Here is a 72,089-nt window from a genome sequence, read left to right on the forward strand (position 1 = left end):
TCCTCCTCTTTTAAAAGAAAAAGGGAGGGGTTAAAAGTAGTAGAGCTACCTATAAAAGGGATATTAAGTCTATCTACTAAGATTAAATGAAAAATTTATTTAAGATTTATAATATCCCCTTCCTTAGGGGGAAAGGGGAAAAAAAGGGGGAAGGCAAAAGTAGCCCCTAATAAGAGTTATAATAATAATAAAGATAGTATAAAATAAATAGAGGACTAAAGGGTTAAAGGTACTAAGAATACTAAGGGTCGGAGGCTATTGACTATATAAGTAGCCTATATAAAAAGAATAAATTTTCCCTATCTAAGAGGTCAATTATATCTTTATCTATAATTATCTATATATATATATATTCTAGGGTTAGGGTATAATTGTATGAAGTTACTCTTAGAGCTAAAGTCGGTATAGGTAGTAAGTATAATAGCTAGGGTAAACTATTTAAGCCTATATGTATTAAAGACCTATTTAATAACCTATTTAGCTAAATCTTTATTTTTAAGGGCTTAAATAATACTATACTTCTTTAGTATAAGGCGGTCTTAGATATAAAAAGAAGGGTTTTTAAAATAGCTACTATACTTTAGGATTATATATTTAATATTTTCTATATTAGGTCTGTATTAGCAATATTGGTAGTAAATAGATAGGACCTTTATTTTATATAGGAACTTATTAACGCCTATTTTTTCTATTCTAAATTAAGTAAAGAAAGAGGATTTATATTTATAGAGGTTTTTATAAAGGTTTAGTATCTTCTTTATAGATATAAAATTAAGGGTATATTTAGTTATAAGGCAGTTTTTTAGCGGGTATTATACTTAGGCGAGCTGTTATTTAAATTACTATCTCTTTATTTATTTAAAAGCTAAAGAATAAGTAAAGGATAAATTTTTATCTTAAAGTAGAATTAAGTTTTTAAAGGCTATATAGTTTAGTATTCTATTCTCGATCGATCGCCTTTATCTATAGGTAGATCTTTATTATAGCTAAGCTTAAATAATAGTATATGCATTAGAGATAAGGTCGGCTATACTACTTTCTTAGGTTCTAATAAGGAATTATTATTAGGCCTAATTAAGGTAGAGGTCGAGTAGGGGGACTATTACTTTAGTTTCTATAATCGCATTAGGTATTACTTAGTAGGCTTTTATAATTATATAGAGGCACTTTAACTATTTAGCGGCTAGACTATATATAATACCTTTTGCTATTTCTTTTGGTTTAATAAAAGTATACTAGATTCTAGCTCTAAAAGCGATTATAGTTTTAATAACCTATATATATAGTAGTTAGGCTTCGCAGAATTAGTAACCCTATATAGAGGCTGCTAAAGCGATAAGGGTAAGCTTCTACCTTTCTAATTTCTTTACTATTTGGGCCCTATAGTTAGACTAACTAAGTTTATAGTTAATCTTTACTCTAAAAAATTATATATAGTATATAGACTAGATAGTCGTATTGCCGAATTATATTATTAAGGTATTTAGTTAGTACTATTTAGTAAAGTATATAAGCTCGCTTTTTACTAAATTAAATTTTAATCCAGCCTCTACCGATTACTTTTCGTAAATCTTTTATACTTTCGAAAGGGTTATAACTATATCTTATATTATTTTACTATATGCAATTATATTAGTATCGTCTGCGAATCCTAATATTAGTAAGTTATCTACTGCTTTAAGTCTATAGTATAAAGGTGTAATATAGAAAAGGAAAAGGACTAGGGAGATTTAAAAAGCCTTAGTGCACTTTTACTATAATTAAGAATCATTAGGTAGATTAGCCTTTAAAGAAGATTTTAGCTAAATATAATATAATAAAGCTTTAGACTTAGGCTACTATCTATTAGGGGGTGCTATTTTAAAGGAGGAGGTATATAAGTCTAGTATAGTTAATAGTATTAAATGCTATAGAGATATCTAATTATAGTAGTAATGCTATTCCTTTATATTGTTAGGTGGCCTTAACTGCTTCTACTAGGGTATATAGCGCTATATTTTTCAATCTATTTGCTTTATTGCCTATTGATATATTTAGTAGTAATTTCTGTTTTTCTGTGATTATTATTAGTCTTTTTGCTATTATAGCTTTAAGGACTTTTCTAAAGAGGTTTAAGAGGGATATTAGATATTAGGCTCTAGCTTTTTAGTATTCTTTATGTATTTTATTAGGTTTTCTTAATATTACAACTTTAGCTTCCTATAATTATATTAAGTAGTAATTAGTTCTATATATAGTATTAAGGAGTATTATTAGGGCTCTAATAATCGGTTCTCTCTATATAGGCTTTAAGGAATCTTACTAGTATACTATTAGGGTTTAATATTTTTTAGCTAGCTATATATCAGAGGGTATTATAGATATCTACTTTTAAGAATTTATTTTTAGAGGCGAATATTATATTAAAGATAGGGGAATTATAGGTTTAAAATATTATCGAGAGTGGCTATTAATATTAAGAAGAATCTTTTTACTAATACTTTTATTTTAAAGGAATATAGTTTTGCTTTTTATATTTATATTTTTTTGCCTTTAAGAAGTATAGAGATTTCTTTTAATTTTAAAGGAAGTCTGCTATATAGCTAGGCCTAGTTTTCTAGAGACTATAGGTCTATATTTTTTACTTTGGCCTTATTAATAGCTTCTCCCTATATTTAGTACCTTTTCTATTACATAACCTTAATTTAGTTTATTTCTGCTCTTTATGCTATTAACTAATTAAGGCTAATATAGTCTTGTCTTTAATTTCTTATAGCTTTGCGGGCTGCTATTATAGCCGATTATACTTCTTAAGTCTATTAAAGGGCCCTTTCTAGCGGTTTAATTCCTCTTTTAGGCATAATAATATTAGTAATAGCCTATAATTAGGTCGTAAGCTATTAGATAAAAGTATTAATCTCTAAAGGGGATTAGGGTGGGTATAAGGCGTATAAGATAGCTATCCTAACTTTAGCTTTAATATAGGCGAGGATTTTATTAAATTTCTTCTATTAGTATATTAGTAGTAATTTGCGAAACTTATTTAGTCCTATTTCTATCTAGATTACCTAAAAAATATAATTAGATTTAGTAATATCTATTGCCCCTATGAATTCTATATTAAAGTTGCCTATACTCTATATATAGTTAATAGTATTATTACATTTGCTTAGGACTTCAAATTATTTCTCTTTATAGTATTACAAAGGTTAGCTTCTATTTTAATAGAAGTTTAAAGAGAGTATTATAGCTTAGGGAGGTTCTAAAAGAGCGGTCCTATATAGGGTAATAGATATTAAAGTCACTAGTAAAGATACTATAAGGATAAGAAAAAGTTTAGGCAAATTCCTAAAGGGGGGTAGATTAATTTAGGGAAGGGATTAAAGAGTAAATAGAATAAATATTAGTATTATAAAATATAATGCGGTATTAGTTTATGCCTAAGTTTATTATTATTATTATTAAATTACGCTAAAGGCTATTTTAAAGCTAAATAACCTATCTAGTACTTCTATAAAGATGATTCGGAAAGGAAAAACCCGGTAGCTAGGGGGAAAACCCTTCCTATATTCTTAATTTCTATTTTATATCGCCCCGCAGCGGGGGCGGTAGGTATCCGGTATATAAGAGAGTAAGGTGCGTAATCGCTTAGAACTATATCTAGCGGTATTGCATAAGAAGAGTGCGAGTAAGAAGTTTTAGATTATTGGGTCTAGATCGGTAATCTTATCGGGCGAGAAGTAAGGGGAGGGTGAAGCTAGAGGGGTAAAGCTAGCGGCATACTCACGATAGGCGCGTTCTCGCTAGGCGTATATCTACAGTAGCCTAGGCGCTTCTCGGTATATATTGGGTTTTAAGTCGGAAGAGGAAGTAAGCTAATTCTAAGGGTTAAAGCGGGCGGCCTTAGGTATTACATTAGTATATAGGTCAGTAATACCCCCCGACTTAATGCCTTTTCTTCTTTTCTTCTTTTCCTTTATAGCGCTAATTTTAAAGTATATAATAACCCCTTTATCGCGGTATAGGGCTAATGCTAACCCTATTAGTAGAACGGCAGTAGCAGCAGCAACAACAGCAGTAGCAATAACGATAATAATAAGAATAATAATAGTAAGAATAAAAATACCTAAACAGTCGGCGATACTAGATAAAAGGGTAAGTGCGGGTCTTATATATAGCGGAACTATAGCTAACCCTCATATAATAGCCTAAAGAATTGCGCATATAGCCTTATAGGCTATATTTAATGCGCTTAGAGGATCCTAAGTATAAGTACTACAATCAATAAGGTATAAGCCGGGTTATATCCGCTCTCTAGCAAGGCTAATATAGGTAGGGACCGGTATAATATATTATTTTTACGCTTTAGCGGGCAAGATATATATGCCCTTAGAAAGGACCCCTAAGAATTAGGTCTTAATATAAGAACTCCTTAATACATAAAAGATAGTAGCTAGGGGGGTAAAAATATACTTTCGATTTATATATAGTATAGATTACCGGCTAACTATCTTTACCTTTAGGTAGATAACTATAAAACCCTTTAATAAAAGGCTAAATAGGTGTCTGCCTCTTAAGGGTATAATTAGGCGGTAGTAGTAGCGGCGGTAGCGGCGGTAGGGGGCTTTAGCGCTCCTAGGGTAACCTAAGAGATATTAAACCTTAAAAAAAAGAAGGTCTTTACCTTAAAATAATAGGCCTATACTTAAGAGGATATTACTATATTATTATAGGTTTTCTTAGCCTAAAAAAGGGGGGAGGGGGCTTTAGAAAGGAGTAAAACTAAAAATAAAGGGGGGAAAAGCAGTAGAAAGAGCGAGGAAGGGGAGGGGGGGGAGAGTACCCCTATTACTAATATAATAACTATTAACTAATTTCGGCCCGTAAGGCCTAAGAGATTTGCTTATTCCTAGTGCTCTTTATTCCTACTATAGGATTACTATAAATATTATATAGGGGCTATATAAGGGTATTTAGTAGCGCCTTTAGCTATACTATATTAGAGGGATTAGGCGAGCTAAAATTAGTCGAATTAGTTAATACTAAGTATCTAGCAAGCGATCATCTATACGAGGTATAATTTATTAAGTATAATAGATATACTAAATCGGTCGTAAAATAGACTAAAGCTAAGACTAAACCTAAGGAGTATATACCTTTATCTATAGTACTTTAGGCAAAAGAGGATAATATAGTAGAGGTCTTCTAGGCCTTTCCTATAGCAGTAGAAAGGTAATAGCACTAAAGGAATTTATTAGAGGTAGAGGAAAGAATTAAAGCCGATTTTTTCTATATAAAGTTAGGTAAATATTACCGATTTATACTTTTATAGGCCTTTATATAGTTAAGTCATTTTCACTATAAAATAGAAGTCTAATGCCCTTTCGGCTGCTAGGGTCCTATATTAAGGGCATCTCGCTTTTACTACTACTTAATTATTTTGCTATTAGTTATATTAGTCTTTTATTAGTCTTTCTTCGGCCGGAAGCTAATAGGAGTTAAAATCGGGAAATAAAGTATAAGCTAAGGGTCTATAATTACCCTTTTTTTATCGGCATTAGAGTAATACTATTACTACTATTAATATATAGTTAATCCTATCGGTTATACCTATTTTAGCTATTCTTTTAAGGAACCGCTAATAGATATAGTTAAAATAAAGGTCGATTAGGGGTATAACCGCTTCGATCTTAAAGGTATTTAATAGTATAGCCTTAAAGGCCCTAATAATTATATAGAAGCAGGCTGATTATTCTATAGCTAGGGATTTTATAATACCTTTCGCTATCCCTCCGAGGATAATAGGGGTATACTATACCCCTACGCCGAAAGCAATAAAAGTTCGGATAACCTATATATAGATAAGGCATACTTCCCGATATTGGTAGCCCTAGGTAAAGGCCGCTATCGCTATAAGCGCGAATCGCTATTATTTAAGTTTTTTTACGATTTTAATATAGTATTCCCTCTATTTCAGCTTATAGTGGATTTCGACCCCTAAGAATCTAATATATTATTTGGGCTATATTATAGTGGTCCTGAGCCATATTAGGGTCTCATCTGCCTTATATGCATAGGTAAAGTAGATAAGCTTGCTTTTCCTAGGGTTAAAATTTAATCCTACTTGCTTAGACTAGTTATTGCAGATAGCCTATACTTTCCTAAGTAGCACTTTAGCCTCTCCTATATCTCTCCTATAGGCTATAATATTAGTATCATCGGCAAAGCCTAGCATAATAATTAATATAACCTCCTATAGTCTTTTATAGAGTAGCATAATATAGATAAGGAAGAGGATAAAAGAGAGGGGGGACCCTTAAGGGATCCTAGCGGTAATTAGCAGTTTATTTATAAATTGCCCCTTAAAGTAGATTTGCGCTAAGCGCGAATCGGTAAAGCTATATACCTATGCCGCTAGCTATAGCGGGAGCCCTTTTTTTAGCAGTAGGTAGATAAGGCGGGTATAATTAACGGTATTAAATGCGGCTGAGATATCTAATTAAAGTAGCGAGGCGATCCTACTATAATGCCAGGTCGTATATATAATTTCGACTAATGTATTTAGTGCTATATCGGTTAACCGGTTTGCCTTATTACCTATTTAGAGGTCTAGAAGGAGGTTGCCTTCTTTAAGAGCGGCGGTAAGCCACTATACGACCGCGGCTTCTATAATTTTTCCTATTAGGTTAAAAAGCAATATTAGTCTCTAGCCTCTTACCTTAAAGTACTCTTCTAGCTTTTTCCTTAGTTTCCATAGTACTATTACTCTAGCCTCCCGATATTGAGCTGGGTAGTACCTAATGCGGCATATCTTATTTAGGAGATATATAAGAGCGGTAACGAGTAGTAGGCCGTATGCTTTAAGGAATCCTGCTGGGAGCCTATCGGGGCCTGGTGATAGGGTTCGGCTTCGAATATCTCTGCCTAGTATATAATACCAGCCTTATAAAGCTTATTCGTAAGGTTGATAGAGTTAACCCTTATAATTAGGGGCGCTCGCGTTATAGTCCCTCTAGGGCAGTAAGGGGAGACCCTAGTAAAGCCCTCTCTATTATCTTTAATAATGTTCGACCGGATGTCTTCTATTGCGGTATTCGCAGTATAGTAGGTCAGGAAACTCTTAACAATAATACTAAATAAGCGTCGGTTAAGTTCTGCCTTTTAGCCGAAGGCGGGGCAGACCTAGGCCGTATCCGTAATATAGCTTGCCTTTTCTTTTTTAAAGGTAACGATCGTATCGCCACTGCGGAGCCTGCGGGCAGCGATTGCCGCTCCCTTAGCGGTAGCCCTATTGACTGCATTAAAGATTTCGATTAGGGTATAATTTTAGAGGATTCCGCTAATAGTATTTCCTTTAATAAGGACTTCGCGGTAAATACAGGGGGGTACCGCTAGGGGAGCTAGGCTGCGTTAGGGTAGTACGGCGGCGGCGTATCCTTGTATAGCGATAGACGCCTATATAGTAGGGGCTAGCGCGGTCTTTAGGAGATTCTATATAGCCTTATTAACTGCGGTTTCAATCGTCTGCGTTAGGGTTCTAATAGGGGTGTAGATATTTCCTAGGTCGGTCTCCTGCCGAGCGGTTTCTGCTATAAAATTTATGGCCTCTCGCACTCTTCCTAGTACCGCTAGGGGGATATAGTCTTATAGCTCTTTTATAAAGTCTTTAATAACATCGGCTATAAGTCGTATCCGCCCCTAGGCAGGCTTGGTCTCGGTCTGGTGGCACTGCGTGCTGTTCGCAATCGTAGTGGTCGGGTTATGGCGGCTGTATGTATTGCAATTCTCAAGGTCACTATAAAAGCAGAGCCTTACTAGCTAGCTAGATGGCACAAGACTGTCTGCGACCTGTGAACTAATCTTAGTATAAATACTAGATTTTTCACTAAGTCCTAAGACTATACAAGTGCTATAAAGCAGGGCAAGTGTAAAGGCAAGGCAAATATAAGATAACCAAAAACGCAGGGAAGGTGGAAGTTAAGAGGCATGTAGTGCATTAACAGGTTCGATTGTGCTACCCTTCTACTATCTAGAAAGAAGGGGAAAAGCTATCCTATATATACACGAAGGAGGGGTGGGCCCAGGCATCCAAGGTAGCCAGTAAGAAAGCTCCCCGTAATGCTCGCTTTGCCACGTATATAATACGTCAGCAGCCCCACTATATCCAGCCTTTCCAACCACCCTAACCACCGCACTAGTAACTAGTCACCACACTAGTAACTAGCCACCACGCTAGTGACTACCCACCACACTAGTGGACTAGCCACCACACTAGTAGGCCGCCACCACACTAGTAGGCCCACCACGCTAATTTAGCAATGCCACACCTTTTTAGCAAGGCCTACCTTACTTGATATACAGTAAATAATCCACTGAAAATCCTTAAGGTAAAAGGCAAAGGCCTAAGGTAATACTACCATAAGTCCAAGAGGCGGTATAAGGACTAGAAGGTCAGTAAGCCAGTAGGGCATTAGGCTAGCAGCCTAGTAGGCTACTATAGGATTTTAACACCCCCTCTGATTAGCTACTGTAGTAGCAAGCTAATCGTATAAAGGATAGGGAAAGAAAATGCAGTAAAAAATGCTAAGGAAAAACATAAGAAAAACCTTAGTAAAAGTAAGTTAGTATAAGTTAGCAGGCCCTAAGACCTAGTAACTCGCGGAACCTAGTAAATTTAGGGCCCGGCAGTGGCTTCGTAAGACCGTCAGCAGGCATACTATTAGTAGGTAAATAGGTAATTTTAACCAAGCCTAGCTGGGCTTGCTCCCTAATATACCGGAATTTTAATAGCGTATGCTTAGTGCGAGCGTGCTGATTAGGGTCGTTAGAATTCGAAATGGAGCCCTGGTTATCGCAATATAGCAGTATAGGGCGTAAAATATCAATTTCCAGCTCTTTATAAAGGTTAGAAAGCCACTATACCTCACGGATAGTCTCAAGTAATGCATTAGATTCAGCTTCTAAAGTAGATAGCACTACTAAAAAGGCTCGCTTAGAACGCCAGCTAATAGGACCACTATTAATAGTAGTCAAGAAGCCTCCAGTGGATTTAGAGGTTTCTTTACAGCCAGCAAAGTCGCTATCAGAATAAGCGGTTATAATAGGCTGTTGATTGCTTTTAGTAGTACTAAAGCAAATAGCTAGGTTCTCAGTGCCTTTAAGGTAGCTAAAGCTGCCTTTCGCAGCATTTAGATGTACATTAGTTGCCTTGGATATAAACCGGGAGAGGTATTGGGTAGGAAATGCTAGGTCAGGCCTAGTCATCATCATAAGCCACATTATAGTGCTAGTAAGGCTCTGATAAAGGCTCTGATCAGTAGGGCTAAGGTCTTTTCCACTAGATTCATTTAGAATCCCTGGTTGAAGTGGAATTAGCTGAGGTTTAGTATCCTATAGACCGAATTTAGCTAGGACCTCTGCTATAAATTGGGCTTGGTGTAGCCATAATAGACCTTCCTTCCTATTTCGTATAATCTGTACGCCTAGGAAGAAAGAAGCCGGACCGCGGTCTTCTATAGCATAGACCTTATGGAATTTCCTTTTTAGCTGGTTAATATAAGTTATATTTGGACCAACTAATAGGCAATCGTCAACATAGGTGACGATAAAGGTGCTGGTTTGCTTATTATAAAAGACGGCAGCATTAGAAGCTAAAGGTAAAAAATCTTCACTAGAAATCAGGTCTTTTAGCCGGTGTTGCCATTTGCGGGGTGCTTATTTTAGCCCGTATAAGGCCTTCTTTAGCAAGATAGCTTGCTTAATAGAAGGGTTAAATACAGCTTCTTTAAGTAAAGTTAGTAGCCGTTAGCGCTATATATTAGACCAAAGCTTGCTATCAGTTAGTAAACTTTCCGTAAATTCAAAGAATCCATCAGGAATATCCATATAAATAGTCTCAGAAAGTTCGCTATTTAAAAAGGCGCCTATAAAGTCTTCTGACTTAGGAAGGTAATCCACAGTGGCATTAGTATTAGTAATATCATCCGGGGTAGCATTAGTAATGCTAGTAAAATTAGTAGGGTCCGGCATGCTTTCTAGGTCATCCGGTATAGCATTAGTGCTAGTAATACTAGTAAGATTAGCAGAGTTAGTAGGGTCAGGAATGCTTTCTAGGTCATCCAGTAAAATAGCAGGTTCTTTACTGCTAAATACCCCCTCTGAACCTGTATTTTGCCCTTTATGAAAGTCTCCTTCTAGGCCACTAGAAATAGGGCCTATACCTTCATTTTGATGGATAAAGGTAATAAAGGTTGTTTTAGTAACAACCTTCTTATTTAGAAGGTAGACTAGGTAAGTATTATTACCTAGAGTGGCAAGGAGCCTACCAGGCTCGGTACGGGGCGCTAATTTGCGGCTTTTTACACGCTTTTCGTGTGGTATAAGCACTTCAATAGCTGCTCCAATAGCCCTAAGGTTAATAAGGTCAGGGTAGTGCTCCAGTATTATCTGGTCGTAATCCTTTAGTAGCTCCTAATAGGGGCTAGAAGGTCTGTTAGTAACAGCTGTTATATTTACTAGCATAACAACGCCAGTAATTACAGCAGACTAGAGGTTAGATAGTAGCCTTGAACAGGCCATAGTAGCACGTAGCCTATCAGCTATAACCCTAATGGACCGCTCAGCTAGGCCGTTTTGTTCGTAAATATAGGGGCAAGATGTATTAAAAGTTATACCCTATTCGACAAGCCAATCACTAAGCATTTTGTTGATTTCATTTCCACCATCATAGTGGAATTCAACAGGCGTTTTACCATATCTGACCTGTAGGCTCTATATAAAGCTCTGTAATGCTTTAAAAACAACAGTGCCTTCCCTATTAGGCAGTAAGTAAAGCCAACGGAATCGGGATTTTCTATCCACTAATATAAGGGCAACAGGTCGTTTGTTGTATGGCATAGGTGATATAGCAAAAGTATCACCTTCTATAATATCCAGGCATTTAGCTAGATTAGGTATCGCATCCTTAGAAGGTTTTCTAACCTTCTTAGCTTGAATACAAGCTAGGCAGCGAAAATCAGCATCTTTAACCTTATTAAGGTTAGGAAGACCAGGGGTATTAGCACAGGTCTTTTTAAGTAGCTGAATACCTATATACCCTAGCCGTACATGCCAAATGCCGGCTAACTATAATAGCTTCTGATATTCTGTATCAGCAGCTATAAGGGCAGGAGTAGGGCTAGTAGCCACTACGGGATTTTCGCTAGTCGTAATAGCGGGCTCTTCGCTAGTCGTAATAGCGGGAGAGTTGGTAGTAGGGCTAGTAGCCTCTACAGGTTCCTTACCAGTTGCAATAGCAGAAGGTTGGATAGTAGGGCTAGTAGCCTCTATAGGGTCCTTGCTAGTCGTAATAGCAGAAGGTTGGATAGTAGGGCTAGTAGCCTCTACAGGGTCCTTACTGTTCATATTAGTAGGACCGGAGATAGTAGGGCTAGTAGCCTCTACTAGTTCCTTGCTAATTGTAATAGTAGGAACGTTACTATTTTGCCTACTAACTAAGCCTTGTATAAGGGTAGTTAGGGTATTCATCTGGGACTTTATATAGTCCATATCTAGCTGTAGTCGTGCAGTAAGATCAGCTTTAGAGTTGGAATCCAAAGTGGCCTTATAAGTGGAAGGCCTAGACTGTGCCATTATAGTGGTTAAAAGTCGTTAAAAATGGTGCCAATAGCTGTAGGAACAGATGAATAACCAGCTAAATAGCTGGCAAAATAGTCGAGTAACTAGCTGGACAGCTAGTAAATATAGTGGCTAGTAGCCTACTATAAAAGGTAACCGCAAAATATAGCGGTAGGTCTCAGTATAAAAGCACAGATGCCGTAGGCGTTGTGCAAGTCCAGAATATAGCGTTAGTATATAAGGTGCTTATGTGGTGCCGTAATATAAAGGTGCCGTAAGTGCCGTAGGTGCCGTAGGTGCCGTAGGTGCCGTAGGTGCTATAGGTGCCGTAATATAAAAGGTGCCGTAAGTACCGTACCAAAAGTGCTATAAGTGGAAGAGTATAACAGGTGCCGTATAGTGCAGTAGGTATCGTGCACTAGGTGTAAAGATGTTATACAGTGGTATAGTGTGATAGATATCACACTATAAAATCCGTAGGTGCCGTAGGTTACTCCGAAAATAACGTAAGGTTACGCTAAAAATGCCGTGAGGTTACGCCGTAAGTTGCCGTAGGGGTACGCCATTAATTGCCGCAGGGTAATACCGTAGGTAATAAAGGGTAAGCCAAAGGTGATAAGGGTAAGCCAAAGATACCAAAGGATAGCTATATTAGTAGTACTAATAAGCAAGAGAGACCAAGGGGTAAACACAAAAGAGGTAGGGTAAAAACAAAAAAGTAAAACCCAGGCTCATAACCTATTGCAATTCTCAAGGTCACTATAAAAGCAGAGCCTTACTAGCTAGCTAGATGGCACAAGACTGTCTGCGACCTGTGAACTAATCTTAGTATAAATACTAGATTTTTCACTAAGTCCTAAGACTATATAAGTGCTATAAAGCAGGGCAAGTGTAAAGGCAAGGCAAATATAAGATAACTAAAAACGCAGGGAAGGTGGAAGTTAAGAGGCATGTAGTGCATTAACAGGTTCGATTGTGCTACCCTTCTACTATCTAGAAAGAAGGGGAAAAGCTATCCTATATATACACGAAGGAGGGGTGGGCCCAGGCATCTAAGGTAGCCAGTAAGAAAGCTCCCCATAATGCTCGCTTTGCCACGTATATAATACGTCAGCAGCCCCACTATATCCAGCCTTTCCAACCACCCTAACCACCGCACTAGTAACTAGTCACCACACTAGTAACTAGCCACCACGCTAGTGACTACCCACCACACTAGTGGACTAGCCACCACACTAGTAGGCCGCCACCACACTAGTAGGCCCACCACGCTAATTTAGCAATGCCACACCTTTTTAGCAAGACCTACCTTACTTGATATACAGTAAATAATCCACTGAAAATCCTTAAGGTAAAAGGCAAAGGCCTAAGGTAATACTACCATAAGTCCAAGAGGCGGTATAAGGACTAGAAGGTCAGTAAGCCAGTAGGGCATTAGGCCAGCAGCCTAGTAGGCTACTATAGGATTTTAACAGTATGTAATGCCGCCCCTATTCCCTCCGTCGATATCTATTACTTTGTTCGCGCCCGCTATGCCTAAGTTTATTGCTTAGGAGCTAAAAGCGTATCTTTTATAGATATAGATTGCTATATATCTACCGTAGGCGGCTATTTAGTATTTGCTGAGGCTGGGGTATAGGGGGAGTTTATTTAGGGCTGCGAATTCCTAAAGGGCGATAATATCTGGTTTTAATTTATAGTTAAAGGTGAGGTACGTTAGTAGTGATTTTTTTTTATATATTCTAGTATAGTACCTCTATTATTAGTATTAAGGCTAGGGGATCGGGGCTTTTATTATATTAATAGTAGTAGGCTTAAATAAGTTAGTTTAGAAAAATATAGCGATATTACTACTATTATTATTCCTCTTAGGGGCAATAAAGCTTTTTTTATATAGTCCATTTGTTGAAATCAGCGCCTTTTTAGCTGTATTTTGGTACTGGTCTCGCTACCGTACGACGTCTCTACGTTGAGATATCGCGGTGGCTATACCAGGCGCTATGGTGGGCCACAGCGCCCCACAACGCCGATTACAGTGGGCCACAGCGCCGGTCACGGCACCGGCACAGCGACCCACATCCGGCCACAGCGGCCGGTCACAGTGGGCCACAGGGCCCACAACAGGCGGCGCATTTCTACGGGATTACCAAATGGGTAAATCTTGCTAATACTAGCACTTTCGGCCTTCTATATACAGTCACCCGCTATATCGAGCTTTTACGGCACACTAGTATAGGGCTTCCGGCCCGTACGGCAGGCTGTTATAGGGCATCCGGCATACCGCTATAAGCCATTGGGCTTGGTTGGGTAGGCACTGGGTAGGATATTTGGCATAGACTGGGCACGGTTAGGCAGACCGACTTTTCGTTAGGTTTTTCGCTATTTTTACGGTTTTTTATTATTTTCAATTACTTTTTCAAGATGGTAGAAATATGCCTAAAATTCCCTTTTTCTAGCTAGAATAGTCACCAATAATTAGAATCAGATTTCCCTGATATCTTTGCTCTGGTCAACCTTTTGTGCGCTTTAAATCTTTAACCAGCTCTTTGTTTTATTCTACAACGCCTTATACGCCACTGTCGGTACTTAGTATACTTTCCAATAGTGTTCTAAGTCACCATTTTGCAACAGGTTATGAGCCTAGTGTCTTAAGGCTTCTAGCTTAAGACTTTTTTACGCTAATTTAGGATTTTAATGCATTTGGCAGCTAACCTTCCAGAAATCTAACTAACGATATTACTAATCTGCAGTAAGGGACTGATCATCCCAGATTTAGGAACCTAGCTACCACACCAAGCTGCAATACATCCTTGCAATAGGATTTTCTAAGGTTATTCCTTAATGCAGCTTTCTTCTAGTTTTATCTAGATTTTTGGTCTTGATTTTCTTCGCATTTTTAAGATTTTCCGGCACCTTTTCTCTTCCTATAATGGCTAGTTAGAATGTTCCTACCGATAACCTAAGCTATATAGTAGAGGTAGAAGAATCTGATAATAACTAAAAAATTGCCCAGCTTAGGGATGAATAATAGGAAATAAGAAAAGAATTTAACTATAAATTTAATCGAATGAATTTTAAAATCGATTTTTTGGCTAATAAAATGGGCACTTTAGTAGACAGACTAGCCAAGCCTATTGCTAGCCTACTATCATAAGATATAATGGATATAGATACCTTCTAAACCCCTATGGGTAAAGGAAATACGCTACTACCTAAAGCCTAATAACCCCTGCCAGTCCTATCTAGCATTAGTAGCCAAGTTAGCGCTATAGCTATTAAGGAATTAGCTAAAACAGCTAATAGATTCCAGGAATCCTAAAAGCTAAGGGGGGTATCTAACTTCGACTAATAGAAATAGGCCCTTATAATTTAACTTAAGACACTTAATATCGCTAAATTTATCGAAGAACCTTCTATTGCTAGCAATTTTAACAATTTAAAGTAAGCATTTTTACTACTACTTATTAAGAATAGTTGCATAGAAGGACCAGCTGCCGCTATTAAATGGCGCACTGACCTAAAGTTAGCCTTTACGTTACTCACCAAATAGTATTCTCACTCATTAGACGTATAGCAGACCTATCTATACCCTGCCTTCTATCAACTAAATTTTATAGGCTATAAAGGTACCTTGGAATCTTTTAACGCCTCCTTTAATAGCTATCTATCTAGGCTGCAAATTTTAGGCTCCCATATACAACCTTTCGACTAAATCAGCTAGTATTTACATACTGTAGAAGGGGTCTTTTTTTAGTGGGCAGAACGGCACCGCATAATGATGAGAATCGCCTATACTTAGGGAAATATATCGAATATTAACCTGCAATTTTATTTGGTTGATTTACTGGAAGAATAACGCATTAAAGGGTCATTAGTAGTAAGGGCTACTACCTACCTCGCAAAGGTTAAGGGTGCCGCTACTAATAACAATAGTAGCAAGCCAGCTAGTAATAACGCTAGCAAGGGTAGTAAAAACACCACTACTAACGCCAATAAGAATAAATAGGGGTCTTCTTCTACCTAATAAAGGTCTTCTTCCGCTATATAAGGCACGCCGGAAAATAAAAATAAAAATAAAAATAAGAAGAAGAAAGAAAAGAAAGATTTAGTTAATACAGCAGATACCCTAAAGACCGACGAAAAGGCAAAGACTGTAGATTCCTTTATATTAGGGAATTATAACACTCTAAGTCTTATACCCAGTAAGACAGCCTATTCTTCCTTCTAGGACCGCGAATATATGCAATTTCTAGCTACCAGCTATAGTGCACAATCCGGTGGGAAAACGCCAATAGATTCTTTACTTTACGATACTGGTTCTACGGTGCATATTATCAACAATAAAAAGCATTTTACCTACTTCTAATACTATACCGGAAATAGACCAGTCATCAGCACAGGTGGTGGCCTAATTAAGCCCAGTAGGTGGGGCATAGCGCGTTTTACCGTGCTATAGGGCACTAACCCACCTCGGTAGGGCACCTTAGAGCTAACTAACGCCCTCTTTATACCAGCTTTTGATATTAATATCTTTAGCGGCATTAAATACTATCTGAATTGTAGCAGTATTCAGGGCTAAAGCCTAGTTAATAGCAATAATAAGTGCATTAGGCTTCTTAATTTTAAGAAGTATGGCTTTTTTTTATAATAGAAAAGGGTAGATTCGCTGTTTTTATACTATACTAGCTAAAATCATCCGGCTTTATATAGTATCTCGGTAAAAATCCCCGCCCTAGCTAACCCAAAAGAATATAAGGAATATCCCCTGCCAAAGGATTTACCTACCCTACTAGCTGACTCGGACCTTCTACTAGCTAATTCGCAAGAAATCTTATTAGCTGACCCACTAGTTAGTCCTGGTTTTTCGGTGGTACCAATAGAGGCTACTATTCCTAATATAGCCTAACCACTATAGAGGGCCCCGGTCACCCTCGACCCAGCCCTAGCAGCTGATATAGTATATTAAAAGCTGCTATTACTAGCCGGACTTTAGTATATCCGGCTTAGGCACATCGGAATCCAACTTTGAAAGAAAATCTATGTATTAACCATAGGGTTACCTGATCTCAGTAAGGTGAAGGATTCTGATTTTAATTGTATCGCCTATAAAAGGGCGAAGTTAGTACGGCGTTTTACATCCGGGCCTATACCAGACCTTATGCATTGTTTGGATATTATAGAGGGCGATATCTTCTAAATTAACCTTCTACTATATAATAAATGCCTTATTTGCCTTATCTTAGTAGACTGGAAATCTTGCTTCTATTGGGCGTATTTACTATCTAATAAGGAAGGACCCACGGTATTTCTAGTATTATAGGGGTTCTTCTAAGGTCTTAGGAATCGCTACGGCAAATCAGCTATTAAATTCCACTATAATAGTAGTAAGGAAATCAATGATGTTATTACAGCCTAGCTAGCTCTCAAGGGCATAGATTTTCTAACCTCTTCCCCTTATATTTATAAGCAAAATGGGTTAGTAGAATGCTTTATACGGGTTATTATTAACCGACTTAGAGCTATTATACTTTAGTCTCGGCTACCTTCTTACCTTTGGTCTGCAGTAATCCTTAGTATTACTACCTTAGTAAATCTAATAGTAGTCTTAAACTATTCTTTGTTATTTTTTGAGGAATTAAAGAAGGATTTTCCGGAAATTACGTACTACTACCTACCCGACCTTACTAGCTTTAGGGCTATTAGTGTGGCTATAGAGGTGCTAATCCCTCTAGAAAAACGGGTCATCAGCTATAAGCTGGCCCTCTAGACCGAGTCAGGTAGGTTACTAGCTACGCTAGGTAATAGCACCTACCTCGTCTATATCCTATATCGCCAGGTCGTCACTAAAACCTCTTTTATTATCTTTACCTACTAAAATGAAGGAATAGGCCCTATTTTAAGTGGCCTAGAGGGCACTTTTGATTTCTAACCGCCTTCTAATTTAGAGGGGGTAAATAATAACTAAATTACTTTAGAAGAGCCTATTTAGAAGTTACCTTGCCTAAATATGCCTATTTCGTCTAAGACCGACGATATAGGCCTAGTCGAAGGCATAGGCCTACTATAGGCTACGGATCTAATACAGCCCACAGGCCTACTATAACTAATAGGCCTAATACAGCACACGGATCCACTATAACCAGTGGGCCTACCACAACCAATAGGCCTGCTACAACTAGTGGGCCTACTACAAATTGGCCTACTATAGCACTCTGCAATATTTCCTAGTAATTCGCCGTCTTTCGATTCTAAATCGCTTCAGCCTAACTCAGCTTTTTAGCTTAGGCAAGACGGTCCTTTTTCACCGGCTAAGGAAAATGCGCCTTTTTCCCATACAAAAAGGCTGCAAATGCTAGGAAATACAGAAAGCGCTCGTCACTAGGAATCTTAACCATAGAGATTTTCCGAATCCGTCACAAAAGTGGGCATACCCCGCATATATGAAAATTCTGACTCGCCCTATATAGCAAATTTTTAATAGTCCGAATCTTAAAGCCCTATATATATTGATTTTCTGCGATTTTCCGATACAATAGATTCTGCCTTTTCGCCCGGCTTCCTAGTAAACGCAGTATTTCGCTATAGTAAAATGCTGCCTACACTAGAATATCTGAAATTCGAGAGTCTAGATATCGCATTAAATAAGAGACTATAGGAGAAAATATTTCGAATATCAGAAAAGCTGTCTATTCAGCTATACTAAATTAGGGCTACTAAAGGTAAAATTAGTACCTGAGGAAGAATGCAGCCACGGATATGAGATATATAAGGTATCCTAAATTACGGATACTATAGGTCACTTTCTGGCCCATAAGCTGACTAATAGGGTATTTTCCTACCCACCCAGCCGGAAAACAACAGTATTTTCGGGTTCCTACCCACCTAGCCGAAAAACGACCAGATTTTCAGATACCTAGGCAGCCCCCTAGAGGCTTCTATATAGGATTTCCCCCCTTCCTATGCCTTTTACCAATAAATGCATAATATCTGCTGTAAGGTAAAGGCTATAAAACGGGCCCTAAAAGGTATGCCTAATAGCTGGAAGGAAGTCTTATACAACCTATATAAGGATAGCTAGGTTAAGGCCTTATTTTCGGAATTCGAGTAATTAATCGATTTAAATATCTTCCAATTTATTCCTAAGTCTAGTATTCCTACTAATAGGAAAATATTATATAACCGGCCTGTTTTTTGTATTAAGAAAGATGCGAATAATAACCCGGTTAAATATAAGGCACGATTAGTTATTAAAGGCTTTATGCAGGTATCTAGGCAAGACTTTACGGAGACCTATGCCTCGACTTCGATCCTACTAATATAGAGGATTATCCTTACTTTTGCTAATATAAATAACTAGGAAATAGAGTAGATCGACTTTATTAGTGCCTTTCTAAATAGTAAACTACTAGAGACGATTTATATAGAGATTCCAGCTGGTTTTCTAGAATTTGCAGAAAGCCTACTCTTACCTAATCTAGCCTTATAGTCTAACCAGTAGTGTCAACGACTTCTAGCCTTACTTACTAAGGTTAGATATATCCCCTCTGCATTATAGGTCATTCTATTAAAGAAAGCCTTATATGGGTTAAAATAAGGCCCTCGCGAGTAGCATTTATAATTAAAAGACTTTCTAGTGTAAAAGGGTTTTAAGCCGTTACTTTCTGATACTGCTGTTTTTTATAATAAAGGAACGCATATCTTTATTATAACCTATGTGGATGACTGTTTGATTGTCGGTCCGGACCTTAGCTATATTGACTAGCTTAAGGCTAAATTCCATAAGGTTTATGCTATAGAAGACCGAAGACCTACCTCTTTCTTTCTTAGAATATAGATTATTAGGGATAGAGAAAAGGGCCTATTATAACTATACCAATCGCAATTTATTACGGAAGTCCTTAAGAAATTTAACCTTAAGGACGCACGACTATATCTAATCCCACTATAGCTTGGTATACTTGCTAAGTCTAAGGCTGATAATATACCGCTGGATGCTAGTAATTAATACTTATTCCAGCAGCTAGTAGGGATATCGATATGGTTAATAATGATATTAAGACCTAACCTTGCCTTTTCAACGCAATACCTATCACGATATATGCAACAAGCTTCTACTATATAGCTTAATGCTGCTAAGGGCACTTTTCGCTACTTAGCTGATACGGTAAATACAGCCATTTGTTACCGAGCCGCTAAAGCTACTATAGTATTAGCTGCATTTTCTGATAGCGACTTTGCTAGGTGCCGACTTACTTCTAAGTCCACTAGTAGTTATCTTACTACCTTAAATAGCAGACCGATTAGCTAGAGGTCAAAACGGTCTTTAACTATAGTTTTATTAACGCTTAAAGCCGAGTCTGATATAATACTTAAGGCGATTTGCAAAGTAGAGTGGATATCTAATTTATTTAAAGAAATCCAGGTCGAGATTTAACGCCCGATACCACTATACTGCGATAACTAAAGGTCTATTTCTAACGCAAATGACCTAAATCAGTATGCCCGCACTAAGCACACCTTGCTTAAATTCCGGTATATACATAAAAAGGCCTACAGTAGCCTAGTAAAAATATTATATTTACCCACAACAAATATGCCTGCGGATGGACTGACTAAACCACTTCCAAGCCCGAAATTCCCTATATTTCGGCAGCTATTAGGGTTGCAATCCCTATAGCTCAACATTTTTTTTCTTGATTTTTACGGGACTTCTTTCTATTATTCTAACGCTAGGATTAGCCATATTGCTAATCAGAGGGGGTATTGAAATCAGCGCCTTTTTAGCTGTATTTTGGTACTAGTCTAGCTACTGTACGACGTCTCTACGTTGAGATATCGCGGTGGCTATACCAGGCGCTATGGTGGGCCATAGCGCCCCACAACGCCGGTTACAGTGGGCCACAGCGCCGGTCACGGCACCGGCACAGCGCCCCACAGCCGGCCACAGCGGCCGGTCATAGTGGGCCACAGGGCCCACAACAGGCGGCGCATTTCTATGGGATTACCAAATGGGTAAATCTTGCTAATACCAGCACTTTCGGCCTTCTACATACAGTCACCCGCTATATTGAGCTTTTACGGCACACCGGTATAGGGCTTCCGGCCTGTACGGCAGGCTGTTATAGGGCATCCGGCACACCGCTACAAGCCACTAGGCTTGGTTGGGTAGGCACTAGGTAGGATATTGGGCACAGATTGGGCACAGTTAGGCAGACCGACTTTTCGTCGGGTTTTTCGTTATTTTTACGGTTTTTCATTATTTTCAACTACTTTTTCAAGATAGTAGAAATATACCCAAAATTCCCTCTTTCTAGCTAGAATAGTTACTAATAATTAGAATCAGATTTCCCTGACATCTTTACTCTGGTCCACATCTCGTGCGCTTTAAATCTTTAACTAGCTCTTTGTTTTATTCTGCAACGCCTTATACGCCACTATCGGTATCCAGTACATTTCAAACAGTGTTCTGAATCACCATTTTGCAACAGGTTATGAGCCCGGTGTCTCAAGGCTTCCAGCTTAAGACTTTTTTACGCTAACTTAGGATTTTAACGCATTTGGCAGCTAACCTTCTAGAAATCTGCTATAAGGGTACCTTAGAATCTTTCAACGCCTCCTTTAATAGCTACCTATCTAGGCTGCAAATTTTAGGCTCCCACATACAACCTTTCGACCAAATCAGCCAGTATTTACATGCTGTAGAAGGGGTCTTTTTTTAGTGGGCAGAACGGCACCGCACAATGATGAAAATCGCTTATACTTAGGGAAATACATCAAATATTAACCTGCAATTTTATATAGTTGATTTACTGGAAGAATAACGCATTAAAGAATCATTAGTAGTAAGGGCTATCACCCACCTCGCAAAGGTTAAGGGTGCCGCTACTAATAACAATAGTAGCAAGCCAGCTAGTAATAACGCTAGCAAGGGTAGTAAAAACACCACTACTAACGCCAACAAAAACAAACAGAGGTCTTCTACCCAATAAGGGTCTTCTTCAGCCACATAAGGCAAGCCGGAAAATAAAAATAAAAAGAAAAAAGAAAAGAAAGATTCAGCTAATAAAGCAGATACCCCATAAAAGACCAATGAAAAGGAAAAGACTATTGATTCCTTTATATTAGGAAATTATAACACTCTAAGTCTTACACCCAGTGAGATAGCCTATTCTTCCTTCTAGGACCGCGAATGTATGCAATTTCTAGCTACCAGCTATAGTGCATAATCCGGTGGGAAAACGCCAACAGATTCTTTGCTCTATGATACTGGTTCTACGGTGCATATCATTAACGATAAAAAGCACTTTACATACTTCTAATACTATACCGGAAACAGACCAATCATTAGCACAGGTAGTGGCCCAATCAAGCCTAGTGGGTGGGGCATAGCGCGTTTTACCGTGCTATAGGGCACTAACCCACCTCAGTGGGGCACCTTAGATCTAACCAACGCCCTCTTCATACCAGCTTTTAATATTAATATCTTTAGCGGCGTTAAATACTATCTAAATCGTGGCAGTATTTAGGGCCAAAGCCTAGTTAACAGCAATAATAAGTGCATTGGGCTTCTTAATTTTAAAAAATATGGCTTCTTTTTATAATAGAAAGGGGTAGATTCGCCGTTTTTACACCATACTAGCTAAAATCATCCGGCTTTATATAGTATCTCAGTCGAAATACCCGCTTTAGCTAACCCAGAAGAATATAAGGAATATCCCCTATTAGAGGATTTACCTACCCTATTAGCTAACTCGGACCTTCTATATCTACTAGCTAATTCGCAAGCTAACCCACCAACTAGTCCTGGTTTTTCGGTGGTACCAATAGAGGCTGCTATTCCTAATACAGCCCAACCACCATAGAGGGCCCCGATCACCCTCAATCTAGCCCCAGTCATAATACCAGCCGCTGATACAGAATATCAAAAGCTGCTATTACTAGCCGGACTTTAACACATCCGGCTTAGGCACATCGGAATCTAACTTTTAAAGAAAACCTATGTATTAACCATAGGGTTACCTAATTTCAGTAAGGTAAAGGATTCTGATTTCAACTATATTGCCTATAAAAAGGCGAAGTCAGTACGGCGTTTCATATTAGGGGCTTTACCAGACCCTATATATTATTTAGATATCATAAAGGGCGATATCTTCCAAATTAACCCTCTACTATATAATAAACGCCCTATTTGCCTTATTTTAGTAGACCGGAAATCTTGCTTCTATTAGGTGCATTTACTACCCAATAAGGAAGAATCTATAGCATTCCCAGTATTATAGGGGTTCTTCTAAGGTCTTAGGAATCGCTATAGCAAATCAGCTGTTAAATTCCACTATGATGGTGGCAAGGAAATGAACAACATTATTACAGCCTGGCTAGCTCTTAAGGGCATAGATTTTTTAACCTCTTCCCTTTATATTCATAAATAAAATGGGTTAGCAGAACGCTCTATATAGGTTATTATTGACCGACTTAAAGCTACTATACTTCAATCTCGGTTACCTTCTTACCTTTGGTCTGCATTAATTTTTAGTATTACTACCTTAGTAAATCTAATAGTAGTCTTAAACCGTTCTTTATTACCTTTTGAGGAATTAAAGAAAGACTTTCCGAAAATTATATACTACTACCTACCTGACTTTACTAGCTTTAGGGCTATTGGTGCGGCTATAGATGTGCTAATCCCTCTAGAAAAACGGGTTATTAGCTATAAGCTGGCCCCCCGGACCGAGTCAGGTAGGTTACTAGCTACGCTAGGTAACAGCACCTACCTTATCTATATCCCATATCGCCGGGTCGTCACTAAGACCTCTTTTATTACCTTTACCTACCAAAATAAAGGTATAGGCCCTATTTTAAGTAGCCTAGAGGGCACTTTTGATTTCCAACCGTCTTTTAATTTAGAGGGGGTAAATACTAATGTAAATAACGACTAAATTGCTTTAGAAGAGCCTATTTAGAAGTCGCCTCGCCTAAATATACCTATTTCAGGCGTAGCCGAGCGTATAGGCCTACTATAAGCTACGGATCCAACACAGCCTACGGGCCCACTACAACCAATAGGCCTAATACAGCATACGGATCTATAATAGGCTATAGGCCTACTACAACTAGTAGGCCCACCACCACCAATAGGCCTGCTACAACCAGTAGGCCTACCAATTGGCCTGCCATAGCACTCTGCAATATTTCCTAGCAATTCGCCGTCTTTCGATTCTAAATCGCTTTAGCCTAACTTAGCTTTTTAGCTTAGGCAAGACGGTCCTTTTTTACCAGCTAAAGAAAATACAGTTTTTTCCTATATAAAAAGGCTGTAAATACTAAGAAATATAGAAAGCTCTTATTACTAGGAATCTCAATCTTAGAGATTTTCCGAATCTAGCATAAAAGTAGGCATACCCTACACATATGAAAATTCTGACTCGCCCTATATAACAAATTTTTAATGGTCCGAATCTCAAAGCCCCACATATATTGATTTTCTGCGACTTTCCGATATAATAGATTCTGTCTTTTCGCCCGGCTTCCTAGTAAATATAGCATTTCGCTATAGTAAAACGCTGCCTATACTAAAATATCTGAAATTCAAGAGTCTAGATATCGCATCAAATGAAAGACTATAGGAGAAAATGTTTTGAGTATTAGAAAAGCTGCCTATTTAGCCATACTAAATTAAGGCTACTAGGGGTAAAATTAGTACCCGAGGAAGAATGTAGCTACGGATATGAGACGTATAAAGTATCCTAAATTACAGATACTATAGGTCACTTTCTGGCCCACAAGCTAACTAATAGGGTATTTTCCTACCTACCCAGCTAGAAAACAATAGTATTTTCGGGTTCCTACCCATTTAGCCGAAAAACGACTAGATTTTCGGATACTTAGGCAGCCCCCTAGAGGCTTCTATATAGGATTTCCCCCCTTCCTATGCTTTTTACTAGTAAATATACGATATTTACTATATAGCAAAGATTAAGGCTGCAAAACGGGCCTTAGAAGGTGTGCCTAATAGCTAGAAGAAAGTCTTATATAACCCACAAAAAAATAGTTGGGTTAAAGCCTTATTTTCGGAATTTGAGCAATTAATTGACTTAAATATCTTCTAATTTATACCAAAGGCTAGTATTCCTACTAATAGGAAGATATTACGCAACCGGCCTATTTTTTGTATAAAGATAGATGCAAATAATAACCCGGTTAAATATAAAGCACGATTAGTTGTTAAAGGCTTTATGCAGGTATTTAGGCAAAACTTTACGGAGATTTATACCTCTACCTTGATCCCACTAATATAGAGGATTATCTTTACTCTTACTGCTATAAATAACTAGGGAATAGAGCAAATCGACTTTATTAATGCCTTTCTAAATAGTGAATTACTAGAGACGATTTATATAGAGATTCTAGCTAGTTTTCTAGAATTTGCAGAAAGCCTACTCTTATTTAATCCAGCCTTATAGTCTAACTAGTAGTATTAGCGACTTCTAGCCTTACTTACTAAGATTAGATATGACCCCTCTATATTATAAGTCATTTTATTAAAGAAAGCCTTATATAGGTTAAAATAAGGCCCTTACGAGTAGTAGTTATAGTTAAAAGACCTTCTAGTGCAAGAGGGTTTTAAGCTATTACTTTCTAATGCCGCCGTCTTCTATAATAAAGGAATGCATACCTTTATTATGACCTATATAGATAACTGCTTGATTATTGGTCTGGATCTTAGCTATATTGACTAGCTTAAGACTAAGTTCCATAAGGTTTATACTATAGAAGACCGAGGACCTACCTCCTTCTTTTTAGGTATATAGATTATTAGGGATAGAGAAAAGAGCCTATTATAGCTGCACTAATCGCAATTTATTGCGGAAGTCTTTAAGAAATTTAACCCTAAGGATATACAACCGCATCTAATCCTATTATAGCCCGATATACTTACTAAGGCTAACGATATGCCGCTGGATGCTAGTAATTAACACTTATTCCAGCAGCTGGTAGGGATATCGATATGGTTGATAATGATGTTAAGACCTGACCTTGCCTTTCTAATGTAATACCTATCACGATATATGCAATAGGCTTCTACTATACAGCTTAATGCTGCTAAAGGCGCTTTTCACTATTTAGCTAGTACGGTAAATATAGCCATTTGTTACCGTTACCGAGCCGCTAAAGCTACCGTAGTATTAGCTGCATTTTCTGATAGCGATTTTGCTAGGTACCGGCTTACTTCTAAGTCTACTAGTAGTTATTTTATTACCTTAAATAGTGGACCGATTAGCTGGAGGTTAAAACGGTCTTTGACTATGGTTTTATTAATGCTTAAAGCCGAGTCTAATGCAATGCTTAAAGCGATTCGCAAAGTGGAGTGAATATCTAATTTATTTAAAAAAATCTGGGTTAATATTTAACGCCTAATACCACTATATTGCAATAACTAAGGGTCTATTTCTAATGCAAATGACCCAAATCAGCATGCCCGCATTAAGCATACCTTGCTTAAATTCCGGTATATACGTGAGAAGGCCCAAGCTAGCCTGGCAAAAATATCTTATTTACCCACGATAGATATGCCTGCGGATAGACTTACTAAACTACTATTGCAAAATGGTGATTCAGAACACTATTGGAAATGTACTGGATACCGACAGTGGCGGATAAGGCGTTGCAGAATAAAACAAGCTGGTTAAAGATTAAAAACGCACACACAAGGTTGACCAGAGCAAAGATGTCAGGGAAATCTGATTCTAATTGTTGGTAACTATTCTAGCTAGAAAGAGGGAATTTTAGGCATATTTCTACCATCTTAAAAAAGTGGTTGAAAATAATGAAAAACCGCAAAAATAGCGAAAAACGACGAAAAGTCGGTCTGCCCAACCGTGCCCAGTCTGTGCCCAATATCCTACCCAGTGCCTACCCAACCAAGCCCAGTGGCTTGTAGCGGTGTGCCGGATGCCCTATAACAGCCTGCCGTACGGGCCGGAAGCCTTATATCGGTCTGCCGTACGGGCCGGAATCCCTATATCGGTGTGCCGTAAAGGCTCGATACAGCGGGTGACTATATGTAGAAGGCCGAAAGTGCTGATTTGCCCATTTGGTAATCCCATAGAAATGCGCCGCCTGTTGTGGGCCCTGTGGCCCGCTGTGACCGGCCGCTGTGGCCGGCTGTGGGGCGCTGTGCCGGTGCCGTGACCGGCGCTGTGGCCCACTGTAACCGGCGTTGTGGGGCGCTGTGCCCCACTATAGCGCCTGGTATAGCCACCGCGATATCTCAACGTAGAGACGTCGTACGGTGGCGAGACCAGTACCAAAATACAGCTAAAAAGGCGCTGATTTCAACAGGTTGGCTATAGATGTCTCGTCAGAAAAGATAACCTAAGTAGGGTACTATATTAGTAAATAGCTATTATAAGGGGCTATTTTTAATTATATTTGCCTCTATTAATTCTTCGACTTTTGGCAGCTAATAATGTGTAAAAGAAAGCCTATTTGCGGCTATTTTTTTTGATAGTAGTATTCTTTTTATAGCCTTCTATTTGCATTGCCAGAAGCCTCGAAGGCACCATCGGATAGTCGAGCGGCTTATTCGGCCACCTATAGCGCCAATTAGGGCACTATATATAATACTACGGTTCCTTTTAATAAGAAAAACAATATAGCGTTTTTCGGCTTCTATAAGCTTCGGTGGCCGGCCGGAATAAGGCTTATTTTCTAAGGTTGCATCTTCTTTCTAGCGTGTAAATATCCTATGTGTGGTTGACGGCGATATATTAAATGCAGTAGCTACCGCGCGGTGGGTTTTACCTTGCGATAATTTGGCCATAATAGCAGCTTTCTATACTGGCGAGAATTTATGATTCCTTTGACGATTTCCGGATATTTCTGTACCAAAGGCACAATTTAGAGGCATTATTATGGGCATATTATAGGCGTTGTAATATAAAGGGTAAAATTGATTGAGGCGTGAAGACTTCGCGCTACGCGTTTTTATTCGCGCATTATTAGAACCCCACTATAGCTAATACCTCCCCGGCAGCATTATAGGACCTAAAGGTAAGATATAAGATACAAAGGGTTATTTAATCGGCAGCTATTATATAATACTATTAGTCGTTAAAGGCCTAAAAGGAGGGCAAAAGGATAGCAGCCTAAGCCTTAATCGTTGCTATCGCGGGTTATATATACTTAATAATAGTAGTCTTATCCTTATAGGCTTTCACCTATACATAGTAGATCTATTAGAGCCTTAGATTCCTAGCTAGCTTAAAGTCTAGGTATATATACAAGCTATACGCACTCTAGTAGTAGATATATGCCTTACTTTTGCCCCTTCACTTATAAATAGGGAAAACCCTAATCGACTGCATTTTCTTATTGCACTACTTATATAGGAACTCTTTATTGTAGGTATATTTATACTCCTTATTAGATAAATTACCCTTAAGTAGATAATCGCCTATAGCGTATTACGGTTTCGGCTTAGTCTCTATTAGGTTAAAATACGCTAAAGATAGTTTACTTATAAGTCGTAAGATCTCTATAACATTAGAATCCGTAGGAGTATTAATACCGCCTACAGTAGGACTATTACTAGGGTTTGAATCGGATATAATTAGGTCCCAATATAGTTAATTGAGAGAATCTATAAAGTTAGATTGAGTTAGAATCGATATATAGGCTTATAAAAAATAGGAATAGGGTATAGTCTTATTGCCGATTAGCTTTAATATTCTAACCCTAGGCAGAGGATAATACTTATAGTTACGATACTAATAATAATTATAATAGCTATAGAAAAAAAAGGGAAAAAAAAGGCAAAAAGAATAAGCGCGATAGGAAAAACATACTCGCCTAGGGGGATCCCTAACTAATAGCTAGCGGAAAATTTTTTACAATACTTCTAGCTGTTATAGGCGGTCTCTAGCTAGCAATACAATACTAGACTTCTATGTATTTCCACTATATTATACCTAGGTTAACTACTCTACGACTCCTTTAATTGTATAAGCCGAGCCGGATACCTATATAAATGCATACCGCTCCTATAACTTAAGGGTATCGCGATAAAAATCCCGGCGACCTTATTAGTTTATATGGAGGAAGGGGGGGTTATAGGATAATTAATCCGATTGCGATATAAAGAAGGGGGGTATATTATGGGCTCGGGCTACGCCCGTGCTATAATGTGGCTAGGACTTAGGCTGCGCCTATACCTAGCTTAGGCAGGGTTAGATAGGTTAACGGCATAGAGTTATAGGACTACGCTAAGACCCCGACTTATACCACATAGGGATAAATAGGCTATTGAGAGGCCCCTATTCGGGTCTTCTCTCTTTCCTCCTTAGTCTATTTAATATATTTATTCAATGCCTATCCGTAGGAGCCATAGGGCCAGTTCTTTACAACTTTTACTAATAGTATTGCTTTTAATAAAAGTAATATAGTAGATATATAGAGATATTATAAGAGGGGCTAGACTATATTAGGATAATATAGTGGCAGTATACTCTTATACAGGAATAGATGCTTATATAATAAAAGCTATATTGATCTTTAAGCGGTTTTATATAATCTTATTAATTGCATTTTCAATTATCTATGTAAGGTTCCAAAAGAGGTATAAATATAATCTGAATTGGTCTCTTATTAGGCTGTTTTAGCTATAAAATCAATATCTTTTCGCACTCTTTTTAATACTGCTAGGAGAATATAATTCTATAGCTCTTTTATAAAATCCATAATAATATTAGCTATTAGTCGCTTCTGCTCTTGAGTAGGTTTAGTATTGATTAAGTTATACTATATGCTAATTGCAATTATATTATTAAAGTTATAATAGCTATATGCTATGCCGCTTTTATTCCCTTTATTAATATCTATTATTTTATCTGCGCCTACCGCGCCTTTTCCCTAAATGCGATAAGCTATAAGTAAGGGGAGTAAGCAGATGTAAAAAAACGATTAGAGATATTAGAATTGATTTTAGAGGCGGTTCTATGCCGCTACCTAGGTGCGGGCGAAATCGCGAAAAGTTTATCCGGTTACAGGTATTATTCTTCTTTAATTATGACTAATTATATAGAGTATATATGCTGCTATCTAATACGGTAGCGATCTTAGTATGGTTTGCCGATGGTCCCCCTTGCTTGTGTAACGGACCATATAAAAGATGTGTCCGATACAAAAGCTGCACCTTAACACAGCCAAAGGGATAGCAGCAATAATAGCGCAAAAAAACAACCTGGTGATGCCCGCACCTTTTAACACTTTGTCACTGGCCAGGAATGAAGATATACTCGGAAAATTTGCAAGCTCGATTAAGTGCGAGAGACCTTGCGGACTCGAAGCAGCTGTGGCAAGGAGATTAATCCATTCAAGATCCCTATGGCGGTGATACGTAGTCGGCTCAAATCGCTGCAGAAGTGGCATCCCCGTCCGGGTGATATACAAGGCTTGTTTCCCGGAAATGTAAGAGCTCATACAACTACTGTTACGGTTCTGACGAAGTTATCGAATTCTTAGCGGGCGATCCAGTCCCCATACACAGACAGCGGCGCAATCAGCCCAGAGCAACGACGTTGTCTGACACAAGATACCGCCGTGAAGATGACGCCAAATTGTTGTTGCTGAAGCTCCCCTTCATCCGCTTGGTAAGATTCCTGGACCTCCTAAAACGTAGTGGGACATGCTGATGCGTCCCCGACACAGGTTCGAGAAATAGTTACGAACTGCTGCCGTCCCCGAGATAAAGAATTTACATGGCAAACCCAAGCGATCCAAGCCTTGCAGGAAGCAGCTGAGGCATTCATGATTCATTTGTTTGAAGATGCCCAGCTATGTGCCATTCACGCCAAACAAATTACCAGGCTGCACAGAGGTATTCGACCCGCCAGACGTATTCGGGGTATTTGGGCAGGGTTGGGATCGCCATTGAAAGGCAACAGCTGTTATAATGCTCCCTGAACCCACGATTTTTCAAGATTCGACGACTCGTACCGAGAATTACTGCCCCCGGCTACTGCGCGTTAGTGTATCTGATTCGGCTTTCAATTTGAATACCGTTGAGGCCTTACTCCGTGAAATACTCCGGGTACGAATTTTAGTTTACTCAAGCCATGAAGAATACTGTTCGCTTTCCGAGGGCTTTTATGAGCTACTGATATTTAAGTATTACTTTGACAAGTTCCAGGGTTCCAGTAACATTTGCGTACTATCATTGTCGACGAGGTCCCAAGCTTGTTATTCCGCAAAATGTTGATCTGAGGGGTTGCATTATCGAGCATGCTGTTGTGTGGCTGTCCGCCGGTACTAAGCTCCCGAAATAGAAGATGATGCTTCATAGTTTTTTCTACATAAAGTGACTCCTGCGAGCTCATATAGCAGATGTTCTTCCGCGATCTGTTAGGTAGCAGGTTGGTTTTCTCCCGGCACTTAGGAGGTAGAGGTACCAATGTAAACACCTCCTAAGAGGTAGCTGAGGTACTAGATATTGGCGTAGTTGGACTTATCAGGAAGGCCATAGGTAGCCATCTAGAGTAATGGCATGTATAAAAGATGTACCTCCCTATTCTTGCATTTTTAAAAAGTGACGTCATAGAATTATCGCTCATAGAAAGTCCACCACTCCACATAGTTCTATGTGACAGTGATTTTTGATAAAAATTTATCGGGCATTGCGGACGTTATACCTCCCGACATTAATTTCTGTACCGAGAGACGTATGAATTAAGTTGCATTACATAGGGTAGAGAAGACAATGTGTCTCGCTACATGAACTTCTTTTTCAAGTGACTTCTGGGAATCGTATTGTGCTTGAACGCATGGCGAGTGTAAGACGAGATGCGAGGTATATACAAGTGCATGTATCCGTAATTTCAGGCCTAATCCCGGTGTCGGTACTCCGTAGTAGGAGCAGCCCTGGTCAGCGTATTGTTTTTCACGCCTAACCGGGCACGGAGATCCTACGTACGAGGTACTCGTGCCGTATGGTGACGACGGCATTGGTACTGAGCACAGGCCAAGCACAGGCATAATAATAAGCCGCAAGACCGAGGTACAAGCTAACGTCTGCCCCTCGGCCCGCCCGATCTGGACATTATATCACCCACGGCAATGCCAGATGATGGCTCGAGACCCGACCTAGCCACCTCCATGCCATCCTATCTCATGAACCCATTTCTAGCTTTTGAGCATATTTACACGCCAATTCCGAGGTACAGTGCATTTACGACGCCGATTTTTGCTGTAAAGGACGTCAATGACTCAGTGTTTGCAATGCAGACCGAACAACGTTTGAAAGTCAACGATAGACACCGTGGGCATCGAGCTACGAGACGTTGACGGGGCGAGTCGGCATCATGGGAGGGCAATCTAAAACTGATATATCTCCATGGGCCCGTGCCGCTTCTGGTGCCACAGGAGCTGTTCTTGCGAACGCCTTGGTCTATCCGCTTGATATGTACGAGCCAGATCGTCTTCCCCGAGGTCGGTATTGCTTGGAGATTGATTCCTACTAACTGCATCACCTGCGGCGACGCAGTGTCAAGACGAAACTCCAGGTACAGGTCCGTCCAGACAGAGCGTGCTCAACATCAGCCGCAGACAATCTGCACTATAAGTCAACATGGGACGCAATTTCCAAAATCCTGGCAGAGGAAGGTATCCAAGGACTTTACGCCGGTATCAACGGATCATTAATTGGCGTCGCATCCACTAATTTTGCGTACTTTTACTGGTATACGGTTGTGAGGGCTTTGTATGCAAAGTCGAGCAAGAATCCCAACGCTTCTCCTTCCATGGCAATCGAGCTTGCTCTAGGAGCTGCTGCCGGCGCTCTTGCACAGCTTTTCACCATCCCCGTAGCAGTTGTGACAACTCGGCAACAGACAGCCCGCGGCGACGAGCGCAAGAGTCTTTGGGCGACCGCTTGTGAAGTTGCGGAGGGTCCTGACGGCGTCTCAGGCTTGTGGCGTGGCCTCAAAGCCTCCCTGGTTCTCGTGGTGAACCCTGCAGTAACGTACGGAGCCTATGAACACCTGAGACGGACGTTTTTTGAGGGAAAAGCAAACTTGCGGCCTCAAGAAGCCTTCTGTAAGTCTCATGACGAGGCAAATTTCATGCGCCGTACCAGGTAGACAGCTAACGTGTTGAGTCAAGTACTTGGGGCATTGTCAAAAGCGCTTGCCACGATTGTAACCCAACCGCTTATTGTTGCCAAAGTTGGACTACAGTCCAAGCCCCCCCCTGCGAGGCAAGGGAAGCCATTCAAGAGTTTCATAGAGGTTATGGAGTTTATTGTCGACCATGAAGGCTTGATGGGTCTCTTCAAGGGGATCGGACCTCAAATTTTCAAAGGGTTTCTTGTACAAGGAATCCTCATGATGACCAAAGAACGGTACGTAGTGAACTTTAATCACTTCAGCAGCTGCCATTATAGCTAATTGTAAATCTAGCGTGGAGCTGTTGTTCGTTTTCTTCATCCGCTATGTTCAATCGCTTTTGTCAAAGCGATTGCGCAAAGCAACTCAAAATTCGTCCCTGTCGCTGAAACGGATTCCTCTGTATAACAGTTCGAAGCCGCTGACAACGGCGTGAAAGGCTCTATCCAATCCCCCCTGGCGTTTATATAGAGAATAGCACGCTAATATTTCCTTGATAAAATAATATTGTTGCTAAATCTTTTGCCGGCCAGAAACGTCTGGACAAGATTCTATGATTACTCTACCAGTAAATATATGTCATGTAGGCACGGAAAGTAGGCTTTAAATTCTCTCATTCGGGATGGTTCTAGGCGAACTTATCACGGCCCTTGACTTGATTCAGACCCTTGACGACCTCCCAAGGTACCAGGTAATTTTTCGCCCGGGTGCCATGTGCAATGCCAGCCATGGACTTTGCTGCGGGAACCTTCAATCGACACTACTGGCACGAGGCCGATTCGACATGCGAGCCAACTTCAGCCTGCAGCCGGGTCCTGGGTATATCTCATCCAGACAGCGACGGACTACCGTCTTTTCATTCCCCTCCCACCGCGCGTTATGGTCGGGACCCACGCAGCACCTTCGGGCATCAACAGGCGGCCTCTGCGGGACCGAGTATTACTACATGGCCCGCAGTGGCTAGCACACACGTAATTCGGCGACGACGATGGCGTGTTTGTTGTACTCGTCGTGGCTTGGCTGGTCATTAGCGCAAGCCTCGGAACCGTGCCTTCGGGTCGCCCCAATGCTGCAAAAGACGCAAACGGTGGCCATCATGACGGCGCATAAGGATGCGCCGCAGTAGATATCAGCTGGAGTGATTCCAGCAGACCCGAGATTGCAGGTGGTGAAAATACAGAACAAGGCAGGCAGGCAGGCAGGCAGGCAGGCAGACAGGCAGGCAGGCAGACAGGCAGACAGACAGGCAGACAGACAGACAGACAGACAGAGGCAGTTCCTAATAGCTTACAAACCCGGGAATAACATGTTTCCACTAGGGCCTAGTGCGACAAGCCTTTTAACTAGAAGCCGACTCCAAAGGCCACAAAAAGACCTGCGGCAAGCATAGGCATATCTATATATATCATGGCAAACCCCCGTTGGCAAAGCAGTCGCATCTCTACGACCCTTGGCCCCGGGCCCATTCCCTTGCAACTCCCTAATTCAGTTCGGCAAAGCTTCGTCGCCCATAATGAAAGCCGTCCTTATCTTGACCACGGCCTACGCAAGCCTCGCTCTAGCTGCGCCTACCTCTACCTTGGCTAAGCGAAACGAACCCTTGAACCTCTTAGCCTTATCTAAAAACTCATTCAGCGATAAGGCATCTAGAGACCTTTACGAAAGAATGTGAAAGAGCTTTCGCGACCGCGTCCGCCTAGATATCTCGAACTTAACCCGCTGCCCTATATGGTTACGGCGTATGTTACGAGGTTGAATGACTATATAAGTCGAGGATTAGACGAGACGGCCTCAAATGCTCTACTTAAGCTAGCTAATTCTGGTCATGATGCTATATACCCTGTCGCACTTTCCTACCTAGATAGTTTTATAGAAAGGATCGTCGAGCGGATAGACCAGAGGTAAAAAGGGATAGATTCTAGGGAAATATAAAGGCTGTGGCTGGGCATGTAGGTGAGCATAGAATTGTAGAGGAGTAGTTATTATTTAGTTGCTCTTATTTTAGCTTTTCTAATCGTTAATATCAATTATTTCATTATTACCTTAGAGCGAGGATATATCGCAGCAGCAGTCGGTCCCGCGGCTGGCCAGTCAAGATGGGCGTCATCAGTACTGCGTTATAGCGGCAGGATAAGTCCGGGACGACTGCTGTCGACAGTGGGCGTTCTATCTTGGGTCTCAAGGCGAGACGACGGAAGGTACTCCTTACTAAGCCTGGCCACCGCTTACCGCCTCACCTTAGGTATCTAGGTACCTAGTATCTCCCTCAAGGTACCTAGGCACCTAAAGTAACCTCCAAATTCATTACTCGGTACCTCAGCAGGTACCTTGTACGTACACTAGGCTAGGAGGTACCTGTCGGCGGAAAGTGCGCGGCTGGCATGATTATGTCAGCACATGGATGGAGCCCTTGTTAGAGTCCACTAGGGCTTGATAGCACACAAATCTTCCCTGCCCGTCCAGAATCATCCCGAGTATCTCTGGTCTTAAACACGACAACATTGAAAAGTAGCCATGGCTAGTAAGTAGATATTGCTGACTTGTATACTGTGACATCTCTTCTAAACCGAGTAAACAGAGTCAAAGAACTCCTCGCAGCACAACCAGTGGCGCAAGGCCCACCGCAATGGGTTTGTTTATCCCATTTCTTTTCTCGACCTTTACGGAATCGACGCTCACGAATATAACCAGCATCAAGAAACCCAAAACCTCGAGATATCCTTCGCTGAATGGCACCGATCCTAAATTTCGACGCAATCACCGACATGCTCTGCACGGCACTGCAAAGGCCTTGGTATGGAACCTTGTACTCGGGATCTATTCCAACAGTGACGCGACTAATATGTCCTATAGAAGGAGGCAAAGGATGGCAAGCGAGAGGTTGTGTGAGGATCATGCGATGAGGAATTGATGCATGTTACGCAGTTCTGGAAGCTTGAGCGGAGTCTTTGACCTTGCTAAATGGAGCATACTTGTCCCGCTCCTGAATCTTTGAATGGCGCAACTTTTCGAACCCAATATAACATCATCTGCAATCTTATTGCCCCTTCTGTGTTGATGTGCACTCTTTGCTAGGACCCGGTAGCAAAGACATTGAACTTGGCTCTGGGACAGAGGGCGTGAGTTGGCAGGGACATTGTCGAATCACATGGCACTGCTCGCTGGCTCGGGCACGATGTCGCGGCACGATGTCACGAGATCCTCACTATAGTTCTTCTTCGGGCCATGTGTTTGCTTGGAGATATGACCCGGGAGATCTCTGCAATAAACTTATCATTGTGCCTTAAAAAACGTATGGATCTCAAGGGAATTGCAGGGCTTATGACAAGGCGGCGAGGCGAGTTCGGGTAAGTCGTCTGCCTGCCGTATTCACACGATTTCGCTTCAATAAATAGAACATTGCACGGAAAATACTATATATTTTTTTCAAAATACCCAAGGTAAGTTCTACTATTGTAGCTTCAACATCTAGGTACCTATGTACCTACCTCTTACCTTGGGTTAGGAGCTGGTAGTTTACTCCGTACCAACCTGCTCGCAACTCACAAACACCAGACTAAAATAAATAAAAACCTCCTCCAATCCGCGGTCGGGGCCCACCCACTGTCTTTGCCCCGCCTTTTTGTGCGCACCTTGTTTTTGAAAATTGATCTGATTGCGGCACAGCGTCTTCAGCCTACTTGACCACATGCACTAGGGCTTTCATTCCATCCTCTGGGCTTGCACATCCGTCAGGTCTCTCTGTTCGGAGCGTTGCAGCAGCAAAATCATATCCCCATCGGAAGTTCTTGCAACTTGGCTGTCTCGGGGCTGTTTTCTCTTCAAGTATGCCATACCTGGTCTAATTGCCATGCCTCAAGATCCTGCTACTCGCCTGGCTGCTTTGCTACGGGCAGCCTCCATAGATGATCATGAAGAAATCCTCAGCGCAGCCAACATCGCCATCAGGGCCAACCCGAACAACGAAACGGCACATCACACAAGAGTTACTGCCTTGCTGAAATTGGATCGATTCGCCGAGGCTTTGCGAGCTATATCTGACGGGGACCTGAAGCTAGGAACATCTTGCGTCTTGGAGAGGACATATGCCCTTTACAAGCTGGGAAAATTAGAAGAGGCTGCCAGCGTCCTTGGGTCCAGTGGACTTCTTAACCGAGGTCTGACTCACGTTGCTGCTCAGGTTGCCTATCGTGCAGAGAAATTCGATAAAGCTCAGTCGATTTACCACCAACTCATGGCTGGCGACGCTGCTGAGAATCATGATGTGAGGATCAATATCAAAGCCTCTCAAGCCCAAGCCGAATGGAAAACTCTATCTGGATCCAGTAACTTTGAGCCGGAAAAGATGCCAGATACCTTTGAGCTTTGCTACAACGCTGCGTGCGCCAGTATTGCCAGAGCATCTCTGGGCACTGCTTCACGGCTTTTGCATCGAGCACTGGCTTTATGTGATGCTTCTGATGAGTTGACTAGGACAGAAAAAGAAGATGAGCGCAAGCCCATTCTAGCCCAACAGGCTTTCGTTTTGGCCAAGCTGGGACGGATGGATCGTGCTACAGAGACTTTGTCTTCATTCGACTTGGATGCGTAAGCTTCAGAGCCATTCCCCTGCTCTTTTTCTTTCCCCTCTTTATCTCTGTCTTTTAAAATGCCATCTATACCTACTAATCCATTCATGTCGCAAGAGCAGTGAGACAGATGATGATTTCAAACTCATTGTTCAGAATAATCGCCTGGCGCTCGAAGCTGAACCGAGAAATCCCTTTCTGTTGGAGCGTCAGATCACGTCATGGAGGATGACCTTACAAGACAAGGCAAAACTTTTCGACTTTCAGTTGAGAATTCTTGAGAGGAATTCTTCCATTGCTGACGTCGAGGCGCACAAAATTAATGGTGTCAGAAGTAGGACTCAGAGAGCTATCAAGCAAGCTCAGTTGCCCTCATCTGATTCTGAAATCAACAGCATATCTCTCATAGGCACGGCGGCAGAAACGCAAGGCATGCAAAATAAAAGCCTCTTAGAATTCATGGCTGCCCTTCTCAAGAAACAGCCTTATGACACAGCTCTTGTTCTTACCATCATACAATACCACCTGGAGCACAAAAACCCTACCGCTGCTCTCCATACACTCGAGTCTTTCTTCTCTCTTCTCGAAAGACCCAACAAGGAGAATTTGCACTTCGTCAGATTCAGTCCTGGCCTGGTTGCGCTAGCTGTATTCCTAAAAAATAGAAAGGGAAAACATACTTCAGCTAAGACGGAGCTCGCTAATGCTGCAAAATTCTGGTGCAATCATCCCGCTGGCCCCGCTGCGTCGCTTTTGAAAGAGGCCGGGACGGAGTTGGTGTCATCTTTCAGTGAAGATGAGCTGGAGTGCGCCGGGGCTGCTTTCGCCAGACTTTATGATGACAATCCAACTTCGGCCATCCCCGCAGCCGGTTTAGTCGCTTCTTTGGCAGCTTCTGATGCTTCAGCAGTCGCAAAACACATTAAACAGTTTCCGTCTATCGAAAGCCTTGTCAACGGTATCGATGTCGAGAATCTCGTTGATATAGGCGTTGCAGCCCCCACTGGCTCTTCTTCCTCTAAAAAGAGGGTACCCCAGGACGATGTGACTGGTGATAATGCTGCTAAGAAGCGGAAGAGAAGAAGGTTGCCAAAGAACGTTGTGGAAGACAAAACGCCTGATCCGGAAAGATGGCTTCCCCTACGTGACAGATCAACCTACAGGCTAAAGGGGAAAAAGGGACGTAGGAAGGCTGCCGAGTCCACACAAGGTGGCGTTATCAAAGAGGAAGAAACCATAGGTCTTGTCGGAGGCGGAGACGTCAAAGTGGAGAGAGCAACTGCGTCAAGTTCAACCAAGAAGAAGAAGAAGTCTAAGAAATAAATGAAATTCTGTTTAAGAAGGATCTGCCGTCTATGCAGAGGTGTGGGGGGAAGTAAGGATATAAATGAACTGATCTCGGGTGCAAGACGTAAGCTCCCTCCGTTCACCAGTCAGAACTCTGGCAGAGGCTGAAGACTATCTACCTCGTAGTTTTAGATTCATATATACGTAATATTTGGTCTTGTCTCTTCTTCGAATCCTAATTCCCAATTCAGGAGCAGGCTGCCTATTCTATGGCATAAACCTAATTCAACACATCATGTTTCAATGCGTTTTGTTTATGTATGGCTGGCTGGTGCATGCATACTCGGGAAAGTACGATTCCTAGCCAGGAGTTGCACTGGAACGAAAGCTCGTTTCATATGCGGTGCAACTGACCAAAAGTGCGGTTGCGAAGGACAACCTGCCATTGAATAGCACACTTCTCAAATCCGCTAGCGTTCGCAAACGTCCACCAGGCAAAAGGTCCTTGCCGCTCATAGCTTTTCCCGTCACAACTTACCCTACCACCCTTTTTATATCCGTTGCGTACCAACCAGGCATGTTATGGGCGAGAGAAATCTTCTCGAAACCAGACCATCGGCCATAACGCTTATGCATCGATTCAACGGGCCGTCCATGATTATCACCAGGGAGTCTTCCACTCTCTTATTTTCTCTCTGGCTTTCGATGTTCTTTCTTCACATGAAAACTTCCACTCTCTTATTTTCTCTCTGGCTTTCGATGTTCTTTCTTCACATGAAAACTTCCACATACAAGTAGCAGTCCGAATTGCTGATCAGCTTTCTGTTAATTGAAAACCCTTTCTTACGCCGTGACCGCCTGCGTCGGGTGGCTTGGGATCACATCATGCTCTTGTTCAGACTTTCCTTCCTCCTCAGCTAAATTGTCGTTTTCGCCCGGTTCATCTTCCCTTCTTCCTTCTGTTTCGTACGGCATCTCGTCGTCAGTAGAAGCCTTTCCAATACCAAACTTATCTTCCCTGTCGGTCCGGGGTTGGGAGGGCCGCTGTCCGTCGGATGAGCAAGAAGCGTCCTCACTATCAGGGCCTGAAGCAACTATCGGCCCCCCACGAGACGCACTTTTCGCTCCTTGGAATCTCAGCTTATTTTTGTCGGGTTTTTTAAAGCTGTCCACGGTGGCAGTGCCTGCAATTGCCCCTGAACTTCTCCTGCTATTCGAATTGTTGGATTCGAACGGTGTTTCAGGCGCAGCATGAAAGGCCTCGTCAAGCTCATCAACGAGCAAACGCGAGACAATCGGCTGTTCTACCTGAAGTGTTTGCTGCTGCTTGCGACACAGGATCTTCTCTTCTTGTGACAAGGTTTGCAGCTCCGTACCCAGGTTAATGACAGACGCCTTTTTGCCGTGAACCACAAAACTTCCAGTACCCCGGGATAAGAATGTTTCACCAGTCGCACCATCCAAAGAATTCGAGGTTGATGCACTGGCATCTCTCCCTCTCTTGCTGCGATGGTGTGAAAGGTGTCCAGCGCTCTCCCTAAGAGTTCGCTGCAAACTTCGCCTAATCTTGTTTCTCTCTAGCTTGTCACGCTCTGCTGGAGGTCCATATTCAAGCATCTCAGCTGACGAAGACACCTTTGATTTATCGACTGAGCTCCGCCTTGATCTCCCTTCCCATAATCCGGCCTGTTTGAGGAAATCGCGTTCATCCGCATCCACATCATCCTGGTTGTCTGATCTTCCTCCAGAAAAAGTCTTATCACCTTCTCGAGACGTGTTGCATTGTGAAGTAGAAGCCAGTATATGCGACACAAATGACGGAGTGTTGCTTGATACAGAGCCATTTCGGGTATTGGTAGCATTCGACATCACACGCGCCGTCTCCATTGTTGAAGACTGCGGCAGCTGGGAAGCAGTCAGGACCGAGGGAGCCAGGTCTGGAGCAAGACCAACGAAGCTGGAAGCACGCGACAGTGAATCCTCTGTAGGTGTCTGCGGATTGAGATTGGGCACAGGTGCACTATCGGGCTTGCAATCTGTCTGACTGACCAAACGTCTTGGTGTTTGCGTCGATTCTTCGCTATCAAGATCTGGCTGCTTGATGGTTGAACAAATATCGTCATCTGCTAGGTCTTGGATGAGAATGTCTCGGTGACATTTTTCTCGCCAAATGTCCATGCGAGTCCACTTTAACTGCGCGGACAACCGAGCTGCAGCCAGCAATATGTGTTCTCTTGTTCTTGGCTGAATCGGTGCGAGTATCAGAAGATGTCTTGCATTCCTCAGCTGTTCCTCTAGCTGCTTTTGACTTTCTTCAACCTTCTTGTCAGCTTCGCGAATCTTTTGTTGCATGCAATCCCGCCTTGCGGCTTGGATATCTTCCGCCATCTTATGGTCAATATACCCTCGGGCAATTGATACGGGACCTGTAGGGGTTTGAATGAGGTGACTTGTATCTGCGCTTTCCAGTCGTCGTATGCCACGACGACCCTGGCCATCGTAGTTGGCCCCGACTACACCGCGCATGCGAACGCCTGAAGTTCTGAAGGCGGCAGCATAGTTCAGTTTTGCCAGCCAGTCATTACGCTCTTCTTCGTTATCTGCCAAAAGAACCTCATCCAGTCCTTCTTGTCGCACGTATACAAAAGCATTCTTGTGCTTCCTGTATGTACTGTCCACGAGAGCAACAGCAGCATGAGTAGACATCAAAGAATCGGGTTTGAATTCTTCCAAAGGTGGTTTGAAGATAACTGGTATCCCATCATGCCCACTCCTGAGATGATTCTCGTGTTGATGCATCAGATTTTTAACCCAACTTATATTGCGGAAAAAGTACAACTGAGCGCCGGTCAGTATTGCGCCCCATTCCTGCCAAGGAGAGCGAGTCTTCCTCTTCTTGGCATCTTTCCGCCAAAGCAAGCCAACTTTGGTGACTTTGATGTCCACAATGCCCGGGTGGGCATCGTCGGGGTTTGAGGCAGTCTGCTCCGACATGAATGCATCTGGTCGCGATCTCGCTGAAACGATCTGTAAGACACCCGTCCTGAAAAAGGTGTTTTGTAAATCCTTCAAATTGAAGCATGGAGCAGTTCCTAGGTAGTTGTAATGGTCTTCTAAATGCATGGCATCTTTCAAGTTCGGTCGCAAAGCATCCAAATTGCCGTCCAAGATAAGGGTGTATGGATCTATAGGCTCCCTCGTGGCTCTTTTAGCAGGGTCAGCAACATTCCCAGATATTATTGGTTTTCTCCCAGACTTTTTCGTCTGATTTCGTTCGCTTGCCAGATTCAAATCATCTTCTACATGAATGAACGGCGTGTAGGATATGTTATCGTAAAAACATTCAAGTATATCGTCAAATATACCCTCGCCTCGAGTGTTTTTCAAGTAATCGGACTTCTGCATCTTACGTTTGTTATTCTTGTTGAAAACATCTGTATGAAGAATGAGTAGCGAGAACGCGATGAAATATGCTTGGTCTGGTGACGAATATATGCCTGGGTTGCATTCGTGGTACCTGTTGGCGAAGGCCTGTAAGCATCGATCGATTTGCTGCGTCTCTTTGGGAAGTTCAGCCTCCATGAGCAATTTCCTGATCGCCATGTCCATGGGATCCCCAAAGAAACTAAAGCTACGCATGTAGCTTCTAAGTACGGCAGCAGAGAAGGCGTCGGTGCCTCTTGCCAGAGCAGACGCCACGGCCCCACGACTCACCACACCCTCTAATCTTGCGAGGTAGTTGGCAGGAGATTCGTCATCCTTCCGTTCCGGCAGAAGGGACGAGTCTCTTGGAAGCTGCAGGGAATTGCTCTTTGACCCAATCGAGCCAGGGGTGGCTGGTGTCAAGGTTCCTTGTCGGCTTAGCTCTGAATTTTGTCGGATGCGACCCAATCCGAATAAATCGCCTAAGCTTTTGCGTCCAGTAGATGTTGATGTTCGCGTAGTTGGGGGTGATAAGTGATCGTCTGTTGAATCCCTGCCTACAGAGCTCATTGTAGATGATCGACCCCGCAGGAAGCTGGCTCTTGTGGGCGATGAATGGCCGGATCGGCTCTCTGTTCCCTTCATAACACTTGATCCGGTCACAAAATCGTGACGCGCTTGACTATGTTCCTTGCCTTCGTTTCCTTTTCTGATGGTCGCACTTCGGGATGACGTTGGTCGTGAATCAGTTGTTAAAGCCAGGGACGCCAAAGATGAGTTTTTGGCGAATCCTGCACTTTTCTGCGGTAGGTGGGAGAGAGCAAAAAAAGGCTGCGAAGGTTTCTTGTTCCTTCGCAACTTGAAGAACGGCGTGGTATTATGAGCTCGCTTCGGTGGCATGACCGGGCTCAACCCATAGATATGATCGGCGGAACTTGCATCAGATCGGGGTGACTCCGACTGCCGGTTGCTGTATGGGTGCAGAGACAGAGTATTTATGACTGAAGCGGCCTGAAGTGATGGCCGACGTTGGGCAAATGTGTCCAGGGTCAGAGTTGGAGTGCTGCTACGCTCGCCATTCACGTCATGTGATTCTCCAAGGAGTCCAGAAGCACTATCGTGTTGACGCTCAGCCCCAAAAGCGTCTATGGGATGGCGGGTTTTGCGAGGAAGCGAGCTCACTTCAGGATCGGTAACATCACTCGCAGAAAGTGTTGTGATAATGGCAGGAGCTGTGGATAAATCATTAATGCTGGTCTTGATTCAACAGAGAAAGGGCGATGTTATCAATGACATACGTCGAGGAATGGGTGGGAGTGTTTCAGCCTGCTGCTTCAATCGCAGTGACAATTGGGAGTCGGATGCGTTGCGGTGTCGTAGCATAGAGAAACGTCGAGATGCATTCCGTTGTTGGGCATCTGTGACAGTGAGTTCTGGTATGAGACCGAACTGATCAGATTCGAGCGTTGCCTGGCGAGAAAGGTATATTGAGTCTTCAGATCCGGTGAGCTGGGGTATCGGCGGGAGAGAGGGCACAAGATCACGCTCATTGCTCGGTGGTTGCGAAATACTTAATAGTGTATGGCGTCGTATGTCCGTCTCACTGCCCATGTTGCCTCGCCGGCGAAGGAAAGGCATGGTGACGGAGAAATTCGCATGATACCCGCTATGCTTGGCCGCTCTGGTCGGGTAATGTCGCCCAAGATGTCGAGAAGAGAGGCAGAACTGGGACAGAATTATCAAGGCATGTATTGGGGTTAAAATTAGAACCAACTGTCTTGTGGCAACTAAAGGTTTCCAAGTCGCAGATTTCATCAAATGCCAACTTGCGTGCCGGCACTTGAGTACGAAAGCGTCTCTGAGTGACAACAAAACTACTGTGGGTGTTTGGTGAAGTAACTTCTTCGCATCCGCGCAGCGGATGATTGATTCTGTTGTTGCATACAAGTCCAGGGGCTCTAGTTGGTAAGGGCGTTCGAAAGCCGTAGCAGATAGATGCACTGATATCTTATCGCAGATATTAGTGTCCGTGCAGGACTCATTATAAGGGTTCTCATCCAATTACGTGCGCCTGGCGCACTCGAGTACGCCTTGCGAAATAAACGACTTATGAAATAAGTGGGGGAATAGTTTCCACTATTAATATTCCTTTAAAGGTGCTAAGGTGCAGCTCTTGTATTAGACCCACTTTTTGCTAAATACCTAGCAGGTACCTCCTTCTTACTAGACCGCAAAATATTAGGTATTAATATCCTTATAGCTAATAACTAACATCAAGAGGTATAATAACTACTAAATACAGCCTATTAATTAGGACATAATACCTATTTTCTATAGCTAAGATAGTAAAAAAACTCTTCGCGATTTCGCCCGCACCTAGGTAGCGGCACGGAACCGCCTCTAAAATCAATTCTAATAATCCTAATCGCTTCCTCTCGTCCGTTTACCCCCCTCGCCTATAATACATCGCGTCCAAAGAGTAGGCGCGGTAGGCGCGAACGAAGTAATAGATATTAACGGAGGGAATAAGGGCGGCATTATATACAGCCGCTATAACCCTACCACTACGATTGCGAATAGTATATAGTATAACTAGACCGAAACCGAGCCTACCTAGGAGCAGAAGCAACCTACTACTATTATAATTAAAGAATCGATGAAAGAGCTCTAGGATTATATCCCCTTAGTAGTATTAAGACGAGTGCGAGAAATTATAAAAACTATGGCCGATGCGGCCCATAATAAGGCTACCTTAGACCCTATTAGTACCCTTACCGATATAATTTCGAAGACTATCGAAAAAGCTATTAAATCAGCCCTCTAGGATATCTTAAAATAGGCGCCGGCTACCACCTAGGCAAATATCGCAGCATAAGATTACGCCGCTACTACTATACCACCCTAATATACTGTCGCTCCCCTTCTAGTCCCGCTATATATCTATAGGGAAATTTTAATCAAAGGCAATAGTATTAGCAAGGTCCTATGCAACTGAATACCGGTCGAAATTATAAATACTATTAATAGAGCTACTACTAGGAATACCGTAGTCGCGGTATATAGGCTACGCAGCAGCAATACTATCGTTACCTTTATAGAAGAAGCAGTAAAAAGTCTCATTACCGATATAACCTAGGTCTAACCCGCCTTCAGGCAGGAAGTAGAATTAAACTAATGCTTATTTAGTCTTATTATTAAGAATTTCCCTACCAGCTATATAGCAAATATCGCAACTAAAGAAATCTACTAAAACCTTACTAAAGCGAACGGAAAAGGCTTTATTAGAGCCTCCCCCCGCCGCCTATATAGGACCGCCATACATACGCCCCTAATTATAGGCGTAAACTCTATTGACCTCGCTAATAAGCTCTATAAGTCTGGTATTATCTACTAGGTAAAGATATTTAAAGCTGAACCTTATAATAACGCCTTATACCCCAAATAGTACTATAACTGCTTTAAGTTTGGATATATTGCGGCCTATTATATAGTGGCCCTGCGGTACGGCCGATATGGCGTGGAAAGGCACCTAGAAGGGGAGTAGGCCTGCCTAATAGTCTCCTATAGATAAAGGGAGTTATACCTTAACTATAAAGGCCCATACCTAGTATGGTCCTGCCTCTATAGAACCTCGAATGAATAGTAGGAGTTAGCTAGGAATTCTTATACTAGCCGACCTAGGCTCTTTATAGCGCCTCTTATAATATCTGCAAATGCTACTCTTATTACGGAATAGAACCGATATAAAGTAGCTAGCGCTTTGCCCCTAAAGGAACTAATCGAGCGTATTATCTTAAGAGGATCCTCCCTATATAAATACAGCTGCCGCCCTAGCTAAAGGGGCTCTATCTCTAGAGGAATATTTAATGCTAGATTAAATTATACCCTTACTGCATTTTTATAACCGGTCTTAATACTAAGATAGATTAAGACCCTATTAGCCCTAGAGTCTGTACCTACTTTAGCCCCGACCTCTGCCTCTATTGTAACTACCGATATACTACTATTATTAACCCCTATATACCTATCTGTATAATATTAGTCTTCTATTGGAATATATAGAAGAAAACCTCCTTTATACGAATAGCGCTTTACTACTAAAGCGAACCTAATGTTATAGCGATCTAAAAACCCGCCGCGCCTAGCTATGCCCTATTAAGCCTAAGCCTTAGTAAATATATATTAGTAGCTTATAGCAGACGAGCGGCGATATATATCTATAAGCGGTACGGTCCTAATATATAGACTACTAAGAAAGGACCTAACTAGTATAAGGTCTGCCTCTTTAAAACCGATATTTACTTTATCTATTCCCCGGGCTATAAATATAATTAGACTACCCCCCTTATAGACCTTATAAGGCTCCTACCCTAACCCTAAAGTATATTTATTAGGGATTTTAATATATACTATCCCTTATAGGATAGCCTAGATAGAACCTTACTTAATATTAATACCCTTTTCGACCTTATGATGCGGTAGAGACTCAGCCTAGCGACCCCCCGCGGCGAAATTATATAGCCAGCGCTAAATAAAAGAAATAGTACTATAGACCATACCTAGGTTATATAAGACCTTACTATTAAGTACCTCGGCAATATAAACCTCGCTAAGTCTGACTATATCCTATAGCTTATTTATATTAATACTAGCAACCTATAAGCCGCTAAAGCCTACCTAAAAAATAGCTAAAAATCCCTCGACCGATATTTTACTTAGGTAGAAGCTAAAAACCGCCTTATGCCTGCCGCTACTACGGCCCTGCTTAGCTCTCCCGAAGAAATAGATATATATACTAAATAGCTTACTTACTAACTCTAAGAAATTATAGATATTATAGCCCTAAAGAAAACCCCTAAAGCCCCCGCTATAGAACCGTAGTAGAATAACCATATAAAAATAGCCGCTATCGCTACGAAGAAAGTATACTAGAAGTAGGCAGTATATTATACCCCTAAAAACTATAGGGCCGCCTAAGATATAAAAGCTATTTAAACCTAGGTCGTATAAAAAGAGCGATAATGCTCTTAGAGAGAGGCATTAAAGAAAGCTATAGTATAGAATATAGACTTTTAGTCCTTAGAACGATAGGCTAGACTATATAGTAGCCTCCCTCCTAAGTCTAAGGAGATCCTACTACTCTAATATACTAGCCCTAGCCACCCTTTAGTAACTATATATAGCGAAAAAGTATAGGTCCTCACTTAATATTTCTTCCCCTAGTCCTATACAATATTTAAAGATATACTAGACCTAACCTTCCCCTAACTTACTAATATAGAGTTCCCGCTATATAAGAGATTTATATATAAAAAGGTCCGCACCACCCTTTATTATATAGCCAGCTAAAAGGCCCCTAGACTAAACGGGCTACCTATAGGATTCCTTAAGGCATATAGCCCCCCCTTAATTACAGCTCTTACCTACCTTTTTAATAAGTCTTACTATATTAGGCATTACCTGGCTTAATTCTAAGAGGCCCGTATAATCGTACTAAGAAAGCTAGGAAAAAAACCAAAAGAATACTCTAAAGCAAGAGGCTAAAAACCGATATCCTTATTTAATTTAACCGGTAAAGTCCTAGAAGCTATAGTAGCGTGCTAGCTTACTGCTATCCTTAAGGAGGGCAACCTATTCCCAGACCTTTAAATAGGAAATAGAGCTAATTATTTTATAAATATAGCCCTTAATACTCTTATAGAAATAATTCGTATAGTGTAGCACTATAGCAGGATCGCCTTACTTCTCTAGCTTAATATATCTACAGCCTTTAATATAGTAAACTATATTCGATTTACCTATCTACTCTTAGAAAAGGGATTACTACTATAGATTATAGTATAAATTTACAGCTTTACCGACTCTTATATAATATAAATTCACTTTAAAGGCAAATTAACTAATAACCTACTTATTACTATTAGGGTCCTATAAAGGTCCCCCCTCTCCCTTATTTTCTTCCTAGTCTATATTATACTACTCTACGAGAGGCTTAAAGAAATAGCCTTTACTATTACCCTAAGGTTCGCAGATAATACTAATATTATAGTATATAGGAGGAGTATAAGGGAGACCTAGACCCTATTTAAAAAGGCATAAATAATTTATAAAGAGTGGTCTAAATAAGCCAGGCTTAATTTTAACCTAAAGAAGAGTAAGCTTATCTATTTTATATATGCCTATAAGGCAGATAAGATGCCGGTCCGATTTAAGACTATAATAATTCAGCTAAAATAGTACGCCTATTTCCTAGGGGTTAAAATCTACTAAAAACTTTAGTAGCATAAATACCGCGCAAAAATAGCTAAAAAGCTCGAGCAGTAGCGACTCGCCCTTATAGCAATAGCGGCCTCTATATAGGGATATTAATATAGGGAGGCCTAATTAGTCTATATATAGGTTATTCGCACTACTATCGCCTTCGGCGCGGGAGTTTAGTATACCCCTACCGCCCCTAATAGGGTGGCGAAAAGTATTGTAAAATTATTAACTATAGAATAATTATCTTACTTTTAAACTGTTATTAGGGCCTTTAAGGCTATACCGATAGATATCCTCGAGATTAAGGCAGCTATACTACCTATCGACTTATACTTAAATTATATCTGCTAGCGATTCTTAGAAAAGATAGTAAAGACCGGGATAGCTAAGCGAATTAACCGCGCCTCTACTATAGTAGCAGTAATACTCTAACGCTATCGGCGGAGCGATTATAAAGAACCCTAGATATATATCCCGTTCCTAGAATTCGACCTATAGTAGCTAATAGCTAAGGAATACTTAGTAAAAGAGTAGCTTATTAGGTAATCTAAATATTAAGCCGCTATAAGAGCGAGATAGCAGCAGTACGGGCCTATAGCGGTAGAGAGGGCCTTAGACTTTTAATCTATAGCTATAATAATTTAGCTTTATAATAGCCTCTTTAAATATAAATCGGCCGTATTTACCTAGCTTTATATAAAAAAGATCGGATTAAACTCTTTTCTCTATTAGCGCTAAGTCCCTATTATGCCCTCGCCTCTCTACCGATATAGGGAGGCCCCTAAAGACTATTATTACCTAATCCTCTTTTGCCTAAAATACAGATGATAGCGCTAATAGCTATACGGGACCGGCCTAAGCCTCTTTTAAGACTGCTAAGGGATCTCTATTGCCTTTAATAAGCTAAGCCTCGCCTGCCGATTTATATATTAGATTTTTAGCCTCGACTATTTTAACTAGTTCTAGCTTGCTTAGTTGCTCTAGCGATTTGCCTCTATAGAGGCATTAGGCCAACCCTAACCGCCCGATACCGCCCCTAATATCTAATAATAATATCCCGATGCAAGAGAGAGGAGATATAGTAGGCAGATAAATGCGATTAATTTTTAGCTACTCTAAAGCTATAATATTAATATTAGAGCCCCCCTCCCCCCCCCCTCCCCCTCCCCCGCCGGCCCCTATAGTAGCCCCCCCTCCCTTTCCCCCCTCTCCCCCTCCCTTTTTATTGCCCTCTTTTACCCCTAAGAGACAAGTAGCTCTAATACGGCCTAAATACCTTTTAATACTTCTATTTTACGCTCCTTAAGGTCTAATGCCTTTTAGGTTATCTTAGGAGCAATACTCCCCCCTATTACTACTACCGCTACTATTACCTTCCCCCTGCTATAGGCAGTCGACGCCTACTGCGCCCTTAACTAGAGGGTGTGGTAGTTATCGACCTATCTATATTAGCATCTATCCTATATAGTCCCTGCATTTTATACGTACCTCCCCCCTTATGGCTAATACCTTTTAGGCACCTAGGAGGGCGTAAATAGACTTCCGGTTTTTAGGAGTCTATTTAAAGGGTCGGCAGGTCTTCCCTGCCATAGTATACGCGAAATATACTACCCCGGGCCCTATATGGCATTATACCGTATTACTATCGGTCGAATGCTAATTAGATTAAGGTTTAGTCGGTCGGGTCCTACCTTATTAAGAGTAGTAATAATATTCGGGGTCTTCGGCTTATATTAGGTAAGGGTTATAGGGCTAGCCTTATAGCTTGCCGGGCTAGTAATAATAGGTTAGTAACGCTAGTATAGCGGGAGCGGGTAGTACCTACCCCCTTGTCTAAAGATACCGACTTTTTTGGTATACTACTGCTATTATTATTATTGCTATTGCTATAGCTATTGCTGCTGCTGCTATTGCTACTACTAATGCTGTTGCTGCTGCTATTGCCGATGCTAATGCTACTGCTATTATTACCGCCCTACCGTACGGGTTAGCATTATCCCTATAGTGCTAGAGAATAGGGCTTAAGGGGATTATATATAGAAAAATAACGGCTATATAGAAAGGAAGAAAAAGGGATTAAAAAGTCGGGGGGCACCTACACCTTTATATTTTCGCCCGATTAGAGGCCCCTATGCCCTCTTTTTATACTTAGCTTACTCTAACCCCCGACCCGATACTGCTTGCCTTCTATTAAGCACCCCCCCTATAGCCGATTTGCCGCCGATATAGCCCTAATAATAGAAAATTCCCTTACTTTTACTTTAATGCCCCTATATGATACGCACGCTATATAGCCGGCGCGCATGCGGCATAGCCGGCGCTGCCCCGCTCGTATAACCTCTATTTTACTTTCGATTTATAGCGTACTAACCCGGGACTACCCCTCCCCTATAGATACTAGACCTACCTTTTTCCGGACCTACTTTTTCTGGATCGCTTTCGCATTCTTTTTAGTACTACTGCTAGGTACGATTTTAAGTGATAGCGTACCTACCTTCCCTATATGCCGGAAACCCGTCGGCCCCCCCGGGGGCCCGACTCCCTAGTCGTTATAATTATACTAGTAGGAAGGGTTTTCCCCCCGGACCTTGGGTTTTTCCCTTCCGGATTATTTGCCGGAGTACTAGATAGGCAATTCTAGCTTAGAATAGCCCCCTAGAGTAATTTAATAATAATAATAATAGCTAAGATAGTAGAAATCGCCTTATAGCACGTTATATCTTACCGGTAGTGAGATATAGCGCTTTATAATTTTAAATATTGTAGGTACTTCTACTATTATATTATTTTATCGTCTGCTATTGTATCCTTTAATGTACGGCTTTCTATTAGCTTAAACCCTAGTTTGGTATAAAAACTGCACTTTAGCATCTTTAAAGGGATCTGATACCTATTAAAGGGTACGTTATAAATTATGGAATTTTATAGTTATTTTTATAGTAGACTGTAAGTAGTTTTAAATAAACTTATTATAATACAGATCTTCGTCTTATAGGCTATACCGCCTTAATATTTAAAATATATTACTTTAAAGATACTATATATATATGTATTACTCTAGCTAAGCTATCTAGGGGGGGATAGGTCCCCGTCTAGCCTAATGCTAGTATTTTTATATCTAATCTATATAGGAAACCCGAGTGCCGGGAGGAAAACCTATATACCGTCCTTAATCGGTAATATCTCTTCGAATTCGAAGGGGATTTACTATATATTACAAAGAGGTATCCTATCGCATAAAACTAGGTCTAGCGGCAGGGCTAGGAAAGTATAGATAGTAAGAGCGCTTTAATAGGCGCGGTAGTTTGCATTAGTAGTTATTAGTTATTAGTCATTAGTTAGGCTCTGGGATGGGTGTGATTCGGATCTAGCGTAAGTAGTATTATTGGGTAGGGGCGGTAGCGGTAACATCAGTATCGGGTAGGCAGCGGTATTACGGTAAGTTGCGCATTATATTATTATTGATTTTATCTGATATGGGTTAGGGCAGCTAGCGGACGGTCAAGTGATCTAATGCGGGTATATAGCGGTATAAAGTCTCCCTTACTTGCCCTACCTTTCTTTTCCTCTTCCTTTTTTATTCCATATTAAAAATTTCTAATAATTTTCCTTTACTCCCTTATATGCAGTTCCGCCTCGATTGCGCTACTATAGCTTTTATATGCCCTTTATTATTTAAGATGCCGACCGTTCTAGAATTAGGTCTTAGTCTAGCCTGAAAATGGCTCTATCGTCCCTATATACGCCGCGGTGCCAATATAGCCGCTTATTGCTATGACTAATAAGGTAAGAGGTTCTCTTTAATTATTATCTGTCTTTTGCTAATAGTAGGTAGGACTTAGGGGTGCTTACTTCGCTTATACTTTAAAGTAGAAGCCTTATTATATTATAACTGCCGAATCGCATTATAATCGATACAGTTCTAAGTTAATTAAGGTAAAGCTAGCGTATAATACTATAAATTGCGAATTAGTAGAGAGTATACTTATATTGCAAAAGGCCTTCTCTTGCGGGCAGGAAGTAAGTATAGTAGCTTACTAATATCTTTTAATTTTATAGCTAACCTTAGTAGGTAGATAAAGATAAGTACTATAAGGTCTAATAGACTGCGTATTAGTCTATTGCGCTAGCTACCTTAGTTTCCCGAAAGGGCTAAGACGATTTTGCCTTTATAATGCGAATATCGGTGCTTATAGTCTTAATTATACTTTTAGCCGATTTCTTTAGTTTTATTAAGAAAGGGGTTTTAGCCTTAGAGCGCGCTTATAGCGGGGGGCCCTAGCCCCTCTTTTTATTTAAGGAGCCTTAGCCTCTTACTATTATTAGTAATATTACTATAAGCGATAAAAGCTCTATTGTTAAAATCCTATAGTAGCCTACTAGGCTGCTGGCCTAATGCCCTACTGGCTTACTGACCTTCTAGTCCTTATACCGCCTCTTGGACTTATGGTAGTATTACCTTAGGCCTTTGCCTTTTACCTTAAGGATTTTCAGTGGATTATTTACTGTATATCAAGTAAGGTAGGCCTTGCTAAAAAGGTGTGGCATTGCTAAATTAGCGTGGTGGGCCTACTAGTGTGGTGGCGGCCTACTAGTATGGTGGCTAGTCCACTAGTGTGGTGGGTAGTCACTAGCGTGGTGGCTAGTTACTAGTGTGGTGACTAGTTACTAGTGCGGTGGTTAGGGTGGTTGGAAAGGCTGGATATAGTGGGGCTGCTGACGTATTATATACGTGGCAAAGCGAGCATTACGGGGAGCTTTCTTACTGGCTACCTTGGATGCCTGGCCCCACCCCTCCTTCGTGTATATATAGGATAGCTTTTCCCCTTCTTTCTAGATAGTAGAAGGGTAGCACAATCGAGTCTATTAATGCACTATATGCCTCTTAACTTCTTACCTTCCCTGCGTTTTCTGGTTATCTTATATTTGCCTTGCCTTTACACTTGCCTTGCTTTATAGCACTTGTATAGTCTTAGGACTTGGTGAAAAATCTAGTATTATACTAAGATTAGTTCACAGGTCGCAGACAGTCTTGTGCCATCTAGCTAGCTAGTAAGGCTCTGCTTTTATAGTGACCTTAAGAATTGCAATAGGTTATGAGCCCGGGTTTTACTTCTTTGTTTTTACCCTACCTCTTTTGTGTTCACCCCTTGGTCTCTCTTGCTTATTAGTACTACTAATATAGCTATCCTTTAGTATCCTTGGCTTACCCTTATCACCTTTGGCTTACCCTTTGTTACCTACGGCATTACCCTGCGGCAATCAACGGCGTACCCCTACGGCAACTTACGGCGTAACCTCACGGCATTTTTAGCGTAACCTTACGTTATTTTCGGAGTAACCTACGGCACCTACGGATTTTATAATATGATATCTATCACACTATACCACTGTATAACATCTTTACACCTAGTGCACGACACCTACTGCACTATACGGCACCTGTTATACTCTTCCACTTATAGCACTTTTGGTACGGCACTTACGGCACCTTTTATATTACGGCACCTATAGCACCTACGGCACCTACGGCACCTACGGCACCTACGGCACTTACGGCACCTTTATATTACGGCACCACATAAGCACCTTATATACTAACGCTATATTCTGGACTTGCACAACGCCTACGGCATCTGTGCTTTTATACTGAGACCTACCGCTATATTCTGCGGTTACCTTTTATAGTAGGCTACTAGCCACTATATTTACTAGCTGTCCAGCTAGTTACTCGACTATTTTGCCAGCTATTTAGCTGGTTATTCATCTGTTCCTATAGCTATTGGCACCATTTTTAACGACTTTTAACCACTATAATGGCACAGTCTAGGCCTTCCACTTATAAGGCCACTTTGGATTCCAACTCTAAAGCTGATCTTACTGCACGACTACAGCTAGATATAGACTATATAAAGTCCCAGATGAATACCCTAACTACCCTTATACAAGGCTTAGTTAGTAGGCAAAATAGTAACGTTCCTACTATTACAATTAGTAAGGAACTAGTAGAGGCTACTAGCCCTACTATCTCCGGTCCTACTAATATGAACAGTAAGGACCCTGTAGAGGCTACTAGCCCTACTATCTAACCTTCTGCTATTACGACTAGCAAGGACCCTATAGAGGCTACTAGCCCTACTATCCAACCTTCTGCTATTGTAACTGGTAAGGAACCTGTAGAGGCTACTAGCCCTACTACCAACTCTCCCGCTATTACGACTAGCGAAGAGCCCGCTATTACGACTAGCGAAAATCCCGTAGTGGCTACTAGCCCTACTCCTGCCCCTATAGCTGCTGATACAGAATATCAGAAGCTATTACAGTTAGCCGGCATTTGGCATGTACGGCTAGGGCATATAGGTATTCAGCTACTTAAAAAGACCTGTGCTAATACCCCTGGTCTTCCTAACCTTAATAAGGTTAAAGATGCTGATTTTCGCTGCCTAGCTTGTATTCAAGCTAAGAAGGTTAGAAAACCTTCTAAGGATGCGATACCTAATCCAGCTAAATGCCTGGATATTATAGAAGGTGATACTTTTGCTATATCACCTATGCCATATAATAAACGACCTGTTGCCCTTATATTAGTGGATAGAAAATCCCGATTCCGTTGGCTTTACTTACTGCCTAATAGGGAAGGCACTGTTGTTTTTAAAGCATTACAGAGCTTTATACAGAGCCTACAGGTCAGATATGGTAAAACGCCTGTTGAATTCCACTATGATGGTGGAAATGAAATCAACAAAATGCTTAGTGATTGGCTTGTCGAACAGGGTATAACTTTTAATACATCTTGCCCCTATATTCACGAACAAAACGGCCTAGCTAAGCGGTCCATTAGGGTTATAGCTGATAGGCTACATGCTACTATGGCCTATTCAAGGCTACCATCTAACCTCTGGTCTGCTGTAATTACTGGCGTTGTTATGCTAGTAAATATAACAGCTGTTACTAACAGACCTTCTAGCCCCTATTAGGAGCTACTAAAGGATTACGACCAGATAACACCGGAGCACTACCCTGACCTTATTAACCTTAGGGCTATTGGAGCAGCTATTGAAGTGCTTATACCACACGAAAAGCGTGTAAAAAGCCGCAAATTAGCGCCCCGTACCGAGCCTGGTAGGCTCCTTGCCACTCTAGGTAATAATACTTACCTAGTCTACCTTCTAAATAAGAAGGTTGTTACTAAAACAACCTTTATTACCTTTATCCATCAAAATGAAGGTATAGGCCCTATTTCTAGTGGCCTAGAAGGAGACTTTCACAAAGGGCAAAATACAGGTTCAGAGGGGGTATTTAGCAGTAAAGAACCTGCTATTTTACTGGATGACCTAGAAAGCATTCCTGACCCTACTAACTCTGCTAACCTTACTAGCATTACTAGCACTAATGCTATACCGGATGACCTAGAAAGTATGCCGGACCCTACTAATTTTACTAGTATTACTAATGCTACCCCGGATGATATTACTAATACTAATGCCACCGTGGATTACCTTCCTAAGTCAGAAGACTTTATAGGCGCCTTTTTAAATAGCGAACTTTCTAAGACTATTTATATGGATATTCCTAATGGATTCCTTGAATTTACAGAAAGTTTACTAACTAATAGCAAGCTTTAGTCTAATATACAGCGCCAACGGCTACTAACTTTGCTTAAAGAAGCTGTATTTAACCCTTCTATTAAGCAAGCTATCTTACTAAAGAAGGCCTTATACGGGCTAAAATAAGCACCCCGCAAATGGCAACACCGGCTAAAAGACCTGATTTCTAGTGAAGATTTTTTACCTTTAGCTTTTGATGCTGCCGTCTTTTATAATAAGCAAACCAGCACCTTTATCGTCACCTATGTTGACGATTGCCTATTAGTTGGTCCAAATATAACTTATATTAACCAGCTAAAAAGGAAATTCTATAAGGTCTATGCTATAGAAGACCGCGGTCCGGCTTCCTTCTTCCTAGGCGTACAGATTATACGAAATAGGAAGGAAGGTCTATTATGGCTATACCAAGCCCAATTTATAGCAGAGGTCCTAGCTAAATTCGGTCTACAGGATACTAAACCTCAGCTAATTCCACTTCAACCAGGGATTCTAAATGAATCTAGTGGAAAAGACCTTAGCCCTATTGATCAGAGCCTTTATCAGAGCCTTACTGGCATTATAATGTGGCTTATGATGATGACTAGGCCCGACCTAGCATTTCCTACCCAATACCTCTCCCGGTTTATGTCTAAGGCAACTAATGTACATCTAAATGCTGCGAAAGGCAGCTTTAGCTACCTTAAAGGCACTGAGAACCTAGCTATTTGCTTTAGTACTACTAAAAGCAATTAACAGCCTATTATAACCGCTTATTCTGATAGCGACTTTGCTGGCTGTAAAGAAACCTCTAAATCCACTAGAGGCTTCTTGACTACTATTAATAGTGGTCCTATTAGCTGGCGTTCTAAGCGAGCCTCTTTAGTAGTGCTATCTACTTTAGAAGCTGAATCTGATGCATTACTTAAGACTATCCGTAAGGTACAGTGGCTTTCTAACCTTTATAAAGAGCTGGAAATTGATATTTTACGCCCTATACCGCTATATTGCGATAACCAGGGCTCCATTTCGAATTCTAACGACCCTAATCAGCACGCTCGCACTAAGCATACGCTATTAAAATTCCGGTATATTAGGGAGCAAGCCCAGCTGGGCTTAGTTAAAATTACCTATTTACCTACTAATAGTATGCCTGCTGACGGTCTTACGAAGCCACTGCCGGGCCCTAAATTTACTAGGTTCCGCGAGTTACTAGGTCTTAGGGCCTACTAACTTATACTAACTTACTTTTACTAAGGTTTTTCTTATGTTTTTCCTTAGCATTTTTTACTGCATTTTCTTTCCCTATCCTTTATACGATTAGCTTGCTACTACAGTAGCTAATCAGAGGGGGTGTTAAAATCCTATAGTAGCCTACTAGGCTGCTAGCCTAATGCCCTACTGGCTTACTGACCTTCTAGTCCTTATACCGCCTCTTGGACTTATGGTAGTATTACCTTAGGCCTTTGCCTTTTACCTTAAGGATTTTCAGTGGATTATTTACTGTATATCAAGTAAGGTAGGCCTTGCTAAAAAGGTGTGGCATTGCTAAATTAGCGTGGTGGGCCTACTAGTGTGGTGGCGGCCTACTAGTGTGGTGGCTAGTCCACTAGTGTGGTGGGTAGTCACTAGCGTGGTGGCTAGTTACTAGTGTGGTGACTAGTTACTAGTGCGGTGGTTAGGGTGGTTGGAAAGGCTGGATATAGTGGGGCTGCTGACGTATTATATACGTGGCAAAGCGAGCATTACGGGGAGCTTTCTTACTGGCTACCTTAGATGCCTGGCCCCACCCCTCCTTCGTGTATATATAAGATAGCTTTTCCCCTTCTTTCTAGATAGTAGAAGGGTAGCACAATCGAGTCTGTTAATGCACTATATGCCTCTTAACTTCTTACCTTCCCTGCGTTTTCTAGTTATCTTATATTTGCCTTGCCTTTACACTTGCCTTGCTTTATAGCACTTGTATAGTCTTAGGACTTGGTGAAAAATCTAGTATTATACTAAGATTAGTTCATAGGTCGCAGACAGTCTTGTGCCATCTAGCTAGCTAGTAAGGCTCTGCTTTTATAGTGACCTTGAGAATTGCAATATCTATTAGTTCTATTATTATTTTTTTAGATATTAATAATGAGCCTACTCTTAGGCTAGCTACTAGGGAGGAACCGCCTTATAGTAAAGGGGTCTCGCCGACTTAATTAGAGACTCTTATAATACCCTCTTTTAGTAAGTTATAGTAAACGGTTGCGTTTTTAAAGTTTATAAAATCCTAAGCAGAGTCGCAGTTAATAGCTTTTGCCTCTAGAGTGCTATTTATGCCACTATTAAAGCCCCTCCTGCCTACTATATAATCGGCGCCGCTTAAGTAAGCTAAATTAGTAGTTCTATTGCTATTATCCCCTCGTTTTTAAGCTAATACCCCTACCCCTTCCCCCTTTAAAAGGAAGAGGGAGGGGTTAAAGGCAGTAAAGCTACTTATAAAGGGGATATTAGGTTTATCTATTAGGGTTAAACGAAAGACTTATTTAAAGTCTATAATATCTTTTTCCTTAGGGGAGAAAGGGAAAGGTAAGGGGAAAGCAAAAATAGCCCTTAATAATAGTTATAGTAATAGTAGGTAATATAAAGTAAATAGAGGACTAGAGAGTTAGAGGTACTAAAAATACTAGGGGTCTAAGGCTATTAACTATATAGGTAGACTATATAGAAAGAATATATTTTCCTTATCTAAAAAGTTAGTCGTATCTTTATTTATAATCGTCTATATATACAGTAGGTGTTCATTAATGCACGAATAACCCCACATTAATACCATCACTATATTATCGCGGAAGAATTCAAATAGCCACAATTTAGGTAGTAATGCATTAATTCTAATAAAACAAGATATGGCAAATAGCCCTGCTTTTCGCGATCAATATTTGGTATACCAACCACGTGCGCGAATTACAGCGTATAAGCGCCGTGGCATTGACTTAATTAGTCTCGTAATCAAGGCCTATAGTATTACTACCCACGCTTTTTTAATACATTCGGTCAATTCAGTCTTATACGCCTTATTCTTTTTAAGATTAGATAAATAAGGGTTAGCAGTTACTAATTCCTATTTTAAAGCTTTTTATATATACTTAATAGGGTTTAAATCAAGCGAATATATAGGCCATTCAATCCGGATAATTGTATGCTTAGAAAGCCAATGAGCTGTATTAGCGTAAATGTGAATTTTCGCGTTATCTTGCTGGAAAAGCCTTATGCCGTCAAAAATAGGTAAAAGACCTTTAGATAAAGCCTTCTAATAGCTTCGCGCTATAAATCCATTTCTTACAGACTGTTTATCGCGTTCTATAATAATAATAGGGCTTCGGCTAGTGCGATAAATAGCCCTCTAAGCCATAATAGATAATGGTGACTTAATATAGCAAGTAAGGTTAATAAGACCCTTATTAAATCGTTCGTAAGGCTTCTGGAATACTTATATTGGTATATTTAGTACTTGGTTGGCTATAGAAGTCTCATTAGAAAAGATAACCTAAGTAAGGTACTATACTAGTAAATAGCTATTAGAAGGGGCTATTTTTAATCATATTTACCTCCATTAATTCTTCAACTCTTAGTAACTAATAACGTGCAAAATGAAGCCTATTTGCTGCTATTTTTTTTAATAGTAGTATTCTTTTTATAGCTTTCTATTTGCATTGCTAAGTGCCTTGAAGGCATTATCGGATAGTCGAACAATTTATTCGGCCACCTATAGCGCCAATTAGGGCACTATATATAATACTGCGGTTCCTTTTAATAAGAAGAACAATATAGCGTTTTTCGGCCTCTGTAAGCTTTAGTGGCCGGCCAGAATGAGGCTTATTTTCTAATGTTGCATCTTCTTTCTAGCATTTAAATATCCTATATGTGGTTGATGGCAATGTGTTAAATGCGGCAGCTACTGCGCGGTGGGTTTTACCTTGCGATAATTCGGCCATAATAGCAGCTTTTTATACTGGCGAGAATTTATGATTCCTTTGACGAATTCCGGATATTTCCGTACTAAATATACGATTTCCGGGCATTATTGTGGTATATTATGGGCGTTGTAATATAAAGGGTAAAATTGGTTGAAGCGTGAAGATTACGCGCTACGCGATTTTATTCGTGCATTATTGGAACCCCACTATATATATATAAGGCAGATAAGACTAAAGTATAGCTTAAGACTATAATAATCTAGCCGAAATAGTATACTAAATTCTTAAGAGTCGAAATCTACTATAAACTAAAATAGAGGGAATACTATATTAAGATTGTAAAAAAACTTAAGCGGTAATAATTTACGCTTATAGTAATAGCGGCCTTAACCTAAGGCTGCTAATATCGGAAAACACGCTTGGTCTATATATAGGTTATTTAGACCTCTATTGCCTTTAGCATAAGGGTATAATATACCCCTACCGCCTTTAAAGGGGTAGCGAAAAGTATTATAAAATCCTTAGCTATAGAATAATCAGCCTGTCTCTATATAATTACTAGGGCCTTTAAGGCTATACCGCTAAATACCCTCGAGACTAAGGCAGCTATACCCCTAATTAACCTCTATTTTAACTATATCTATTAGCGGTTCCTTAAAAGAATAAATAAGATAGACATAACTAATAGTATTAACTGTATATTAATAGCGGTAGTGGTAATACTTTAATGCCGATAAAGGAAGGGCTATTAAAAACCCCTAGCCTATATACCGTTCCTTAATCTTAACTTTAGCTAGCTTCTAGCTAAAAAGCGATTAGTAAAAGACTAATATAATTAATAGTAAAGCAATTAGGCAGTAGTAAGGGCGAGATACCCTTAGTATAAGACCCTAGTAGCCGAAAGGGCACTAGATTTCTAATCTATAGTGAAAATAACTTAATTATACGAAGGCCTATAAAAGTATAAATCAGTAATACTTACCTAATTTTATATAAAAAAGATCGGCTTTAACTCCTTCCTCTACCTCTAATAAATTCCCTTAGTGATATTACCTTTTGCCGCTATAGGGAAGGCCTAGAAAACCTTTATTATATTATCCTCTCCTGCCTAAAGTACTATAGATAAAGGCGTATACTCTTTAGGTCTAATCCTAGCCTTAGCCTACTTTATAATTGATATAGTATATCTATCGCACTCGATAAACTATACTTTATATAGACGATCGCCTATTAGATACTTAATATTAACTAATATCACGGGCTCGGGCTACGTCCGCGCCACAATATGGCTAGGACTCGGGCTGCGCCCGTGCTTAGCCTAGGCAGGGTCAGATGGGTTAACGGCACGGGGTCACAGAACCACACCAGGACCCCGACCTGTACCACATAGGGATAAATAGGCATTTAAGAGGCCCCTATTCGGGTTCTCTCTCTTTTCTCCTTAGTCTATTTAATATATTCATTCGACGTCTATTCGCAGTAGCCCTAGGGCTAGTCCTTTATATTTAAATAGACTCTCTCAGCCTTACTATTATAACCTCACATTATAAAGCCAATAATGCAGGCTATATAAGATATTAAGATAAGTACACCTAGAGAAATGGGTCCAGATAACCTAAGACTATAATGCCCCCAACGTAATATATATACCTAAATAGAGCAACTTACAATAGGATTATAACAAATAGAGGCGCAAATGCAGACTAACGCGCAGTATCTTGCTGCCGTTGCCGCCTCGCTATAGACCCTTCTCGCAAACTAGTTAAATAGCTCTTAAAACGCTATCTAATTAGCCCTAATCGTATAGCAGAATAACCCCCTCCCTACTGCTTAAAATACCTAGCTAAAGCGTAAGCCGATCCCAATAGGGGACCCCTTTAATAGTAAAAAGGCTATATTTATAGCCTAGCAGACCTTTATATAATATAAGCTTGAGATCGATAGGGATTTTATTAGAGACGAGAAGACCTAATAGATATTTATCTTTTAGAACTTATTATCTATAGTCTAATTATAGGTCGCGGCCTTCTTTAAGAATAGTATAGCTTATAATTATAATATAATAAAGTTCTTTAAATACCTCTAATGCCTCTTTAAGGACCTATACCGATAGGATCGCATTATTACTAAGCTTAAGTACTCCTTATGCTAAGGCCTAAAGGAACCTTTTGCCGCTTTCTTTATATATTTTAAGGAAAAACTAATGCTTACTAGTAGTTTTAGTTAGCCTAAGGAAGTTAAGCTAGAATACCTCCGATCAGCGCTTAATGCTTATATAGCTAATAAGATTATTAGCTTTAGGGTCTCCTATTATAATTACTATTCGGCGGTAGACTACTATTAATAAATTACTATTGATATCGAGATTAACCTAACTATTAATTACTAATCGGGCTTAGCCCGTTCCTAATTAACCTACACCTAGGATTCTAAAAGCGATATATAAATATTAGGCATTAATAAGTTAGACTTAAAGGGTAATTAATATACATCTAAGGCAATATAAGTCTCTAAAAAATAATATAAAGATTATAGAAAAAAAGGTCTCTATCTTTAGTATAGCTCTCCTAAGCATTAGATATTTATATATTACCTATTGCCGGCAATCCGACCTAATATAACTAAAGTAGCCTTACTTAACTTATAAATCGTAAAAGTCGAGAGTAATAATAAAGACTAAAAAAAAGTATAGCCTTTAAACTTAATTTTATTAGAGGGCTTAAGATATATATATAGACCCTAGCTCGATTATAGAAAGAATTAAAAGAAATTATAGAATAAATAGATAAATACCCCTTTTTAATACTAATTTTATATAAATCCTATACCCTTATTAATACCTTAATCGACTTAGGATATAACTATTATAACACTATAAGCGAAAAGATAGTATAATAGTTAGGCCTCTAATTTATCCGCCTGCTATAATATAAGGAAATCGGAATGGCAGTAGATATTTAGAGCTATTTAGGAGAATATAAGGTAATATATTCTTCTATTACCTATATCGTTTATATAGCAATCGATATCGATAGATAGCTATCTATAATTATACTTTATATTATCTCGGGCTTTACCTATAATATTATCTTTAGGATACTTTAGATAGAGTACTATAATATTATACTATAGGTAAAGTAGCACTAATTAAAGATCGGATCGATAGGTAGCCTTATTATTAAGGAATCAATAAAAAGGCAATAGGGTCTAACTATAATAAATATCCTTAGCTTAGTCTTCTATAATATATTAAAATAAGCGAAACGCTCTAAGGACCGATCGATTTCCTTTATTGCAATAAGCTTATAGGAGATAATATATATCCTCTATATTATACTACTACCTTATTAAGACTTTGCCTTTTAATTATAGGAGCTATAGATACTCCTAATAGAATTATAGGAATTTGCCGACCTTTTTAATAAAGAGAAGGCTTTTAGTCTCCTCCTATACTAGAGTATATTAGACTATTATATCTAACTTAAGAAGACTATAAATAGGAATTAGCTAGACTTACCTTAGGGCCTATTATATAATATACTATAAGACTAATTACTTAAGGTTTAGAGATAAGTAATTAACCTAATAGATAAAGGATAAATCTAAGCAAGTTTCTTATTAATAGCAGTACTAATTTTATTAGCTAGAAAAGGGAATAGTAAGTAGTACTTTTGCATCAATTATTAGGCCCTTAATAAAGTTATAGTCTAAGATTAATACCCCCTTCCCTTAATTAAAGAGACCTTACGATCCCTATCTTAGGCGAAATAGTTTACTAAAGTTAATATATGTATAACGTTCTATAAGATATATATTGCAGAAGGCGATAAATACTTAACTATATTCTGCATATAATTCGGACTATTTAAATAGCTTATTATACTATTTAGCCTAACTAGGGCCCCTACGACCTTTTAAAGATATATTATTAAGGCCTTAGGGAATATACTAAGAGACTTTATAACTGCCTATTTTAATAATATCTTAATTTATATTAGGGGATTAAAAGCAGATTATATAGGGTATATTAAAGAAGTCCTTTAACGATTGCAAAAGGCTAGCCTAAATTTAGATCTTAATAAATACGATTTTATAGTAAAAAAGGTCTAGTACTTAGGATATATCGTAATAGCTAAAAAGGAAATCTATTTAGACCCTAAAAAGATTAAAGCTATATATATATATATATATTACACTAGCTAAGCTATCTAGGGGGGGGGATAAGCCCCCATTTAGCCTAGTGCTAGTACCTCTATGCCTAATCTATATAGGAAACCCGAGTGCCGGGAGGAAAACCTATATACTGTCTGTGGTTGATGGTATCCCTTCGGAATCGAAGGGGGTTTACTATACATTACGAAGAGGTGTCCTGTCGCATGAGACTAGGTCTGGCGGTAGGGCTGGGAAAGTGTAGATGGTAGGCGCGCCTCGATAGGCGTAGTGATTTGCCTTAGTAGTCATTAGTTATTAGTTATTAGGTATTGGTTAGGCTCTAGGGTAGGTATAAATTAGAACCGATGTAGTTAATGTTATTAGGTATGGGAGGCGGCAGTAACGTTAGTATTAGGTGGGCGGTGGTATCGCGGTGAGTCGCGCGTTTTATTATTGTTAGCTTCATCTGATGTAGGTTAGGGCAGCTAGTAGATGGTCGAGTGATCTAGTATAGGCATATAGTAGTATAAAGTCTCCCTTACCTGCCCTACCTTTTTAATTCCTTTCCTCTTCCCTTTTTATTCCTTATTAAAAATTGCTAAGAATTTTCCTTTACTTCTCCGCCTTAATTGCATTATAGTAGTTTTTATGTATCTTTTATTCTTCGATATGCCTACCGTTCTGGAGTTAGGTCTTAGCCTAGCTCGAAAATAGCTGTATCGTCCCTGCGTATACTGCGGTATAGATATGGCCGCTTATTATTATAATTAATAAGGTGAGAGGTTCTCTTTGATTATTATCTGTCTTTTTCTAATAGTAGGTAGGGCTCGGGGGTGTTTATTTCGCTTATACTTTAAAGCAGAAGCCTTATTATATCCTAGTGCGTAATACTATAAACCGCAAACCGGTAGAGAGTATGCTTATATTACAGAAGGCCTATGCTTGCGAGTAGGAAGTAAGTATATCAGTTTGCCGGTATCCCTTAACTTTATGGTTGACTTTAGTAAGTAGATAAAGATGATTACTATAAGGCCTAATAGGCTGTATATTAGTCTATTGCGCTAGTTACTTTAGTGCCTCGAAAGGGTTAAAACGACTCTACTATTATAATACGAATAATAGTGCCTATAGTCCTAATCTCGCTATTAGCTAACTTCTTTAGGCTTATTAAGAGAGGGGTTTTGGCTTTAGAGTATACTTATAGCGGCGAGCCCTAGCCTCTCTCGTTAGTTAAAGGAACTTAGCCTCCTACTACTATTGCCGGCGATAAAAGCCCTGCTAATTCCATTATTATATTAGATATCGATAATAAGCCTACTCCCGGGCCTACTGCTATAGAGGAACCACCTTATAGCGAGGGGGTCTCGCTAATATAATCTAAGACTCTTATAATGCTATCTTCTAGTAAATTGCAGTAAGCGGTTGCGTTTTTAAAGTTTATAAAGTCCTAAGCGGAGTCTTAGCTAATAGCATCTGCCTCCGGAGCGCTAGCTATACCGCTATTAAAGCCTCCCCTATCTATTATTTAGTCGGTATAGCCTAAGCAAGCTAAATTAGTAGTTCTATCGCTATTTTCTCTTTATCCCTATACTAATACCCCTACCCCTTCTCCTTTTAAGAGGAAAAGGGAAGGGTTAAAGATAATAGAATCGCTTATAAAGGGAATACTAGGTCTAGCCGCTAGGGTTAAACGAAAGATATATTTAAGATTTATAGTCTTTTTTTCCCTAAGGGGGAAAAGGAAAGGAAAAGGGAAAGCAAAAGTAGCCCCTAATAATAGCTATAGTGATAGAGAGGGTGGTATAGAGTGAGTAAGGGTCTAAGGGGTTAAAGATATTAGGAAGATTAAGGGTCCAAATCTATCGACTATATAGGTAGTTTATATAAAAAGGACATTCTTTCCCTATCTATATAGTTAGTTATATCTTTATCTATAATTATCTATATATATATATATAGTCTAGGGTTAGGGTGTAATCGTATCGGGTTACTATTGGAGCTAAAGTTTGCATAAGCGGTAAGTGCGATAGTTAGGGTGAATTATTCAAGCCGGTAGGTATTAAGGACCTATTTAATAACCTATTTAGCTAAGTCTTTATTTTCAAGTATTTAGGTAATACTACACTTATCTAGTATAGGGCGGTCTTAAATGCAGAGGGGAGGGTTTCTAAAATAGTTATTATACTCTAGGATTATATATTCAATATTTTCTATATTAGGACTGCATTAGCAATACGGGTGGTAGATAGATAGGACCTTTATCTTATATAGGAACTTATTGAGGCCTATTTTTTCTGTTCTAAATTAGGTGAAAAGGGAGGACTTATATTTATAGAGGTTTTTATAGAGATCTAGCATCTTCTTTGCAGAGGTAAAGTTAGGGGCATATTTAGCAGTAGGGCGGTTCTTTAGCGGGTATTATATTTAGGCGAGTTATTACTTCGATTGCTATCTTTTTATCTATTTAAAAGCTAGGGAGTAAGCGGGGGATAGTTTATTATCTTTGAGTAGAATCGAATCTTTAAGGGCTATATAATTTAGTATTTTATTCTCAATCGGTCGCCCTCATCTATAGGTAGGTTTTTATTATAGCTAAGTCTAGATAATAGTATATACATTAGAGATAAGATTAGCTATACTACTTTCTTAGGTTCTAGTGAGGAATTATTATTAGGCTAGGTTAAGGTAGAGGTCGAGTAGGGGGACTACTACTTTAGTTTCTATAATTATATTAGGTATTATTCGGTAGGCTCCTATGACTATATAGAGGCACTTCGACTATTTAGCGGCTAGACTGTATATAATGCCTTTTACTATTTCTCCTAGCTTAGTAGGAATATACTAGATTCCGGCGCTAAAGGCGATTATAATTCTAATAACCTATATGTATAGTAGTCAGGCTTCGCAGAACTAATATCCCTATATAGAGGCTGCTAGAGCGATAAGGGCAAGCTTCTGCCTTTCTAGCTTCTTTACTATTTAGGCCCTATAGTCGGTCTAGCTGAGTTTGCGGTTAATCTCTACTCTAAGGAATTGGGCGTATTATATAGGCTGGATAGTCGTGTTGCCGAATTATATTATTATAGTATTTGGTCGGTACTATTTAGTAAAGTATATTAGCTCGCTCTTTACTAGGTTGAATTTTAGTCTAGCCTCTGCCGACTATTTTTTATAGATCTTGTATACTTTCGAGAGGGTTGCGACTATATCTTATATTGTTTTACTGTATGCGATTATATTAGTATCGTCTGCGAATCCTAGGGTTAGCGAGTTATCTACTATTTTAAGTCTGCAGTATAGGGGTGCGATATAGAAAAGGAAAAGGATTAGGGAGATTAGGAAGCCTTAGGGCACTCTTACTGTAATTAGGAATCTTTAGGTAGGTTAGCCTTCGAAGAAGATTTTAGCTAAATATAATATAGTAAAGCCTTAGACCTAGGCTGCTATCTATTAGGGGGCGCTATTTTAGAGGAGGAGGTATATAAATCTGGTATAGTTAATAGTATCAAATGCCATAGAGATATCTAATTATAGTAGCGATATTATTCCTTTATGCTGCTAGGTGGCCTTAACTGCTTCTACTAGGGTATATAGCACTATATCTATTAATCTGTTTGCTCTATTGCCTATTTATATATCTAGTAGTAATTTCTATTCTTCTGCGATTATTATTAGTCTTTTTGCTACTATAGCTTTAAGGACTTTACTAAGGAGGTTTAAGAGGGATATTAGGCGCTAAGCTCCTGCTCTTTAGTATTCTTTAGGTGTTTTACTAGGTTTTCTTAATATTACGACTTTAACTTCCTAGAACTATATTAGGTAATAACTAATTCTATATATAGCGTTGAGGAGTATTATTAGGGCTTTAAGAACCGGTTCTCTATAGGCTTTAAGGAATCCTACTAGTATACTATTAGGGCTTAGTGCTTTCTAGCTAACTATATATTGGAGGGCATTATAAATATCTATATTAGAGAATTCGTCTTTAGGGGCGAATATTGTATTAATAAGGCAGGGGAATCGCGGGTTTAGGATATCATTAAGGGTAGCTATTAATATTAAGAAGAATCTTTTTGCTAATACTTCTGCTTTAAAGGAATATATTTTTGCTTCCTATATTTAGGCTTTTTCGCCTTAGAAAAGTATAAGGATTTCTCTTAATTCTAAGGGGAGTCCGCTCTATATCTAGGCCTATTTCTCTAGGGACTATAAGTCTATATTTTTCGTTATAGCCTTATTAATGGCTTCTCTCTATATCTAGCGTTTTTCCTATTAGATAACCTTAGTTTGGTTTATCTCTACTCTTTATGCTATTAACTAGTTAAGGCTAGTATAGTCTTTTTTCTAATTCCTTATAGCCTTACGGGCCGCTATTATAGCCGATTATACTTCCTAGGTCTACTATAGGGCCCTTTTTAGCGGTTTAATTCCTCTTTTAGGTATAGCAATATTAGCGATAGCCTGCAGTTAGGTCGTAAGCTATTAGGCGAAAGTATCGATCTCTATAGGGGACTAGGGTGGGTACGAGGCGTATAGGATAGCTATCCTGACTTTAGCTTTAGCTTAAGCGAGGATTTTATTAAGTTTCTTTTATTAGTATATTAGTAGTAATTTGCGAAATTCGTTTAGTCCTATTTCTACCTAAATTATCTAAAGGATATAATTAGATCTAGTGATATCTGCCGCCCCTATAAACTCTATATTAAGGTCTCCTATGCTTTATGTATGGTCGATAGTACTATTACGTTTGCCTAGGGCTTATCTAGTTATCTCTCCCTATAGTATTATAAGGGTTAGCTTCTATTTTAATGCGAGTTCGAGGAGGGTATTATAGCCTAGGGAGGTTCTATAAGAGCGGTCCTATATAGGGTAGTAGATATTAAAGTCACTAGTAAAGATACTATAGGGGCGAGGGGTGGTTTAGGCGAATTCCTAGAGGGGGGTAGACTAATTTAGGGAAAGGATTAGGGAGTAAATAAAATAGATATTAGTATTTTAGAGTATAATATAGCACTAGTCTAGACCTAAGTCTATTGCCTAAGAGCTAGGAGTATATCTTTTATAGATATAGATCGCTATATATCTGCCGTAGGCGGCTACTTAGTATCTACTGAGGCTGGAGTATAGGGGGAGTCTATTTAGGGCTGCAAATTCCTAAAGGGTAATAATATCTAGTTCGGATTCGTAATTAAAGGCAAGGTGCGCTAGTAGTAATTTCTTTTATATATTCTAGTATAGTACCTCTATTATTAGTATTAGGGCTAGGGGGTTAGGGCTTTTAGTATATTAATAGCAGTAGGCTCGGATAAATTAGGTTAGAAGAATGCAGCGATATTGCTACTACTATTAGTCCTCTTAGGGGTAATAAAGCTTTTTTTGCATAGTCTACCGATTTATTTTCTTAAGGAGTCCTCCTTTAGGGAGTTATTAGCAAGGCATTTACGGCCTTTATCCTTTAGGATAAGGGGGGGAGGTATCGATAAGGTACTAGTAGTTACGAACTATATTAGTCTAGTGCTATAAGCCTATCTTGCGATATCCTATTGCCTATTCGCTATAGGGTAGAGTCGAGACTAGGCTAGATAGGGTCCCTAGTAGTTAAGGCAGTACTCTCTTTTATTGCTAATAATACTAGGGCAATCTTTATCTCTATTAGGGTGTCTCTCCGCGCTGCACTATCTGCATCGAGGGGTCTCTATATAATAATTTATAATATATCCGAATTTAAAGTATTAGTAGTACTATTTTAGGTAGATAGTTTCGTCGTATAGTTTAGCCTTAAAGATTTCTACTTGGTAAATAACTCTAGTCTTATAGAGTCGGTTTACTACTTCTATATTAGTTACTCTAATAATTAGGGGGGCTCTCGTTATTTCTTTATGGGGTTTCTTTATAGCGACTCTACTAATACTAAGGCTATTAGCTTAGGTTAGGTTCAATTTAATATCTTTAATAGGGATATTCTTAGAGAATTAGGTGGGGAATCCTTTAATAATAATACTAAAGGTGCGGATATTCGGTATAACTTTTATACTAAATACGAGGGGGATCTAGGTGGTTTCTATAGTAAAATAGGATGCAGCTTCTGCGAAGGTAACGATTATATCTCCGCTATAAAATCGGCGGGTAGCAATAGCATTAATACCTCTAGTAGTAGTATTTACTGCTTTTATAATCTTAATGGGGGTTCTCTATCATAGGTTCTTAGTAATACTATCTCCTTTAATTATTATTTTACGGTGGATTCTCGGCGGTATAAGTAAGATAGTCGGTCTAAGTAGTATAGTTATTAGTATGCCTTTAGTAGCGATACTAGCCTAGGTCGTTCTAGAGGGGGTCTTTAAGGCAAAAGCTTTATTTATAATGCTCTCTACTACTTTTTCTAGATTATTAATTATAATAAGGTTCGAGTTTAGGTTTAGGGTAGGATTAGTTCGGTTAATGCGTTTAATACTATCGACTAGGCTAGTAATAGCATTCTATACATTTCCTAGTATAGCTGCCGGGATATAGTCTGCGATCTTTTGGTAATACTATTTAAGCAATTCGGTTTCTTCTCGGGTTCCTACTTTAGTTTATGCGATATTACTGCTGATTTGTCTGTAATTATCGTTAGTGATGGTGATACGGTGGTTATAGTAGCTTGACTCGAGTCCACCCCTATTTCCTCCGTTTAAGTCTATAATTTCCGCCGCCTCGACCGCGCCTTCCTCCTAGTGCTGATGCACTATCGGCGGACGGGGTAAAATAAGGTGAGGGATTAATTTATCAACTTTTTGACTGTTTTAGGGGTGTATTCGCGCCGGTACCGAGGTGCGGGCGAAATCGCGAAAAGTTTTTTTTTTTTTTTTTTAATCGTGCCTTGATTTTAATCGTGCCTTGATTAAAGCTATTTAGAACTAAGAAGTATTTATAAAATTAAAAGGCATTTATAGTTTCCTCGGTTTTACTAACTTTTATTGCGATTTTATCTTAGATTTCTCCCGCTTTATCGACCCTTTAATTAGATTAATAAAAAAAGAGGTCCTATTCTAATAATTAGATAAAGAAGAGGCGGTATTTTAAGCATTTAAGTAGTATTTTATCTCGTCCCTAGTTTTCGCTTAATAAAACCCTAATAAAGAGATAGTCCTTAAGGCAAATAGTTTTAATACGGCCCTTAGTAGCTATCTATCGTAAATTAGGTCGGATAGTATATTCTACCCTATTATATATTATTCCGCCCGCTTATTAGATATAGAATAGAACTATACTATATATAATAAGGAACTCTTTACTATTATTTTTTGCCTTAAGGTATAGTTAGTAGAACTCTACTTAATAGCCTCCCCCTTTACTATCCTTACCAACTATAAGAACCTAAAGTACTTTACCTAACTATAAGAAATATCTAAGCGATAAGCCTAATAGGCTAAAACTTTAATACTCTTTAACTTCTATTTTCGGTATAGGCTAGGGTTATAAGCCTAATACCTTAATATACTTTCTTAATAGAAATAAAAAGTAGATAGGATAAAGCTATAAATCGGCTAAATCCTAAAACTATTATCTATTTTAATACTTAATATAGATAGGATAGAAGGCATTAGGATCCTAACTTTAGATCTAAAGGTTACCCTACCTTATAGCCTATATATCTTCGCCGATATTTACCTTTAGGCTCTTTAGGACTAAACGGTATCTAAAGATAATATATATTAGGCATAATAGATAGTAGTAGCAAATAGAGAGCAATAATTCCCTATAGAGGTAGCAATATAAGAATAAATTGCTAATTATACCTTAAATGCATATAGTATACTATTTTACTAGGGGTAGGTATAGCTCCTATCGTTCGAGCCTTTAATTATAATAATAATTTAATAGTATTATAACTCGCCTATAGCGGGCCACCTAGGGAAAAATACTATCTTCCAATTGCTATAATAGGATTATTATTTTGATAATATATTATCTAAGGTAGTAAAGTTCATTTGGAACTATTACTACTATAGGGCATATAAAAGCCGCTAGCTAAAATAGGGTCTGCTATAGCTTTTACTAATTTTAGACTATTTTTAATCGCAAATATTAGTAGACTTTATAATAGACTTCCCTGCCTATAACTCC

The 72,089-nt window shown here is 39.9% G+C and overlaps 5 protein-coding genes across 5 annotated transcripts; 4 read left to right on the forward strand and 1 right to left on the reverse strand.

The window, feature by feature from the left end:
- Positions 1 to 29,976: 29,976 nt before the first annotated feature.
- On the forward strand, positions 29,977 to 30,555 carry UV8b_03739 (uncharacterized protein; the record flags this gene model as incomplete). The annotated part of the gene is made up of 3 exons (XM_043141237.1): positions 29,977 to 30,043; positions 30,115 to 30,242; positions 30,301 to 30,555. The coding sequence occupies 3 exons, from the start codon at positions 29,977 to 29,979 to the stop codon at positions 30,553 to 30,555; spliced, it is 450 nt and encodes a 149-aa protein (XP_042997171.1).
- Positions 30,556 to 31,949: 1,394 nt separating this feature from the next.
- UV8b_03740 (uncharacterized protein) lies at positions 31,950 to 33,186 on the forward strand (the record flags this gene model as incomplete). Its single annotated transcript, XM_043141238.1, has 4 exons — positions 31,950 to 32,050; positions 32,132 to 32,682; positions 32,749 to 32,986; positions 33,045 to 33,186. 4 exons carry the CDS (start codon positions 31,950 to 31,952, stop codon positions 33,184 to 33,186), a joined length of 1,032 nt encoding a protein of 343 aa, XP_042997172.1.
- Positions 33,187 to 35,264: 2,078 nt separating this feature from the next.
- Positions 35,265 to 35,639, forward strand: UV8b_03741 (uncharacterized protein; the record flags this gene model as incomplete). The annotated part of the gene is made up of 4 exons (XM_043141239.1): positions 35,265 to 35,271; positions 35,329 to 35,380; positions 35,442 to 35,544; positions 35,604 to 35,639. The coding sequence occupies 4 exons, from the start codon at positions 35,265 to 35,267 to the stop codon at positions 35,637 to 35,639; spliced, it is 198 nt and encodes a 65-aa protein (XP_042997173.1).
- Positions 35,640 to 36,600: 961 nt separating this feature from the next.
- UV8b_03742 (uncharacterized protein) lies at positions 36,601 to 38,641 on the forward strand (the record flags this gene model as incomplete). The annotated part of the gene is made up of 2 exons (XM_043141240.1): positions 36,601 to 37,337; positions 37,441 to 38,641. The coding sequence occupies 2 exons, from the start codon at positions 36,601 to 36,603 to the stop codon at positions 38,639 to 38,641; spliced, it is 1,938 nt and encodes a 645-aa protein (XP_042997174.1).
- An 807-nt stretch (positions 38,642 to 39,448) lies between these two features.
- On the reverse strand, positions 39,449 to 43,666 carry UV8b_03743 (uncharacterized protein; the record flags this gene model as incomplete). Its single annotated transcript, XM_043141241.1, has 2 exons — positions 39,449 to 43,260; positions 43,327 to 43,666. 2 exons carry the CDS (start codon positions 43,664 to 43,666, stop codon positions 39,449 to 39,451), a joined length of 4,152 nt encoding a protein of 1,383 aa, XP_042997175.1.
- Between the last annotated feature and the right edge of the window lie 28,423 nt (positions 43,667 to 72,089).

The sequence above is a fragment of the Ustilaginoidea virens genome, chromosome 3, assembly GCF_000687475.1.
Source record: "Ustilaginoidea virens chromosome 3, complete sequence".
In the NCBI taxonomy this organism is placed as follows: Eukaryota; Fungi; Ascomycota; class Sordariomycetes; order Hypocreales; family Clavicipitaceae; genus Ustilaginoidea; species Ustilaginoidea virens.